This window comes from Equus asinus, chromosome 5 (assembly GCF_041296235.1).
Source record: "Equus asinus isolate D_3611 breed Donkey chromosome 5, EquAss-T2T_v2, whole genome shotgun sequence".
In the NCBI taxonomy this organism is placed as follows: Eukaryota; Metazoa; Chordata; class Mammalia; order Perissodactyla; family Equidae; genus Equus; species Equus asinus.
In genome coordinates this window covers 26,948,582-27,000,234 of record NC_091794.1, presented here as the reverse complement: position 1 = coordinate 27,000,234, position 51,653 = coordinate 26,948,582, and the positions used below count along the sequence as shown (strand labels likewise).

Sequence of the window (51,653 nt, the reverse complement as noted above, 5' to 3'; positions counted from 1 at the left end):
TTAAAGATTTTATTTTTTTCCTTTTTCTCCCCAAAGCCCCTCGGTACATAGTTGTATATTCTTTGTTGTGGGTCCTTCTAGTTGTGGCATGTGGGACGCTGCCTCAGCGTGGTTTAATGAGCAGTGCCATGTCCGCACCCAGGATTCGAACCAATGAAACACTGGGCTGCCTGCAGCGGAGCCCGCGAACTTAACCACTCAGCCACAGAGCCAGCTCCCCTTTGTATAAATTTTAACATACTAATACATCAAGCAACTTTTACCAACATGATCAATTGACTCTCTTTTAAGCTTTTGGATCACAGAAGCCATTTGTTCAGCCACGCCTGCCTCTGTAACTCTTGGCAAACAACTGTATTATCAAACAATTGTTAGCTGGGGGCAGAGGCGACAGGGGACAGAATCCTGGTGAATTACTATTCCCCGTCCACGTTCCAGTCTAAACATGGGAAATGCGGATTCCATTATTAAAAGCCACGACACTCACAGGTAAACTCCCTCACCACATCTGGCTACTAAGGTACCCCACTTTTTCTCTCTAATGTATAAGCAAGTCCCTTGTTTTAAATGTAAGCAATCACAGGTTAATATTTAACTTTTTATTAAGAAACTAAAGCAAAACACCAGAATTTCCAAAAATTAAAATACAGAATTCTAATTTTAATTCTAAACAAGTATGAAATCTACATCAAGAACTAAAAATCAGAGTTTACCAATATTTAAGAATAAAGGGGAATGGCTAAAATGCATCCACAGTCATTATTTCTTCCTTATTAGCCTCAGATTAGCATCCTTTTCCTTTGTGCTTCACTTGGACAGAATACAGAAAGAATTCTCCCTCATCTATCTTTTGTTACTGTAGTCTGCAACTTCAGAGTTTGTTTTCCTACATAGTTTTTTCTCTGTTCCTTCAGCAAATACGTGAGTACCTGCCTAATGGGCTAAGATGATGTGGGCATAAAGATGAATCCATCAGAGATCCTGTCCTAAGGTGTTCAGGGGAGATAAAACACCAAGAAATAATCAATAAATATAAATAAATTTATACAAGGTATAAAGTAAAACAGCACAAGTTAAGTATAGATAAAATATAAACATAGGGAAATTTCAAGGAAAGAGAGATTACACTCAGCTAGAGGAGTTGAGGAATGCTTTATGAGGGTAGTATTTGGGTTGGGAAGGGAGTATTCCTTCCAGGAAGGCTTCAAAGGGGTCCTGATTGTGGTGGTTTTGACTTCTGGGAAGTAATCTTCTCAATACTAATCTTTAAAATAAGGTCCTTAAGTTTCTATCTCTTCAAACTGTTTTTTTTAAATGATCAAAAAATATTAATATTACAGTCTATATAAACAGCAGTTTGGGCACTTAAAAAGTTAATTATACCTACTATATGGTTTAGGGCTCTGTTGTTTTCGAAACTCTTTCCCAGGTCAAGTCATATCTAAGAGGCGGAAAATGTCTAATAATTGAGCCATAACTTTAAGTCTTCAACGGCAAAACCTACTTGCTTTTGGTGCTTACATGAATAAGAAAAAGGAGATGAAATAAATGGCTTAACATTCAAAAGTCAGACAACGAAAAAACAATAGCAACTATGAAATGATATATATTAACCACAGAATTCTTTGTATGAAAAGTTTTAATGAATTATTAGCCATTGACCATTACAGACTTTAACCCTTAATATTTCTTCTTTCCTATGTAAAACCAGATAATTTAAAACAGCCTATCTCAAGTATGACAGAAGACCATAGTATGAATAAGAGTAATAGTAATGTTTGCTTACACATCTGCATGCTTCACTAAAGTTAAGAACCAAAGAAAATGCTCCCGGTTTCCCAAGTCAACAAAGCAAACTCAATTACACATTTTTTTCCTGATCATAGTTTCAGCTGAAAGACAACAAACACTACTTTGCCTTTCAATAGCACTTATTATCCATTGCACAAACATTTTCCTGTTATTTTCTCCTTTACCCTCAATATCCTTGTGAGGTAGTGAAGGGAGGGAGCAAGGATTTCTTTAAATTTTGCAGATGAGAAAACTTAAGGTGAATTTAGAATGCAACCTTGGCAGCAGATTGAAATCACCTGGGAAGCAGACCAACATCAGAATCTTAGAGTATGGGAGCCAACATCAGTATTTTTCAAGATGCACATGACTCCAAAGTACAGCTAAGGCTGAGAACCACTGGTTTAGAGGAGTTATACTCAGTCTTCAGCTGTGACTTCTACCTAAACACTCTCTCAGCACCAATGAAAAAGAGATTCCATTTCCTTGAAAGCTGTAGCTGTTTAACATTCTGTGCAGCTACTATTGGTCTCCAGTAACGAATCAATCAGGTTAGATACGAAGGCTCTTCATTCTCCTGATGTTTATGGTAAATATGAACCTCCATTTTATAAAATTTGCAAATGGGATATTAGGAAATTTAAATTTTTGACATAAGAATGGCTTGTTAAATATTTAGGCAATTCTTTGATTCTAGGTTCAATACGCACTCACCATGTGTTTCTGTGCTCCATTAAGCACCTTCAAAACTTTGTTACAAGTGCATGTTTACCAATAAGACAAAACAGAAGTTATAAACAAAACTCTCAGTAACAGCTCTTGGAATTAGCTGCATCACAATCTGAAAAAGAAACAAGTACTGAAAGGACTTTATAGTTTTCTAAATAGCTCAATCTTCATCCTGAACCAGTTCTCTTCTTTACTTAAACTTTAAACTTTGCCAAATTGAGTTGTTCTACACCAAGAAAAGTAAATTTCTGTAGCAGCTATATTGTCTAATATAATTTCACTCTGTACTATTAAATATGGTCTCCAGGAGATTTCTTCTTGACATGGGTATCAAAAAGGATCTGTAACAGATTTCACCTTTAAGCAACATACCAAATACACAATAAATATTTGTAAACCTGTCAGGTGGCAAAAAAAATCTTTGTTCATGACTGAAATCCCCCACTTCATAGGAGTACTGATAATCTTAACTCTCAAGGAGCAACCCAAGAACCCCAGCCAGCTGCTTGCTGTCCCTAATTTTATTAGATTTAAAACAAAATACACATACAGTAATAACCTAAAAAGTACAAAGATTCCACTTGCCTTAGTCAATTCTTATCACAAAGATGTATCTGAAACCATACAATTTATACTTTCATACAGAAAGATGATGCTGTTTCTCTTCTAACAAAAGAAAATCTCAGCTCATGTATGTTGGATTATTAATTTAAAAGAGTATTAGTGAAATCAGATTTATTAGTCAAAAATTCAGAACAGGAATTAATGTTAAGTTCTTCTACAATGAAACTTTCAAAATATTGCCAACCTGAAGGTTTCAGCACAAGGTGTTTTATTTCAAGTCCCATGGGGGCAATTATCTATAATGAGATTAAGAACACATTCTTAACCTGGGTTCAGGTTGGCACTGTTTCAGGTGCATGAGTAAACATTTTTTGATAACCCCAAGGAAGAGTTTGAGGCTTAGATTGTTGCATGATGTAAACAATATGAAATTAAAAAAAAAATTATAATATCTGCAGCATTATAAAGTTACAAAATAAAGGGACCAGTAATCAATTCCTTTCCTAAAGTCTGTGACTAACAGCTTCCTTACTTGAGTCCTATAAGAGCAAATGGCAACATTCGGTGTTGTTATGAGACACTTTCTCAGAAGGCCAAAATATAAAACCAGATACTACAAGATGCACATTATCATTACTATTACTGACATATGTATGATTAGAAATAGACTCGCCTTCCCTCATCCTTAGCCAGGAGATGAGGGATTTTAACAATAATTTTGATCTCTAAAAAAAAGACTGTAATAGCTATGGGAACTGTAAACCAAATATAATACAGAATCAGCCAATACAACACATCTCCTCTTAAAATCCTCTTCTTTGTAGTTACCCAATTGTCCCTAAATGTTACTCTAATTTTGTACCATGTAGTGGTTTTTAAGAAACTGAACTAGAACAAAGAAACCCCTTTGTCCTGTGTTTTTTATACAGTTTTTTACACACATATTGTATATACAACTTTTAAAATAGCTGCACAATTTTACATCTCACTGTTAGAGAAGTGCAGTCCAGGCAGACCATGCTTCTCAATATATTAAAAATATTAAATAAAATCCAACCAGTTTCATACTTTTCTAATAGTCAAGCTGGCTGGAAAAACAGGTCTGGAGAAAAAACAGGCAGTTGTAAAACAGGATCAGTCTTTCTTCACAAACACACTACTTAACAATCTTGCTATTTCCTTATCTTATCCCTTTCATAGCATCTCTAAAATCTCACCTTAAAAGTTGGAAATAACACACTGCTGACTTAGAGACAAAATCTGTTGCAACATGCATATGTCAACTGCCCACTCAACCAGCTGCAACCCTGAGGATTTTTCTGGCCCAGTAGAAAGAGGAAACACTAAGATAATCTCTGCTGTAAAGCTGCTTCTCCAGTTAACAATTTCGTGTGTTTTTCAGGATGTTTCTTGGGCATGCATGTATGACACTGTCACTTCATGATTCTACTTTCAACAAGCAGATATCTCCTCCACTCTGTCTTTCACCCCAAGAAAGCCACTGTCATCCATCCAAAGGTTTTCCAAGGTAAACCAAAGTCACTTCTGTGTTGCCATATACAGCAGAAACTGCTGGATATAAGCAGGCCTTGGGAAGTCCTCTAAAGGCCACCCCCAGGAACTCATATCCACGTTCAAAAGCTAAAGTCTTATCTTCCATGTCCAAGATGACGCGAATTCTTTCTCCTATCTGCAAAGACATCAAAAAAAGGTTAGAAGAAAACCCACTACAGCTAGAAGAAACATGATACAAATCACAATATATCCTAAAAGTTATCTAGAAAAACCAGAAGAGAACTTTTCAGAAGAAAAGTATTCTGGTCAGGGAGAAACATCTAGAAGAAAGAACATTTATCAATTTCACCACAAATGCTTCTTTTGATAGTCTTTTTTTTAATTTTAAGACTTGCATGGGATCTACATTTAATACTGAGTTTAAATGTTCTCCCGAATAGTCCCCAGATTTTACTTACTCTGTTTATAGGCTTTTCTTATGAAGGTTACCACTAAAATCCATAACTTGGAATATTTTACCAAAAAAAGGCTATCTAAATAACCTTTTCAAATTATTACAGTATATATATATATACATATATATATATACATACAATGGAATATTATTCAGCCATAAAAAGAAACACAGTTTTGATATGTGCTACAACATTGATGCACCTTGAAAACATTATGCTAAGTGAAATAAGCCACACACAAAAAGATAAATATTGTATGATTCCACTTATATCAGGCACCTAGAATATTCAAATTCATAGAGTCGGAAGTAGAACAGAGGTTACAGAAGCTGAGAGGAGGGAGAAATGGAGTTATTGTTTAATGAATACAGAGTTTATGCTGGGGATGAAGAAAAATTGGGGGTATAGAGAGTGGTGATGGTTACACAACATTGTGAATGTATTTAATGCCACTGAATTGTACACTTACAAATGGTTAAAATAATAAATATTGTTGTCTATACTTTACCACAATAAACAAATTACTATAATAAAACACACAGCATTTAAAGTTTACAAAACAGTTCTATATACAACGTGGAACTTATATAATCAAGAACAGCCAAATCTGACTCCAGATTCTAAAGATGCAGAATAGGTTTATTAAATAGTCACTTTGCAGGCAACTGCTCTGAAACATCTGTTTGTTATAAAAACAGCAGCACTGATTGTTAAACTAAACTGGAAGCATAACGTATCCAGTTATTTTCCCATTTGGAAAAGTAAGCACAGAAATAAGGATGTTTTATCTTTATAATTTGCATCTATAAAAAGTTGTTGCATGTACATACTTAGAAGCAGAAAGTCCTAACGTTTGCAATCAAAAGTCATAATACTTCCCAATCATGGTAACTCCTGCTGTTGTCATTACTTCCCTTCATTGTATTTCCTGTCACAAACTACAAACATCTGCTTTTTTCCTCCCTTTGCCCAACTCACAGTTTAAGCCACACCCCATTTTATGGTCCTAATCATCATCACCACTACTGCCACCAAAAACCTTAACAACAACAAAAAAATTGAAACGAAAAGTTAGTGTTTTGTTGGGTATTCATTTTATGCTTTATTTGCATTATTTCATTTAATCCTCAGATCAATCCTAGGAATTATCCTTATTTTACCAAAGATGACACTAAGAAGACAGAATGGCTTCTGGTGAAATTTGCAAGTCTGCTTCACCTTTGACTGAGCACATAGCATGCACCCAGCACAGGCAGCAGAAAGCAGACGTCTTAGTAGCTCTAGGTGTCAGAGGGCAAAGCTTGGAGAAGGCAAAGCAACTGCAAACTCAGAGAAGGAACTCCAGAAGTAACGGAAACACAAAGAGGATGAGCCCCAAAATCTGAGGATAAACTGCCCAAATTCTTGTGTGACCGCTGTTTTACACAGACATAGGGGAAACCCTCAGAGAATCAGGCTGAAAAAGTAGCAGCTAGAAGACCAAAAACCTGAATGAAGACATTAGCTGCTGCACACCATGGGGGAGACAGGGTTTACAATTTGAGTCCAGGCAAGTTAATTGCTTACTAGAACACGAAAACTTACACTTTTCAGAAAAGCAAAGTAATTTCTAGAAGAAAAAACATTCCAGAGTTACTACTACATATTACCTGCAACGTCCAATTTTCAATTCAAAAATTACTGGAAAGTGCAACTCATTCTCAGGGGAAAAAAGCAGTCAATAGAAGCTGACTCCAAGTGGGCCTAGAGGTTGGATTTGGCAGACAAAGACTTCAAAGCAGTTATTATCAATATGTGCAAACAATCAAAGAAAAATCTAGTATTAATGAATGGACAGATACAGATTCTTAATAGAGAAATGGAAACCATAAAAAAGAACCAAATAAAAATTCTAGAGCTAAAGAGCACAATAAGCAAAATTCACTAGCCTGACTTAATAGCAGAGTTGAAATGACAATAAAGAATCTATGAACTTGAAGACAAAGCAACAGAAATTATCCAATCCAAAAAATAGAACAAAGATTTTTTAAAAAAGAACATTGCTTCAGAGGCATAGAAATATGGAAAATATGAAGCAGTCCAACAATTATATTAAATTTAAATGGATTAAACACTCAAAAAGGCAGAGATTATGAGATAGGGTTAGATAAAAAGAAAGACCCAATTATACACTGTCTAGAAGACCCACTTTAAATACAAAGACAGATTAAAAGTAAAAGGATGGGGGAAAAGAGGTACCTTGCAATAGTAAGCATAAGAAAGTTAGAGTGGCTATAGTAATATTAGACAAAATAGACTTAAAGACAAGCAATATTACTGGAGTCAAAGAAAGTCATTTCACAATGATAAAAGAGTTAATCAAGTGGGGAGATATAACAATTATAAATGTATATGCACCTAATAACAGAGCTCCAAAACACATGAAGCAAAAACTGACAGAACTGAAAGAAGAAATAGATAAATTAGCAAGTATAGTTGGAGATTTCAACATTCCTCTCAGTAAATGATAGAACTCGTAGAAAGAAAAATCAGTAAGGATATAGAAGACTTGAGCACTGTCAACCAATTTGACCTAATTGTCATTTATAGAATATTCCACACAAAAACAGGATACACATGCTTTTAAGCACACATGGAACATTCATCAAGATAAACCATATGTTCGGAATAAAACAAGTCTCAATAAATTTAAAAGGACTGAAATCATACAGAGTATGTTCTCTGAAAAACAAAGACTAAAGGACTTTCACTACAAAATCACCACAAGGCTGGTCATAGGACTTTATCTTCAATGATTATTAAGTCCAAACACCCTTCTCCTTAGGGTAATTCCAGAGCCTGAAAGGACAGTGAGGAAAGGATTCTGTGAAAGAAAATCGTTCCAGGCTTTTATACCTCAGGAAATGAGATATATTTTTAGTTCTTCTACTTTAGTATGCCTGACTTGAGGTCATTACTAAGGCTAGAGCTTTCAGGCCACATGTTCCACTGAAATATGCAATCTATAATTCCTTAAAATTTCCAATTTCTTATCAGATTATTTTAACATTCTTATCAGATTTGTTTTAGACTCTGCTAAATCTATGGTAATCATATAGCTTTTACAAGTAGGAACTATAATTATGACCCCAGAATCAAATGAGTATGGCGTAAGGCTAAGATGAAAAGAATAAAAAAATACAGTAGTTTGCCTGAACTTGTCTGTCTTCACAGAAATCTTTGACACAAACAGATTAATAAGTAGCAGAGGGTGAGTACGTGTGTGTATGCACATAGCGCGTTTGTGGGGGTGAGATGTCTAGAAAAAGTAGATTTGGATGTGCCATGATATAGGAAAGATGACAATCTAGAACATGAGTTGGTAAACTATGGCCCCTGGGCCAAATTTGGCCTGCAGCCCATAAATAGGTTTTATTGTAACACGGCTATGCTCATTTATTTTCTTATTATCTATGGCTGCTTTTGTGTTATAAAAAGAATTGAATAGTTATGACAGAGATCATATGGACCACAAAGCCTAAAATATTTACTATCTGGCCATGTACAGAAAAAGTTTGCCAACCTCTGATTTAGAGCAAAGATGGACTGCTCAAGGTCAAATATGTATTAGGAAACAAATATTGAGATGCTAAAACATTATTATCAGGGTGGCAAAAAAGGTCAGTTACATTATTTATTTAAAAATTACCAAAAATACACAAAGCTATATAAAATTTTGTAAATTTAAAATAAATTAAATCATGAATTGACAAAGGCCCACATCTGAGAAAATACCCAGTTTCTCACCTGATATTTTGGTGCATTGTTGCATTGTGGAAAACTGCCATTGACTTCTCCATTATGTAGCAGATTATTGTCCACCAGATTCCAGCCCCAGCTCTGGTCATCACTGCCCAGCAACGCCACATAACCTTGGCACTGCATGGGGGCCCGTTTTGTGGCAATTCCAATCACTGCCACAGTGCCCAGAGGGCCCTCCCACCACACCTCCCACGCATGGCGGCCCTCACTGAAACCAATCTTGGTCCTTGCACCATCAGTGCTCTGAGCAATGGGGTTTCGATGTAAAGTAAAACCATTCTTCTTAATGTAGACATTCCTGGAGCAGTCATTAGTGCTGAAGGCATGTTGGAAAGCACGTATCTGAAAAGATGAAAAACAGACCAAAAAATGGAAATTTGGTTTTTCTTAAATATTAAAAAGTACCCAAACTATAGGCTACATGTTTTTAAACAATAAAGTTATATATTTTTAAACAACACAATGAGTATTTCCAAAAAATGGCTGAAGTGTCAAGATGGGATACTAACATAAATTGTATGACATTTAAAAATAACTGCCAACCGTTTCATTATTGACCAAAATTCTAAATGTAGTATAATTTCTCCAAATAGACTTCTTAAAATATCAAGATATACACAGAGTCCTTATAGAGATAACACTGAAATGTTTATGGATGACATAATGATATCTGGCAACTGCTCTGAAATATCCAGGTTTGGAGTGGGAGAGCGGGTGGGGTAAACAAGAAACCAGACTGCCCATGAATTAATCATCAGCAAAGCTTGGTGATAGGTATTGGGAGGGTCATTATTTTCACTACTCTTGTTTACATTTGATATTTTTATATCAAAAAGTTAAGAGATGCACAGTTTTCATGTTGGCAATGTTGTCATTAAAAAGAATATTTTAAGTAAAATAGAAAACTTAGTCATAGCAGCTCTAAAGTTTATGAAAAATTTTAATAACCACAAACTATCTTAGATCCTCAGCCTCCTTGCTAGGTATTACTCATACACCCAAACAGCACCACTCTCATTTTACCAAATCAAATAATCCCCTAGATAGCATCTAAATGCAACCACTAGAATTTAGAGAGATAGTCATTAAGAGCAGCTACCAATGATGGGCCAGATTAGCTGATATTCAGTAATTATCAGTTTTTTAAGCTTCCAAAATAAAGAGAGTATGAAAATTGCTCCTCTGCACAAAACATAACGATTCCTCATGTTTTAATAATTTAAAGCTTTTGGTTTGTATGTTTTTTAAAAATCCCTTCTTGGGGCTGGCCCTGTGGCTGAGGGGTTAAAGTTCTGCATGCTCTACTTCGGTGGCCTGGGTTTGCAGATTTGGATCCTGGGTGCAGACCTACTCCACTCATCAGCCATGCTGTGGAGGCATCCCACATACAAAAAACAGGGGAAGACTGGCACAGATGTTAGCTCAGGGCTAATCTTCCTCAGGCCAAAAAAAAGGAAGATTTGCAACAGATGTTAGTGGGGGTGAATCTTCCTCACCAAAAAAACAAAAACAGTCACCCAGTACAACTCAGGATGAGGACGCAGACCCAAAAGTCAATAGCTTGTTAGAGCAAGAGCCCCAAACAGAAGCCAGGTATTCAGTCCCCTCATCCAGTGTTCATGTACTCCTAGCCAGTACTTCACTGTTTCATTGCTGCACTCCACAGCAGAGAGATTTGAAACAAAAACAAAAACACCTGCTTGTTTCAGGTATCTCACATTTTCATAGGGAGGCTGTAAAACCGAAGTATTCCTACATTTTTCCCTATCTGATCCTATTTATAATACACTTTTAAGCACCTAAAAGATCAGAAGATAGGAATAAATGGAGGAGTAAAATGTCCCCAAAATATTAAATATTGCCTAAATAACTCAAAGACTACTCTCAAGACAATTCACTATATTTAATACTTATCTATGCCTACTTCTCAATTCTTATACATACCAATTGCTTTTGCTCTATTCTTATTCTCTTTGTCACACTGACCCTGTTACAATCTCTTCCTCAAACTTTTATGACATCTTCCTATTATCCTGGACTGATCCTTCACCGTATCCTTTTTTGGTGACCATTCTGCCTCTGCCTCCCAAAACTCTCCAGAACTCAATCCTTAATCCTCTCCCTGAATTCTTTCCATCCAGACTTGTCTTTCTAAAACAGCACCTTTATTACAACTCTTCACAGTTCAATAACCTTTGATAGTTCCATACTATCACATCAACTATAAATTCTTCTGCCTGGCCTGCAAAGCCCTCTAGATCTGGTTCCTCCTATTTCCCTTTCTAACTTCATGTTGTTCTCCTTGTCTGTAGTATCATAACTGCTTTCTCCTTCCATGTATCCTCTAGGACCAGCTCTAGTCTTACCATCTCCATAAGGCTATTTTTAACCAGGACCACCCAACCTCCCTCATTTCTCTCTTCTGAATTCCTACCCACAATATTCTGCACCATACAACACTTGATTCTGTACACACCTCAACCACTTGATTCTTGTAAAAAATATCTTGCCCTCTCAAAATCTAATCTAACCTAAACTGATCAAACCTCAATAGGAAATACAGAAGACAGAAGAACATGTTAAGCAACACCATGAGAATGAAATCTGTGAAATCCAGACTGAAGGAAACACTACAGGGTAAACAACCGGATTTCTTCAACAAATAAGTTGTAGGGGTAGGAGGTGGGGAAGATGGAGGGTAAATTTGTAGACTAAAATAGCGTTAAGAGACACATAAAGTGTTTGCCATGGGAACTTTATATAGATCTTGATTAAATAAACTGAAAGTTAAAAATACAACATTTGACATTTATGAGATAATTGGAAATTTGAACACTGCATTTTTTATATAAAGGAATTATTGTTAACTTCTTTAGACGTGATGATGATATTGTGATTATGTTGTGTTCTTATCTTTTAGAGATGGATACTGAAAAATTTAGATGAAAGGGAAAAATAAATACACAAATTAATAAATAAAAACAATCTACAGTTCCTGTCTCACAGTCTCATGCACAACCTGGATTTTACATTATAGCAAACAGATTTAAGATCTAGTTTAGGATCTAAGTCTGAAATTTAGAGAATTATAGTTAGCTGCTAAGTATGACTGGAAAAATTCATGTTACCTGGTGACATGTAAAACTAACTTTTAAAAAGAAGACAAATCCTAAACAGATTGACAACTCCAAATACTTTCCAGTTTTGTGCTATCCCAAACCTGTTCCCATCCTTCTCTCAGTTACCCAGCTTCCCTGGAAATTCTATCTGATTCTTCCTTCTTCCTCATCTCACTCATCTAGTCAGCTGTCCACCTAGCTGGATTTGTTCTCTGTAACTGCTCTCCCAGCCATCCCCTTCTCTCCTCTACACACTTGTTCAGGTCCTCAGTATCTGTGGTATAGGCACTAACCCCTGCCCTCTCCAAGTCATCTTATGGCCTAGTTTTTCTAAAGCACAGCTCTTCTTTTGTCACTCTTCTGTTCGAACTTCTGTGGTTTCCAACTGTAGAACAAAGCCAAAACTATGGACTGAAGGTTGTATTTCAAGGACCTCCACGATATATCTACTTTCAGCTTACCTTTACAATCATATTTCCCACTACTTCAATTCGGTCTAACTAAACTATTTTCTATCTCTTTAGCCTCTCCTCTAAGCTCCAAACTGTAACAGCTGCCTATATGAAATCTCTTGGATGTCTCAAAAACACTGTAAATTCTACTCTACCAAAACTGAACTTATTATTCCTCCTAAATCTTGTCCAGGTGATTCCTATATTATGTAAGCCAGATCCTAAGAGTCATCCTTAGCACCTCCCTTTTCCTCACTCCTATTTCAAATCGATTGCCAACTCCTGTAGATTTTACTTCCTAAATCTCTTCTAAATTTCCCCTCATCTCCTCTACTACTTACTTCCTAACTGATCTACCCATATTTCTAAGGTCCCCATCGAATCTGTTCTCCACACCTAAAGTTAGAAATAACCTCTTAAACATGAAAAATAATCATATTACCAATCCTGACTCTCCTAACCCCTTCTTGCTTACAATTCAAAATGGCTTCCCCATAGTTTGGCCACAGTCCACCTCTTCCATCTTATCTCAAATCTGCTTCACCTTTGCTCTCTATGCTCCAGCCACACTGATGTATTTTCTGTCCCTCATACTCATCAGGTTCCCTTCTAGAAGGCTCTTCTCTCTCCCATTGGCCTATTCATCTTTATCCTTCAGGTCTCAGCTCATGCATTATTTCCCCAGAGAGAGCCTTCCCTGACCCTCCCACCTAGGTCAAATCTTCCATTACAGACATTCAGAGCACCATGTATTGCGCCTTCACAGTACTTACCACAGAGGCAATTTTACAACTGTGTCATTACTTCATTAATATCCATTTTCCCCCTACTAGACTGCAAGCTCCACAGGGCAAGGCATCTGTAAGAGTTTGTGTCTGGTTTTATTCACCTTTGCATCTGCAAAACTGAGCATAGTGCCTGGCACTCATATTGTTTTAAATAAAAATATATACTGTACATATATTTGCTTTCCTCTTGTCCTGCTTTTGTTCAGGGTATTTCCTCTTACTAAAATGTTCCTTCTCATCTTTTAAATTCAGCTCAAATGCAATCTCAACCTCAAACCTTCTTCAATCTTCCACTCAACATGTAAATCTCTCCTTTCAATGAACTTCTAATATATATTTTTATATCTCTAACAATTAGGAGCAATTTCTACTATGTGTGAGTTCTTTCTATAGATTCTTTTCTCCTCTACTAGACTGAGGACTTCCTTACTAAGCTATCTGACTTCTTTTGAATTAATCTTTTTATCCTCAAGATATTCAAAAAAGTCCTGCAATATCTGAATGAATGTGTGATTAGTAGAAGCCTACAATACCTACAGCACATGTAGTAGAAAGACACACAAAGTATTAAAAACTTAAGAATCCTAAACTATCTCTGGACTGATACAACAGAAATAGGTAACACAGGCTGCCTTCACGAAGGGAAACTGGGTGGCTGGGGGACAAGGGCAAAAGGAAGACATTTTGCTTTACACTATTTTGCTTCTTTTAAATGTTGACTCTCATGAACACATTATCTATTACATATTATTACATGAATCTTGAATCATGTGAAACATATCAATTACAGACCAATTACAAAAATGTCTTAATTTAAAATAAGTAAAAACAATAAACTTATTGGAAAAATAAAAACTAAATAAAACTTAGGAAGACTATACGTTTATCAGGCCAAGTAGGACAAAACTGCAATCTTCTGCACCCAGCTATATAAATTACACCTAGTACCTTTTGAGCATCTATCACGTACAAATACTGTCCTAGTAAATTAACATGCTATTTCACTTAACGGAAAAACAATTTGACAGGTGACATATTTAACAGCAACATTCTTTATCTTATTAAAACCTGCTTTATTACAGAAGAATAAATTTTACATCTATTTCACATGGAAAAAATAATTTACTTCTTACTCTGACCTCCGTTGTCAGTCTGGATTAAAAGGGGATGTTTTCCCTTTCTAGTTATTATGGTTTACTACATTCCACGCCTGACTTTACCCTCTCTCAGATATGCTCTTGGTGACTGCTACACTAAATAGCTGTTATCCATCCAACTGAATTCAAGCTGAAGACCTTTTGTTTATATTGCCTGAAGAATCCTCTCAGCCCTGCCATAACCTGTCATTTGACATTTTTATCTGTATATGAGGAAGGCAGAAACACGCACAAGAATATACAAGGAAAAAAGGCAGCAAAACTGGAATCAGCACGTTAGATGACAAATAGAACAGAAGAGACACACTATCAAGGTGGAACTATGAAAAAGTTGGCAAGGCAGTAGCCAATAATAGTGGGCAAAGCAGTATTATGACGGTTAAGTGGTGCCGATGGGAAGATGTTCTGTTAAAGCCTTATCTTGAAAATTAGGATGCCTAGAACCACACTCATAAGCCTGAAATACAGTAGAGTCAATTAAAGAGAACTTGAGCGAAAATAAATAAAAAATGGTTATGACTCAGAACTTGGAAAGGGTGAGGTGAATGTGGGGTGAAAGCAAAAATGTTCGAAACAAATCCGATGTTAGAGGCAGCCGAGACGATCTGAGCCTATCTGGAGGGCAGGGAGAAAAAATTGGATGAGAGTATCGAAAGGTGCAACAATGGGGGTGGTCTGTCTGGAAGGGGAAAGACTGTGCAAAGTAGGATGAGTGATGGAAACCAGGGATGGGAAACCGTATGGTCCTTTAAAAAGTGTATCACGGAAGTGGGATGGGTTGAGGAGCAGAACTTCAATCCTAAAAGAGGATCATTATGGAGGGGGAAGGTGAGGGAAGGTATTGACGGGAGCCGTGGAAAGGCGGGATGGTGAAGCGAGGCGTCTGACTCAGAAGCTTAGACTAGAAGCACTGCGAGGGGGCCGGAGGAGCGGGACTGGGGGCAGCGGCGTGGCCCGGGGCTCCCTCACCTTGGCCTTGTAGCTGGGCAGGTTGCAGAGGATGTCCGTGCGCAGAGCCTCTTCTGCCAGGCTGCGGGCGCACAGGCTCCGCCACACCTCGCTGTTCTCATCGCCGTGCAGGCAGCGGTACCAGTGCTTGCACACCAGGGCGCAGCTCCGCAGCTCGGACAGCTCCAGGTAGGAGAACACCAACTCCAGCACCCGGCTGGGCAGCCGGCCCCCGACCCCCGCGGACCCGGAGCCCGAGCCGGCGCCCGCGCCGCCGCCGCCGCTACAGCCAGCGCCGCCCGAGGCTGCCCCAGCCCCCGGGGCCGGCGCCGCCATCACCTCACCAGCCGGCCCGAGGGCCGCCGCCACCACCGCCGCCTCCCCCCGTCTCTGCTAGGGAGGCCAAGCCTCGCCTGGAGACCAGAGCAGCTCGCTCACCGCCCCTTTCACAGTCAACCGCCCGGCCGCTCCACCACTCCCGCCCCTGCCCGGGGGCGTCCGCCGCGCGCCCCGCCTCACTGAGGGCAGACGCCCGGGCCGCACGGGCGTCCCCCGCCCCTCCCCCGCGGCTCAGCGCGGGCGCCGGAACCGCCCGACTCGCACGGCCTCCCAGCGGCGCGCCCGCGGCTCCGCCATGCGGGTTGAGGGCACGAAGCAAGGGCGCACGCCCAGCTCGTCCGCGGTTCCTCTCGGCCCCGGATGTGACTGTTTGGCTGAGGCGCCGGGCGGCCAACGCTAGCTGGGATTGGGCGCTGGTGGGTGACGTCATCACGAGACGCCGAGGAGGCAAGCGGGAAGCGCAGGTATGAGGCTGGCGCCGGTGGGTTGGTGGTTGTCGTCCTGTGCCTTTTCCTCTTTTTGGTTGCGCGGTCCCTCGTGGGCTTTCCTGGGCCTCTTTTCCTGTGAGGTTTCCCTATGTTAGCTAGGTCCCAGCTTCAGACTCCAACCTAATGTAGGAAACTTCTCTTACCTTGCTAGCCAGTTCCTAGCTCCGCCGCCTTTGGCTTGAGTTGGATCTTTCTTTACCTTTGGCAGCTAAGGTCATCTTTTTCCTGTTCAGGCCCTCTCGTTCTAAGTACCGAGATTTAGCAGCACGTGTGTCCCAGCGTATATTCGGAAAATGGGGTGGCCGCATTTGAACCTCCCTTCCTCCGTACCCCTTCCCCCGCCCCCGCGCGCAAAGGTTGGCTAACCTTAAAGTGCCGTTGAAGTGCTTATTAAGTGCTACGTTCTTTTGGACTAAACGTAGCCTATCTCAGTCTTTCGTGCATTAGTAGGCGGATTAAGGCAATGTGTTTTTATTTAATTAGACAGTCCAATCGGGAGAATGACGTGGAAGCTATAATTATAGATGGCTTTTTGGAAGGGAAAGAATTTCAGCATTATTCGATCAGACTGCGTTTTCCTGGGTGGCCCAAAAAGTTTTCTGAAAGCCTTTAAAGAATGCTTAGTAAGAGAAAATAATAACTATCATGTGAGCCAGGCAGTCTACTAGGGTCCTTTCTGCGGATTTTTATGTAATTCTCAAAACGACTCTGAGGTAAGTAATAAGCAATTATTATAATAATAGGGTTCACGAGACAGTCAACTCCACTGTCTCGTCTTTTTCTTTTTTTTCTGCTTTATCTCCCCCCCCACCCCACCCCCCCCCCCGCACATAGTTGTGTATCTTAGTTGCGGGTCCTTCTAGTTGTGGTATGTGGGCCGCCTCCTCAAGGTGGCCTGACGAGCGGTGCCGTATCTGCGCCCAGGATCCGAACTGGCGAAACCCTGGGCCACCGCAGTGAAGTGTGAGAACTTAACCACTTGGCTACAGGCCGGCCCCAATGTCTCGTCTTTATGTAGTAAGAAATCTTTCCAGAAGCTCCCCTGCTGTGTATAATCCATTTCTTTTCTCCAGTAAAAACAAAAAATAACAGCTACCTTCTGTACTCTCTGATATATGGTGTTTGATTGTTACTTCCCTTCCCTTCTTCCCAGATGTTTTTTTCTCCACTCTTAGTAACCCAGATTCTTTTTATTCTTGCTAATGCCAGTAATGCAGCCCTTCAGTCACTTTGGTTGCTATCCAGTTTCTCCACGTCGTGGCCAACTTTAGAAAATCCAAACGTGAAGAAAAGTTGACGTGTAGTTATAGTGATTGTAACTCTCCCTCACTGTATTATTTGAATGATAGTGTGAACTCAGACTAGGGAATTTTATTCATTTTTCAGCTTTCAGCCATAGGACATCCAAGGAAGGAAGACCAAGTTTTATCTGGAAAGACACTTAGGTTTCTTTTAAGTCTTCAAGGATAAGTAGAGTTGGTCCCTCTGTGAAGGGGGCAAAGAACCAGGCAGAACGAACAGCTTTAAAAGTACAGACACTTAACAAAGATGGGTGTGTGGAGATAAGACTGGAGCAGAGTATTTAGAGTAGAGATCATTAGCTGATGGAAGGAATCTATTATCTAATTGTAATTATTCACAATAGGATATGATTAATTGTTGTGCTTGGTTCTTTAGGCATCTGCATATGTGAAGAGAAGCTTGTTGACTTGATACCTGAATGTGGGAATAGTGGCATGTAGCTATTTCTGATGGGCTTTCCAGTCCCAGCAAGAGAAAAATAAGAAACAGTTGCTTGACAGCTCATTTCTGAAAGACTGTTTTGATTTAACCTAGATATTAAATCTACATTTTTTCCCACTTCCTTCCACCATAGCAGTCTGATTGTTTAACACTTTTTGATGGTGGCCTTTGCATGTGTTTCAAATAATTTTAATTTTGCAGACTAAGTGAACAGTGAGTGGAGGGCTCTGGTTGAGTCACTAATAAACACTGCATGGTAAATATTGATTGACTAAAATTAAAGCATCAGAGTGTATGGATTTCTGGGGCTTTCCCAACTCTTTTTCTTAATTTTCCCCATAATAGGTCTTTATTTTTATTTTTCCGACTAGCTAGGTGATCAATAGATATTATCTATGTGGTGATGAGATTAGAAGTTTAGTATTTTTTTTCCCTTTTTTTCGAGGAACATTAGCCCTGAGCTAACTGCTGCCAATCCTCCTCTTTTTGCTGAGGAAGACTGGCCCTGAGCTAACATCTGTGCGCATCTTCATGTACTTTATATGTGGGATGCCTACCACAGCATGGCTTGCCAAGTGGTGCCATGTCTGCCCCGGGATCCGAACTGGCGAACCCCGGGCCACCGCGAAGTGGAATGTGGGAACTTAACCGCTACGCCACCGGGCCAGCCCCAGAAGTTTAGTGTTTTTTACTCTTAAGTGCACAAAGGTTAAGGTGGAGCTGGCCTTGGTCTTGTGAGATTAATAGACCAAGAGTTACTACTGGTTCCGTTATGGAAAAATTTACAGGACCTGTGTTGTTGTCTATAATAGTCCCTTTAAGTACGAAATCCATTTATTGCCGGACCTAACATTTTGGGTTGGAGCTTAACCAAATGTATCTTTAAAATTGAGTTAATCTTTTCAGAAAAGAATTATATCAGAGAAAAAAATCTGCTAAAACTTACCTGCCAGTCAACATTTACTTAGTCCGCTGTGGGTAGATCTGAGATGGAGAAATACAAGTACTAGAAACCCTGCCTCATCTTGTCTTAGAGAAAACCTAAACTCCCAGCAGGGATCTAAAATCTGTATTCACCCCAAATCCTAAAGCTGTAGAGGGCCCACTTCCGGACTTGAAAGTTGATTCACCTTAGAAAAATTAAAACTCAAACTTAGGAAATAAGTGATCAGTCCTCTAAAATTCGTAACAGAATTAAAGTTATTTGTAACTTGGCCTTTTCAGTGGTTAATTCAAATTTCATATTTTAAGGTAGGATATCATCTTCATCGTATGATAAGTCAATAGTCACCATAGATGGCTGTTCCTAAGCCTAAATAATATGAATACCTTTCATCTTAAATCGTTTTAAGTATCCTTTTTCTTGGTTTATCTGAAACATTTGGCAAGAATCTTTGTTATGGTAGCAAATTATTTAACTAGTATTTCAGTACTTGTCAGCAAAAATCAAACCACCAGGGTTCCCTGTCTTCACCTTCCTCTGAGTCATTTCCTCTTCAAACCTCTCCATTAAAACTTAGTTGCTCAAATTAGTTTCCTCTAGATGCTACTTGAGTGCTTCTGCTGAAATAAAACGTGTATCTTTTTGTCTTTTTTCATTTTATCTTTATGAAAATTGCTGTATCTGATTTTGTGACCATGTTTCTGTTACCTTGATTACTAGTAGCTTAGTGATTTTTTGCAGTGTAGTTAGTGATTTTTTTGTGTTTGGCTCAAAGTGGGAGGAAGTAAGCTTTGTGTTGGGAATAGAAACTTTAGGCAGATTGCCAGATTATTTTAAATGCTTTTTCAATATTAGGAAATTTATCTCTGTGTCATTCAACTAAATTCGAGTATCATGTCTGAAAATAGTAAAGCAATTATGGCAGTTTTTCACTAGATAACTCTCCCTTGGCTTGTGAAAGGAAAAATTAAATTTATCCAGATCGATTTCTTTGCTTCCTTTTGTGTGACCATTTAGAGTTGTATAAATTGCCCTGATTTCTTGTTTGTTTTGCCCAATAGGTAGTTAAGGCAGGTAAGTATTATATGGCAATTCAGGTTTATAGATCTGGGATGCCTGGCATACGGAATCTAAATCTCGAACATAGCTACTACTGTTGTATAAACACAAACAGGTGATAATGTGATTAAAAATTTGTGAATGCATTTAAAAGCAGTAATTACTAGTAGCTTTTGGTCATTTTCTGTACTTTCAAAGAATACTAACAAGTAAAACTGTTGTCAAGTGGAATTGTTAGAAAAGAGTCTTTGTTATTTAAAAGTTTGGGATCCCTTTATGTTGGACCCCATATACAAATCCTAAGGGCAAGATGACTTTACGTAAATTACTTAACATTTCTGAGACTCAGTTTTATCATCTGTAAAATGGAATAATTACCAGTTAGCAGGGTTGTTTTGAGAATAAAATTAAATAACCTACTGATTAGCCTCTGGTGGTAAGACCCAAGGGTTCCAGTTCCCTGGATGGTTCTTGGTGTGGTACAGGTTTTCCACTTCCAGCATGCATCAGAACCACCTGGAAGACTTGTTAAAACACATCACTGGGTCCCTCCCCCAGAGTTTTTGAGGGGTCCAGCACTTTATATTTCTAACAAATTCCTGGGTGATATGCTGCTAGACTGGAAACCATATTTTGAGGACCATTGGTGTAGTATATATGATGCCACTTTGACCAGCCTAATAAAAATAGGAAAAATGATAATGGTAATATTTGTCAAGCACTCATTGTGTACCAGGCACTATTCAATGTGCTGTACGTATATTATCTCATTTAATCCTCTCTGATACTATGAAATGGGTGTTATCATCACCCACATTTTATAGAGAAGGAAAGTGAATCACAGAGAGCTTCAGTAACTAGCCCAAAGTCACCCAGATAGGAAGCAGATATTTAAACCCAGAGATTAGCTCCAGAGCTCACTCTCTCAAACATTATTCAAATAAAAGATAAATCCTGATGATTGTGTAGCCCTCTCTTAAAAAGAATTTTTCCTAACTTAAAATAAATATATTTAATGTTTATTCTTATGTGGGCTCATATCACAGGCTGAAGAACCTAGCTTACCTGGGCACCTGATTGCAAGGGAAGCCTTAGGCATGTGCCAGCCAGGTGCCCCTCAGCCCTGTGTTCAGCTAGGCTTTTGTGGACTTGATCTTCAAATGTCTTTTTTGGTTGATCGAGTTTTCTTAGATGTCTTTTAGAAATATTTAAGTGATGTGTTGCTTATTGCATTTGTCTCCTACTGTCAAGTTCTTATATAAAACATGAGATTATAGTTTTTTCTCTCTCTTCACAGAGTCTGCTGGGCCATTATGGCACTCAAGTGGACTGGTGGACAATCTTCTCCAATTCTCTGCCTGAATGCAAGTCAAGAAGGGCTAGTGGCTTCTGGGGCAGAGGGTGGAGAGCTCATGGTTTGGGGTGAAGATGGAACCCCATTAGGACACACACACTTCCAGGGGGCTAATGATGTTACCAGTGTCTTATTCTCTCCTTCCTACCCCACGAAGCTCTATGCTTCACATGGAGAAACCATTAGCATACTGGACGTAAGGTCCCTCAAAGATTCCCTGGACCATTTTCATGTGAATGAAGAAGAAATCAATTGTCTTTCATTGAATGAAACTGAAAACCTGCTGGCTTCTGCTGATGACTCCGGGGCAATCAAAATCCTGGATTTGGAAAATAAGAAAGTTAGCAGATCACTGAAGAGACATTCCAATATCTGTTCGTCTGTAGCTTTTCGGCCTCAAAGGCCTCAGAGCCTGGTGTCATGTGGACTGGATATGCAGGTGATGCTTTGCAGAGAGTACTTGAGTAATTTCTAAATGGAATTTGCTAACTGAATCAAATTATTGATTGGGCTAAATATATCTGCATTTTCTATTCTCTACTAAGATGTCTTACCTATTTATGAACCATAAGCTTTACTTCTACTGCATGTTTAATATTAACTTGACAAAGCCTAGTAGATTTTATTTACAAAGTAATTATTAATCGTTTGGTCTTCCTTTCTTTATGCTTTAATACATTCCTAAAACCTGAGAGTTCAAATATTCTAAACATCTGTTCAAATGAAGGGGCATGCTGAAGGCAGAGTTTATCACTCTCTGCAAACTCTGTGTTTAAAAAAAAGTTGGACTGGATCTGTTGTTTTTACTTTAAAATTCTGGAGTGCATTAATTGAAATATTGTGTATTGGTGACCAGGATCAGAGCATTGTATTCAATGCTGAGTTTTGAGGGGAACATCACAAATTAGCCCAAATTCAGAGGAAGGCCATCAGGAGAGTAGATGTATTTAGAAACCCCATTGCGTGGGGAACTGGAGGTGTTTAATTTTTGGTTTTCATGAGGGGAAAAAGTGGAATATGCTGGTCTAAGTAGAAGTCATAGGGAAGCTGATTTTGGTTTAATAAAAGAAAGGTTTCAAATAGCTTCCACTTTCCCACAGCAAATGTGCTTCCTTCTGAGAGTAAATCTCCTATCACTGGAGTGAGAAGAATCACGGCGTCTCTTTGGTGAGCACTTAATACTTGCCAGTGCTTTACATAGATAGTCTGCATTCTAATCACATTGTGATAGATAGTTATTATTTCTTTTTTAGAAATGAGGAAACTGAGATTCAAATTGTGTCCACACCGCTGCCTGAATTGGGATTCAAACCTCAATCTCTCTGACTCCAAAGCTTATGTTTTTTTCTCTGTGACACCAGAGATATTCAAGCAGAATATCATCAGTAATGTGGTAGAAAATCATCTTGGTTTAGGAACAGATGGCTTCTAGAAAAAGAACCATTGTTTATTAATGACCTGTGTTCCCAGCACTGCGCTAGGCATTTGATCTACATTCTCAACTGTACACGGTATCTTTCTTCTAAGACTCCGTGGTTCTCTAATAGCATCAAAGGCTTTGTCTTTCTGCCTTCTTGGCCAGTGACCTTTCCCACTCCCTCCTCCATCCTCCACCCCCCTTCGTAATTTAGAAGTAGATGAGGCTGGTTTTTGTTGTTGTCACTATTACTGCCTCACCCCTCCCCCAAGTAGGCAGAATCAGTGGATATCCTGCAGTGCTAGGACAGTCCCTAAACAATAAAGATTTGTCCTGCCAAAAATGTCTATAGTGCCTCTATTGAGAATTATTCTGTGTTTATGGGGCACAGTGACCCTATTACCTCTAAACTTCTTTTCTGCTCCTAGATCTCAACCAAGTCCTTTATAAACCTCTGACGTTTTCTATCTTAGTAGTGATAATCTGCCTATTTGGTTGTACAGAAAGACCTGCACAACCAGGTGGATATCTGTTTTAAGTAGGCAGACTGTACAGTGTCTCATTGTCTCTTGGATTAGTCGTTCTTTCATCCTTAAGCTATACCAGTTTTCAATCATTGGTTCATTAATCAACTACTAGGCATGGCAGTAAACAATTAGGTGTGCAAAAATGACCTGTATTCTTAATATTAGATAAGAAGTGGCATCCAGAATTTATCTTTTTGCTCTCAGTTCTGGGCAAGATGCTTTAGTAGCAGGCAGCTGTTAGCGAATGGTATGGGAAATAAATATTTTCTGAAAGGAAAGCTTAGGTAATTGCTTATTTGATTTGACTGCCAAGAATTGCTAAAAGTTCACTGTAGATTAACTTCTGCACTGGGTTGTGGTATAAAAACAGTGGGTAAGACAGCACAACTATGCGTTTAAGAAATTGCTTCATTAACTGAAGTTGAAACTATAACTTCTTCCACAGTTTACTTCTTAAAACCTGGTTATCCAGTATTCTAAACTTGAAGAACAGCCCAGCCTGTGGGAGAGTCCAAGAATGTAGGCATAATTGTGGAGGGGAGTTGTTGTCAGGTTAATTTTGAGAGTTATTTCTTTCTGAGCAAATGCATTTTATCCCAAGGCAGGAGTTGAATTACTGCCACACACAATAGATATGTTCAACACACCTATCTTTGTCATTATAGAAATTATAAAAATTATATCCTTTGATTTAGCTAAGTTTAAATAATTAGGCAAAGCATGCTTAAAGAGGCAGGGACCTTAAGAACAAAGTGTAATTTATTAAGACATTTAAGACTGCTTGATTTTTTTGTTAAGTAAGTACAAAATAATATTTATAATACATAAATGTATAAAGAATAACATAACATAAATAAAGGTATAAAGAATAATATTAAATAAATACCTGTGTACCCACCACTCAAATATAGTTTTTTCTCATAAAGACCTTTGGAAATTTGAAACCATCATATATTTCTGTAACATACGTGTTGATTTTTTCCCCCCTCACTTTCGCATCTGAAAATAAATGGTTCAAAGGTTTGTTCTTCTTTTTTTGGCATTTGAAAGATCACTGGTACCAACACTTAAGAATCAGGATGCTGTGGCTGGCCCCGTGCCTGAGTGGTTAAGTTCGTGGGCTCCGCTTTGGCAGCCGGGGATTTCGCTGTTCAGATCCTGGGCGAGGACATGGCACCACTTGTCAAGCCATGCTGAGGCGGTGTCCCACATATCACAACCAGGAGCACTCACAACTAGAATATACATCTATGTACTGGGGGTCTTAGGGGAGAAGAATGAAAAAAAAAAAAAGATTAGCAACAGTTGTTAGGTCAAGTGCCAATCTTTAAACAAAGAAGAATCAGGATGCCACATGGAGGAGGCGCTTTTTTTTGCCATTGAATCTTTTACGTGGAAAGAAATGTTTTGGTAGGGAGAGAAATTTTTGAGCAGGGTCACTTTGATATGATTGCTTTCACTTCTGAACATTTGCCAATTGTCCACTTTCTCTCCCTTTAAAGTTTTATAGGACCAAAACCCCCAAGCTCTTGTATTCTTTCCTTCGGTATCTCTAGCTCTCCCACTTAGGGTGATACCACTTGAACAGGTAGTTGAGACGTTGTGAAACACCTTGGAATCTTTGGGAGTTAGGAACAGTAAAGAACTATGAAGAGAATGTCCAGGCAGGAACAATTTGCGAATCTTCAGTACTTGAAAATGATTCTTGAATTGGTAGAATCTGGGATGGCTGTCAGCACGTTTAGATGATTTAAATAAATACAAAAATGTTTAAGCTGCTGAAAACATTTGGATGTACTTCGTGTTTGGGTGTCTAAGGAGGACAAATATAATCCAGGCATTATGGGAGCTGTGCAAGAAAGAACTTGGGGATACCTGCCAAAACAGTTAAGCTAGCAGATTCTGGGATGTCCAATTTCCTTGTGTTCAGGTTTTTTTATAGAGGCTGTTTCCACATCAAGTTTTAGTACCATTCATTTTTGTTATATTTTTTGATACTGTTTTACTTTATTTCAGTTTGTTAGTATTTTGACTTCACCCAAATAGTGATTGCCGGCACTTAGTATAATGTTATAGATCCAATCCAAAAGGATTTTCAGTGCTTTTCCTACTGGAAACAAAATATAAGTGTTATTAGCTGTCACTTCTTTTGAAAGTAGGTGGAGTTGAGACAAGTTCCGCTGAACAGAAAACCAAATCCCTAATATCATCAGCAGTAATAATCTTGTCAATTCAGCTCTATGTTTTTGACTATCTGAACAAGATCATGCTTATCCTAGTATCCATTTTAAATTATGAGTCATAATTCAGGGGTAATATGAGATGGTAGAATAAAGCTGTCTATTCTCTCTGAAAGTATGAAAAAATTTTCCTTTTCAAATTAGTTGCTCCAGGAAGAAAATGAATCAGTACATTATAGAGTAAAATCAATTCACGAAGGTTATTGTTTTGTTTTAAATACATTTTAATTAACATTTCATTTAAATCAATTTAGTAGGTCCAAGATCATGGTGGGGAACAAAAACAAAAAGCCAAATATACCAGGATGTCAAATTAATCAACACATGTGTTTGGAATTTCTCCTCTTTTCCAGGTATTACGCCAGGCATTAGCAAAGATGAATTAAATTTCAAGAAACCGACAAGTTAGTAGTATACGTCAATTAATAGAATATCAGTTAAATAGAGGAAAGAGAGAAGTGGGCTGGAATAGTTAGGAAAGCCTCTTTGAAGGGACAGGGACTTGAGCTAAGCCCCTAGGATGGATAATTAGGGTAATGTGAAAGGAAAGGAAAAGCATTCCAGATAGAAATTATTTCAGTGATATTCCAGATTTAGTTTATTTAGTTGATAGGCATTTTTACTTGTAACCAGCATAGACTAAAATTAATAAATTTCATAATCTTTCATTTTACTTGCAGAGATGAGGGTAGAATGACTTAAAGAAACTGGCAACTGCTTAAGAATTTGGATTGCACTTTGATTTCTTAATCAAAAGTTATTCAGGAGCTTGTTTTCTAAAGTGTACCTTACTGCCAATTGGCATTCTAGGTTGGGTACCAGGGTAGCATTCCACTGGCATGTTGCAGTGCCATCTGAGGTGTTTTTTTTTTCATGTTACTGGAAGTGTCTCCTACTAATCATTCTCAGGCTACTTTGATGGTTTTATTAGAAGTGGAATAAGCATGATAGTTGAGCAAAAAGGCTAGAACTCTGTTTGACTGTGTAACTTCTGTTTAAAGGTGATGCTGTGGAACCTTCAGAAAGCCCGGCCACTCTGGATTACAAATTTACAGGAGGAGGAAACAGAAGAAATGGAAAGCCCACAATCACCTGGTCAGCTTTTAAACCCTGCTCTAGCTCACTCAGTGTCTGTGGCGTCGTGCGGCAATATTTTTAGTTGTGGTGCAGAAGATGGTAAGGTTCGAATCTTTAGGGTGATGGGAGTCAAGTGTGAACAGGAACTGGGATTTAAGGGACACACTTTGGGAGTATCCCAGGTCTGCTTTCTGCCAGAATCCTATTTGCTGCTTACTGGAGGAAATGATGGGAAGATAATATTGTGGGATGTAAGCAGTGAAGTTGAGAAAAAACAGAAGAGTCCTACAAAACATACCCACAGGAAGAAAACTAAAAGAGCAACTTATACCAAGCAGGGTGGAAACGCTAATGCTTCAGTAACAGATGAAGAGCATGGCAAAATTTTACCAAAGCTAAGTATTGAACATGGAGAAAAAGTGAACTGGCTCTTGAGTACAAAAATAAAGGGATGCCAAAATATATTAGTAGCTGATCAAACTAGCTCTATATCTGTATATCCCTTAAATGGGATTTAAATCCAATAAAAACATTTGAAAAACTGCAGCAAAACTTTTTTTAGGTTAAAAAAAATCCTGATTCTTTGTTTAAACTGTTTGTTGTATGTAGAATAATACCATTCCATGGTATAAATTTTAAGACATTTGAGCAAAAGAAAATAATTGGGTAATACTTCATATAGTAAATGACATATTAAAATTTGGGGGAAGAGAACCAGTATTCACTGAGTACAGACCAGGTACCAGCCATTTTACATATATTTCATTTCTTATTTCAAATCAGTGAAGTGGGTGATTTCCCCCATTTTATTGCCACAGGAATTGAGACTCAGAGACATTAATGAACCTGAGGATCCAGGAAAATTTCAGGCACAATTTGGTATCTGCAGAGAATCTTGGTTGTCTTGTCAAGCCTCCTGCCTGAGGGAAACCCACATCCTGATCCAAATGTGGTTACCACATTAGTTATAACGTGAGTTAGTTTGGATCCTAGGATGTCATGAGGAGCCTTACCAAGTTGGAAGAGGAAACCTGTTCTTGCTTGTTCTGTTTAAAGCCCAGGAGGCTTTGCTGACACTTACCTTTTGCTGTTTCTGGGAAAAAGGTTCCGGGTCAAATCAGGTTAGGATATTATGTAGCAATCCAGATCATCATACGGGTGAGACCAAGAATAAGGTGAAGTCATGAATAAGCAGAAACTCTGACTAAGCAGAAGATGTAAGGTAGAGAAGTTATAGAAGAGGTAAAGATTAGAGGCCAACATAGTGTGTCAAGAGTAAGTTCATTTTTATCATGGCCTGAATTGCTGCCTTCTCTGCATATTCTTTCAGCTTCTGCTTATACTACTTACTCTTACATTCAGAGTTTTGAAGGGAGCATCTCATTGGGTATCATTATCCTTGTGTCTTTGATAAACTTGGTTTTAGAATGCTTGTTGCAAGTGACAAACCAAATTCAAATTGGCTTAAGGGAATAAAAAGAAATTCATTGGCTCATATAACTCAGAAGTCCAAGGATAGTCGGCATGTACTGCTCAGGTAGCTAAGCTGATAGGATGTGAGTCTATGGTGCCCCACCTTGTGGAAAGTCTTTCCTAGAGGTGAAGAGATAGAATCTTTGCTTAGCTATTTGAGCTGGATTTTTAACTTGCAACTTAGAGAGTCCTGACCAATTAAGCAGGCAATTGGTAAATGTTGTTTAGTGATCTCATTTGGAATTTAAGGAAAGGAAAATACCATCTTGGCCCCTAAAACATTCATTGGCAAAGGACCCTGGCCTGAGTATTGACAGAAATAAGGTTCTGATCCCAGCACTGGGCAAGATTCTTGGCCATTTTGGGCCTTAGTTTCCTTACTTGAAAGTGAGGGGGTTGAATTAGACATCCCCTAAGGTGCCTTGTGTGCCACTGTTTTATGAAATGAAAACATTATCATAATATTGTGCTTAGCCAATGATTATTAAAATGTCAGGAAGGACTAATAATCATGGGCAATCTCTGGAGGTTTTAGAAGCATCTTTTGAAAAATTACCCAAGTACAGCATCATTTTAGCTACTGAGCCTGAATAATTCTGTGGGTGTAAGATAAGTACTTAAAGCAAGAGTGAAACATCAGTCTTAAACTTCTTTTGGTTGCTGATAATGGCCACTCAAACTGCCTAAGCAAAAAGGGAAATTTACTCTCAGGATTGCTGGGCTGGCGTGGTGGGGGTTATGCAGGGCAAAATTCTCTCTTAATCTAAAGCAGAAATGTAGCTGGGCTTCACTTGAGTCTCTAACCAGGGAAGCCATTAAGAACCAAGGCAGCTGCACTTTCTGTCTCTTGACGAGTCCCTGTGGTCACTTGTCTCTGCTTCTCTCTATATAATGGCATTCACTTGACAGAAAGATTAACCTTTCAGGGCTACATTGGCAGCCCATTTAAATTCCAGAAACAAAACGAGCAGTGTCTAAGTTCCAAGTCCCTGAAGAGAATCTGATTGGTCCAATTTAGTCAAGTGCCTGTCTCTGATCCAATCAGCTCTGACGGGGGATGCTGTCACTTAGTATCAACATTGCCAAAGGGGCCTACCCCCATAGATGGGGAGCGTGGACCTAACCAATAGTACCAAAAGATCTACAACCATTGAAATTTTGGTAAATTTACAGTGTGAAAATTATATGCAGAAGGAACCGTTCTTAGGTCAGCCATTTTGCTACAGTTTGACTCAATTTGCAATCAAAAGAGCCATGCCTAGGTTACTTTAGTTAATGAGAGGTTGAGGAAACAAAGTAAGCAAAAGAAAGCACCACAGCCTGAGCTTCCAGAGAATCAGGACATCATTTTGAATGTAGCCTAGGCTCTAACAGTCAGCCAGCCATTCGGGTAACAAGAGCTTCAGCGGTCATTCTTAGAAGTGAGCTTCCGTGTTTCCCATCTGTGGTAGGCTGAAAATGTCCCCCAAAGATGGCAGGTCCTAAACCCTGGAACCTGTACATGTTACCTTATTTGGTAAAAGGATCTTTGTGGGTGTGATTGAGTTACAAATTGTAAAGGATTATGTTAAATGAACAAAATCATGGTAATTGTATACTTGCCTTTCTATTTTTATTAGTGTCAGGTGCTTGAGGGCAAGGTTTCTGCCCTGTTTTGTTTCAGAGCTTGTGGTGTGGCCTGTCCTGGATCCCCCAACTCACACAAACAGTGCTCATTAAATATCGAATGAATCAAGGGTGGCCCAGAAGTGGAAATGTTAAGAGATGTGGATAGAAAAGAATAAATAAAGGTCAACCTGAAGGAAGCTCTTGGCAGGCTTGCCTGGCAACCAGACTGAACCCTTTGCTCGTGCTTCAGGTTATTTTAAACACCAGCCATCAGGGCTACACATAGCTTTCCCACCAATGTTCAATTTGCAGACACCCAGATATACTTATTTCACATTTGGTGTTCCCTTTCCAAATTACAATCAGTTTGTGGTCCAGGATAGACTATCCTGAGACTGATGCAATGCTGCCAGGTTGCTTCTCCCTGCCAGGAGCAGAAATCCCTTCAGGATTAATCTATCACCCTCTGGCAGAATTATGTATAATCCTGGTGCCTTAACCTATGAAGAGCTCCCCCCTTGGGGCTGGCCTTATGGCCGAGTGGTTAAGTTCTCACGCGCTCTGCTTCAGCAGCCCAGGGTTTCGCTTGTTTGGATCCTGGACATGGACATGGCACCACTCGTCAGGCCATTTTGCAGCATCCCACATGCCACAACTAGGGGGACCCACAACTAGAATGTGCAACTATGCACTGGGGGGATTTGGGGAGAAAAAGCAGAAAAGAAAAAGATTGGCAACAGTTGTTAGCTCAGGTGCCAATCTTTAAAAAAAAGCTCTCCCTTGACCTCAGTTTTCCTTTCCACAAGCAGAGAATTAGAGAAAAACAGAGTAAAACACTGCACATGGACTCTGTGTATGTGTATTTGGTGTCTGAACTTTCTGAAGATGAGATACCATGACACTTCATCTCAAAATACTTCAACATGCATCTCCTGAAAAGGACACTTTCCAGTATAACCATAAAACTGATATCATATCTAAGAAACTTAGCAGCAATTTACCTTCTTGCTCTAGACCAGTCACTTGTGACTTATACCATCCTTACTACACGAAAGTCCAGTAGTGGGAGAGGGTGGCGGCCAGAACTGCAGAGGACAGTCCCCTTGGCCATGGGCAGGGCTTATGGAGGTGAGAGGCTGGGGACAAGAAAAATCTTGTGGCTCACTTGCGATCTGAGCAGAGGTGGGTCTCCTTTGTAGCCAACGCTCTTCCCATGGCTGTCCCCAGCAGGGAAGATTGAGGACCTGTGTCTCAGCTGGAGTGAACAAGGTACCTGCTATCACTGCCACCACCTGGGCCATACTCCAGCCAGAGGAGCAAGATTTAATCTAGGCCCAGGAGAGCATGTGGGAGAAGTTCAGACCACCTCCCCAACACCTGGAGAGCACCTGCTATACTTTGGTACTCTTGGTAGAGGAAAGGGCTGGGCTGAGGTTTAATAGAGCCTCCGTCAGGTTCTCTTCTCTATAGCCATAAGAAATGCTTGGGGAGCATGACCCAAAGTTCACCTGGGTATGATTTTCCTGTAATCATTCTAGCCAATGAATGAAGAAGCATCCAGAGCTTGCAGTGGTCAAGTAAAAACAAACCCTATTGACTTAGAAATGTTAACACAATAGGTCACAGGTTGGTAGTGACCTAAAAATTGAGTGCATTTTTGAAAGTTTAGCTACTCTGTTTAATCTTAGAATTTCTGCAAAGTACATCATCAAATATGCCATTTATTATGAATGAACCAGTGGAAGTGTTTGTAAGAGTTGTGTGCCTTCTGAGTCGACAGACTACAAAACCTGCAGCTACTTTTCAAACCTGAATTTACTCGTAAATAACTATATGTTAGACTCTCAGGAGTTCAATTATTGGATTCATTAAGTATTATATGTGAGATGAGCAAGATTCTTCGTTGTGTCTCAAGCCAATGTGTGGCTAAATAAATGCAATACGTTAATATGAAAAGTTATTAAGATGTAAAAGACAAACTGTTGGATTTAATCAATGAGTTCAGTAAAGTTTCAGGATGTAAAATCAATACACAGAAATAAGTTGCTTTTGTATACACTAGCAATGAAGCATCTGAAAAAGAAAACTGTTCAATTCACAGTAGCATCAAAAACAGTAAACTACCTAGAAATAAATTTAACCAAGGAAGTCAAAGATCTATACAAAGATCTGTACAAACCACAAGATTTTGCTGAAAGAAATCAAAGAAGATACAAACAAATGGAAGGACATCCCACATTCATGGATTAGAAGAGTTAATATTCTTTAAATGTCCATAATACCCAAAGCCATCTACAGGTTCAACACAATCCCTATCAAAATTCCAGCGGCTTTTTTCACGGAAATAGAAAAAACAATCCTAAAATTTATATGAAACCACAGAAGACCCCAAATAGCCAAAGCATTCCTGAGAAGGAGCAAAGCCATAGTATCACACTTCCTGATTTCAGACTATGCTACAAAGCTATAGTAATTAACAGTGTGGTACTGGCATAAAAATAGACACATAGGCCAATGGAACAGAATAGACAACCTAGAATTAAACCCCTGTATATACAGTCAACTAATATTTGATAAAGGACTTGGGAACATCCAGCAGAGAAAGGATAGTCTCTTCAAAAAATGATGTTGGAAAAACTGGATAACCACATGCAAAAAAATGAAATTGGATTCCTATCTTACACCACTCACAAAAATTAACTTGAAATAGATCAAAGACTTAAACATAAGACCTAAAACTGTAAAACTCCCAGAAGAAAACAGGGAAGAACCTCCTCAACATTGGACTTGGCAATGATTTTTCGGATATGACACTGAAAGCACAAACAACAAAAGAAAAAACCAACAGGTGGGATGACATCAAACTTAAAAGCTTCTGTACAGCAAAAGAAACAATCAACAAAATGAAAATGCCAAGCTAAAGAATGGGAGAAAATTTCGGCAAATCATGTATTGAATAAGCAGTTAATATCCAAAATTTATCAAGAACTCTTAAAACTCAATAACAAAAAAAAAAATCCGATTTAAAAATGCACAGAGGAACTAAATAGACATTTTTCCAAAGAAGCCATCCAAAGACACTAACAATGAAAGTTATGTACTGACAGATACATAAAAAAGTGCTATCACTAATAATCAGGGAAATGCAAATCAAAACCATGATGAGATATCACCTCACACCTGTAAGTATGACTACTGTCAAGAAGACAAGAGATAACAAGTATTGCCAAGGATGTGGAGAAAAGGGAACACGTGTGCACTGTTGGTGGTATTGTAAACTGGGTTAGTCATTATCGAAAACGGTATGGAATCTCCTCAAAAAATTATAAATAGAACTGCCAGACAATCTAGCAGTCCCACTTCTGAGTATATATCCATAGGAAATGAAAACAGGTTATCAAGTGACATATGGACTCCCATGTTCATTGCAGCATTATTCACAATAGCCAAGATATGGAAACAACCTAAGTGTTCATCAACAGATAAATGGATAAAGAAGATGTGGTATATGTATACAATGGAATACTATTCGGCCATGAGAAAAAAGGAAATTCTGCCATTTGTAACAAGATGGATGGACCTTGAGGACATTATGCTAAGTGAGATAAGTTAGAGAAAGACAAATACTGTAGGATATCTCTTATATGTGGAATCTAAAAAAGATCAAAATCATAAATGCAGAGAGTAAAATGGTGGTTACCAGGGGCCCCAGGGTGGGGTAATGGGAGAGATGTTGTTTAAGGGTATATACTTGCAATTAGTAGATAAATAAGCCACAGAGACATAATATATAGTACAGTGATTATAGACAACAAAACTGTATTATAAACATTAAACTTGCTAAGAGACTAGATCTTAAATTGTTCCCAACACTAGAAGAAATGCTAATTATGTGATATGATAGAGGTGTTAGCTAACTCGCCAATGGCAATCATATTGCAATATAAACGTATCAAATCAATATGTTGTACACCTTAAACTTACAGTGTTGTATATCAAATATATCTCAATAAAAAATTATTAAGATATAGTAGAATATCAGATGTATGTAGACTATGGACTGATGAAGATAGCTTTTTTTCTGTAGGTCAGTGTGGTGTACTCGTGAAAGAAGGAAAGTTGAATAGATTGGTATTTGAACTGAGAACGTATTTGTCTGAAGGACAAAGTAAACAGAGCTGTGGCCCAAGATGCTGGGGGCTTCATCTTGCCATTTGGTGGGCCTTCTCTGCAGTTCTGTCCTTCTACTTGAAAACAGAAATTAATAGGTTGCACCCCCATCAGCCTAAGACCTTTCTTTTAGCATGTAGTCTTCTCTCAGCCCAAGCATTGGGACTGGCCCAGGTGTTCACAAGCATCCTAAGTGTACCTTTCAGATTCAGGAGCTAAAGACACAGCTGGAACAGTATGAGCAAGCACGTATACTGACGTTGTGAATTATAAAGACACAGGTGATGGCACTTTCCTCCCTTCTTGACTATATCTTGATTCTTTTATATAGTTCTTGTTTGGAAGAAGGAACTTAACCTATGGAAAGTGTTTGTGTCTAACATAAAAATATAGGATGATGTGCAAGGAGAATTTGGAAGGTCATGAGATTAAGTGCTCCTATATTGTGGAGGGGTTTGGGGAGCAGCAGTCCTCCATATTCTCACTGGTCAGGTGGTACCCATGAATCAGGAGGAGAACCTGAGAATAGAACTGACATCTGAGTATGTATTCCCAGTGGTCTGCAATTTCTCTATTATACTTTATTTTTACTTTAGCTTGCTACTTTTTTTTTTTTAAAGATTGGCACCTGAGCTAACAACTGTTGCCAATCTTCTTTTTTCTCCCCAAATCCCCCCAGCAAATAGTTGTGTATTTTTTTGGCTGTGTGTCCGTCTAGTTGTGGCACGTGGAACGCCGCCTCAACGTGGCCTGATGACAGGTACCATGTCCGCGCCCAGAATTCGAACCGGCGAAACCCTGGGCCGCCGAAGCGGAGCACTCGAACTTAACCACTCGGCCTCGGGGCGGGCCCCTAGCTTGCTATTTCGTATGTAACTGATGCATTGGTGAAATTTACTAAACTTTTTTTTTATCTTAGTGTGCTTGTGTGTGTGTTTTGTGACTGTGACTTTAGAAAAAGTTTTATTTTAACAATATCAGGAAGGAGACAGCTGCTGTTTTAAACACTGGAAATTGTTTTATGATACTGGTAGAGACAAGAATATAGCTTTAGGGAAAAAAAATTTTAAATCAATTTTTTTGGATTTTTAAAACAAATTTATTAAGGTATAATTCACATACCATACAATTCACTTAAATTGTCCAATTCAGTGTTTTTAAATAAATTGACAGGGTTGTACCACTGTCACCACAACCCCATTTTAGAAAATTTCTCTGCCCTCAAAAGGAAACTCCATATCCATTAGCAGTTACTCCCAATTTTCCCTTACACCACCACCCTGCATGCACCCCAATCATTAGTCTCTGTAGGTTTGCCAATTCTATGCATTTCATACAAATGAAATCATATAATATGTGATCTTTGTGACTGGCTTCTTTCACTTTGCATGATGTTTTCAAGATTCATCCATGTTGTAGCATATATCAGTACTTCATTTTTTTTTTTTTAAGATTTTATTTTTTTCCGTTTTCTCCCCAAAGCCCCCTGGAACATAGTTGCACATTCTTAGTTGTGGGTCCTTCCAGTTGTGGTATGTGGGACGCCGCCTCAGCGTGGCTGGATGAGCGGTGCCATGTCCGCGCCCAGGATTTGAACCCACAAAACACTGGGCCGCCTGCAGCAGAGCACGCAAACTTAACCACTCGGCCACGGGGCCAGCCCCAGTACTTCATTCTTTTTTGTGGCCAAATAATATTCCATTGTATGTATATATCACATTTTGTTTATCCACTCATCAGCTGATGGATGTTTGGATAGTTTTCATTTTGGGGCTATTATGAGTGAAGCTGCTATGAACAAGTATATACCTAGGAGTGAAATTGCTAGGTCATATAGTAACTATGTGTTTAATATTTTGAAGAACTGCCAGATTGTTTTCCAAAGTGACTGTACCCTTTTATATTCCCAGCAGCAAAATATGAGAATCCCTATTTCTCACTAACATTTGTTATTTTCTATTTTTTTATTATAGCCATCCAAGTGAGTGTGAAGTGGTATCTCATTGTAGTTTTCATTTGCATTTCCTGATGATTAATGATCTTGAGCATCCTTTCATGTGCTTATTGGCTTGCACGTTTATGGCAAACAGATTTTCAGCAAAGGTGCCAAGGTAATTCAATGGGGTAAATTATGGTCTTTCCAACAAATGTCACTGGAACAACTGGATATCATATGCCCAAAAAAGGAACCTCAGCCCTTACCTCATACTATAAATAGTGGATCGTAGAACTAAAAATAAGAGTTAAAGCTATAAAATTTAGGAAGCATAAAAGAAGATCTTTGTGACCTTGAGTTAGACAAAGGTTTCTTAGGACACAGAAAAGCACGAACCATAAAAGAAGAAAAATTGACAAGTTATGCCTCATCAAAATGGAAAACTTTTGCTCTTCAAAGAAAACTATTAAGAAAATGAAAAAGCAAGCCATAAACTGGGAGAAAATATTTGTAGAACATGTATCTGCTAATGGACTTACATACAAAACAGATAAGGAGCTCTTACAACTTAATAAGAAGACAATCCAGTTAAAGAACGAGCAAATGATTTGAACAGACACTTCACCAAAGTGAATATACACATGGCCAATAAGTCCATGAAAAGATGCCTGACATCCAGTAGTCACTAGGTAAACACAAATTAATACAACATTGTTATATCTATACACAACCCTTAGAATGGCTAAAATTAAGAAGTCTGACAATATTGGTGAGGATGCAGAGCAACTGAAACTCTCATACATTGTTGGTAGGAATGCAAACTGCAGCAGCCACTTTGGAAAAGTTTGGCAGTTTTTATAAAGTCAAATATATACTTACTATATGACCCAGCAATTCCACTCCAGGATGTTTACCCAAGGGAAATCAAAACTTATGTCCACGTAAAGATCACTAGCCAAATGTTTATAGCTACTTTATTCATAATAGCCAAATGGGAAACAAACCAGATGTCCATCAACTGGTGACTATTTGAACAAATTGTAGTATGTCCATACACTGGAATAATACTGAGCAATGAAAGACACAAAATACTGATACATGCAACGACATGGACGAATCTCAAAAGCATTATGATATGTGAAAGAAGCCAGACACAAAATACTGTTTGTTTCTATTTTTATGACATTCCAGAAAAGGCAAAGCAGAAAGCAGATCAGAGGTTAGAGGTGGGGTATAGAATTGATTGCAAAAAAATACAAGGGAAATTTGGGAAGTAACAGGAGATGTTCTGTAATCTTTATCATGTTTGTGGTGGTGGTCACATGATTGTAAACATCTGTCAAAGCTCATCAAATTGTACTTTTTAAATTGTTGAATTTGTTATAGGTAAATTGTATCTCAGGGCTAATTTTCTTAAAAGATTGCTTGCTATAAAAGTGCAGTTTCAAGATAGGTGTCTTAATGCTCTTTCCAAACCTGTTACCGCCCAATGCCCTTGTATGTACAAAGTTTGGCTTTCATGCCATTAATGTTTGTCTTGCTTTGATTTATCACCACTAATTTTTCACTTAAAATAAGCATTTTTTTCTTAGTTTTCACAGCTTAAGTTAATACTTTTTCCATCCTTTCTTTTTTCTAGTTTAAAGGTTGTGATGTTAGAAATAATAATACAGGGCTGGCCCAGTGGCGCAGCAGTTAAGTTCACACGTTCTGCTTTGGTGGCCCAGGGTTCACCGGTTCGGATCCCAGGTGCAGACATGGCACCACTTGGCAAAAGCCATGCTGTAGTAGGCGTCCCACATATGAAATAGAGGAAGATGGGCACGGATGTTAGCTCAGGGCCAGGCTTCCTCAGCAAAAAAGAGGAGGACTGGCAGTAATTAGCTCAGGGCTAATCTTCCTCAAAAAAAAATAATCATAATAATACAAACAAGAGTTTAAACTGGGCGTGTGTTCAACAGAAACACTTTGGTTGTTCAGCAGACACAGGTCCCAGAGCCAACAGAGTCACTCAACCAAAGTGTCAATAAACCCCTCCCCATAGTCCCCTCATGAATCCTCAGCAGCAGCAGCAGCAAAAGTAACAGGGAAACTTATCTTCTATGTCATGGTATAGAGAGTATCTTTGGTTTGAAAGAAAACTCATAAAAATGTAAAAATGTTTTAGAATAAATGGCAGGTGTAAATATTCAGGTTTTTTTTTTTAAATCTAAAATTTACGGACTGAGAATGCATAAACCAAGTGATGGATGTAATTCAATTAGAGAAAAGTTTTATAACTGAGTCATTACTCTGCCCCAGGTAGTAGTATGAACTTGCCAAATGCAAAAGAGCCTCCTCTAAAGCAGCTAGTGCCGAATCCATGATGTAAGAGGGGATTTAGTTTCAGCAAAACAGCATCAGCCATTATAACTAATTAACATTGACAGTTTACTTTTATTAGTTGTAATTTGGGTTGTATTTACTATGTAGGTTAGTTTTGATTTTATACTTGCATAAGAGTTATAAGAAGTTTATACCTAATATTGGATTTGGACATATTAAAGCAAGATTATACTGAAATAATTTTAGTATAATAATTATATAGTTAATAATCCTGGAAGTCTGATAATTTTTTCTTTTAAAAGTATACAGTACTCAAACTTGAGTGCGTGGGCTTGTAGATAGTGTGCTGAAAATCCTTTTGAGTGACCTTTAGCATCTCCTGGGGAGACTGGGACCTATCAGTGATGTTGCTGGGGAAGGTAGGGAAATAGCAAGGTTGGAACCCGTAGTTTGCTGTGGAAGAGAGTATTCTGGAGATGCACAGATCATTTCTCAGTATAAATTCAAAGGTAGCTAGGTAGGAAAACTAGTCACATTATCAGTAAGGGGTATTAGAGTCAAGGATAAAGCCCAGGTTTCTGGTTTCGGTGACATGGGTGGATCCTGATGCCATAAATCCAGGTAGAGAGCACAAGAGGGTGAGCAGGTTTGACTACTTGGACCTACTTTGTCTGCCCTGACTGGCCCTGACTAGCCATTCTGATGTCATTACCACCAGTTCTCCAAAGCGGCACATGGCAGTTGCTCCTAGTCAGGACTCTCCAGTTGCACGTGACGGAATCCCATTGGAGAGGCAGGGATGATAAGCCGGGGGTGGATTAGGCAGACCCTTCTCTTTCTTTTTGTTTCTCTTGAAACCTCTTACTCTTAGACTTGCTCCTTTTTTAATAACATACTGTAGATTTCTAATTGATGTTACCTCTCTTCATGAGGCCTTACTTTTTTAGTTCTTAGAATTTTCAATACTTTCCCCTCCTCCATTGCTCTGTAGAGGTTCGGCTCCCCCTGGAGACGCAATCTACAACTTTCCTGGGTTGTCAGAAATTTTGATAGCCTCAAATTAATCAATTAATTTGATTAGTCACTACCTGAACTTTTTCTATTTTTTCTTTTCTAGGTGAATGGGGCAATTATACATCTTATCAACTAACTTATTTTCATTTCTTGTTAATAAGGAATTCTTCATGGCTCTAAGTAACCATTTATTATTTAGATATTCAAATTTAAAATTAGTTTTGGTCCAAGTAGTTCTTTTAAAAATTAATCTATTTGAATTTTCAAAAGTTTAAAAATTATTTTCAAAAAATGTTATTTTTCAGGGTCATAGAATCCTTGTGTATATTTCTGAAACGTCACTCAGTTCTACTATCCTACAACATATTTTCATTGTCTGTGACGTTCCCATCATTGGATATGGCTGTTTCTTCAAAGGATGACTTTTCCTTCAAAGCTTGTGGCTTGTGTCTTCTGAGACCAAGGTGTCTTCATAACCTTGGCTGCAAATCAGATTCACCAATGAAGATTTAAAAAATATCTAGATGTCTGGGTCCTATCCCTCGAAAACCTGATTCAGTATTGGTTATAGAGGTTTAATATGTTGCAGATTACCTCACCCTTCAAAAACACTAAAAAATCTGGATGAAATTTTTTTTTTTTAAAGATTGGACCTGAGCTAACATCTGTTGCCAATCTTTTTCTTTTTCTTCTCCCCAAAGTCCCCAAGTACATAGTTGCATATTCTAGTTGTAGGTCCTTCTAGCTGTGCTATGTGGGACACGGCCTCAGCGTGGCTTGATGAGTGGTGCTAGGTCCACGCCCAGGATCTGAACTGGGCTGCTGAAGGAGAGCACACAGACGTAACAACTTGGCCATGGGGCCGGCCCCCGGGGTGAAATATTTTTTAAATTGATTTGCACACTGATCAGAATGGCTAATATAGAAAATAGTGACAACAAATGCTGGAAAGGATGTGGAGAAAATGGATCTCTCAACCATTGCTGATGGGAATGTAAATGGTACAGCCACTCTGGAAGAACAGTTTGGCAGTTTCTTACAAAATTAAACATGTCACTACCATCTGACCCAGCAATTGCACTCCTAGGCATTTATCCTAGAAAAATGTAAATGTATGTTTACGTAAAAACCTGTCCACAAGTGTTTATGGCAGCTTAATTTTGATAGCCCCAAACTGGAATCAGCCAAGATTCCTTAAACAGGTAAGTGGTTAAACAAACCGTGATATATCCACACTGTAGAATACTACTCAGAATGAAAAGGAAAAAACTATTGATACATGCAACAACCTGGATGTTCATATAGATTTTAAAATTTATTGTCATGAATTTGTCTATAATATCTTCTTAGCTTCTTAATATCTGTTTATGTGTATAGTGATGTCCCCTTCTTCAATCCTGTTATTGCTTATCTGGTTCTCTCTTTTATTAGTCTTGTCAGGAGTTTTTCAATATTAATAGTCTTTTAAAAAAACCAATATTTGCCTTTGATAATACTTGCTATTATTTGTTTTCTGTTTCATTAATTCATGATCATCTTTATTATTTCCTTCATCTGTTATCTTAGGTTTAATTTGCTCTTTTTCTAACACCTTGAGATGGATGCTTAGCTCACTGATTTTTCAGCCCTTTGTGTGTGTGTGTGTTTGTGCATGCATATGCATTTAAGGCTATAAAATTTCTTCTAAGTATGTCTTTAGCTGTATCATTCTAGTTTTAAGTACCACACTTTCATTGTTATTCCAATACAACATTTTAAATTTTCATTATGATTTCTTCTTTCAGACATAGTTTATTTAGAAACATGGTAAAATATTGACATTTTGTCCCCTCATATTGGAAACAAGAGAAGAGAAGATCTCTATCATTATTTCTATTTGACATTCTACTAGAGGTCCAAGATTGTAAAGTAAGGCAAAAAAAGAAATAAAAGGCATAAGAATTGGAAAGTAAGAAGTAAAACCATCGTCCACAGACATGATTGTGCATGCAGAAAATCAGAAGACTCTACAAATGGATTACTAGAATTAAAAGTAGATTTAGTAAGCTTGCTGAATAAAAACATAAATATACAGGGGCTGGTCCCATGGCCTAGTAGTTAAGTTCGGGGTGCTCTGCTGCAGCAGCCCAGGTTTGGTTCCCAGACACGGACCTACACTGCTTTGCAGCGGCCATGCTGTGGCAGCAACCCACATACAAAATAGAGGAAGATAGGCATAGATGTTAGTTCAGGGTCAATCTTCCTCAAGCAAAAAGAGGAAGATTGGCAACAGATGTTAGCTCAGGGAAAATCTTCCTCAGCAAAAACAACGAAAACATAAATATACAAAAATTGATGGTATTCTATATAACAACAGCAAAAAGGGAAAATATTTTAAATACCATTTACAATAGCATCAAGGAACATCAAATACTTAGTAAGAAACCTAATGAAAGACATGCAAAAACCCTACAGAGAAAACTGCAAAACATGATTAAGAAAAATTAAAGAAAAATCTAAAAAGAAATCTAAAAGAGGGTTTTATCATATTCATGAATTAGAGGACCAAATATTATAAAGATGTCAAGGTAATTCTAATCAACATCCAAGTTATTACTGTTATAAAAATTAGTAAGCTTGTTATAAACTTTATATGAAAATGCAAATGGTCTAGAATAGCCCAGATAATCTTGAAAAACAGAGATAGAGGACTCACACTATGTGATATTAAGGATAATTATAAAGCTACAATATCTAAGAGGGTGGTATGGGCACAAGAATAGATAAATAGACCATTGAGACAGGATAGAAGACAGAAATAGATGCTTACAAATATGGAAAGTTGATTAATAACAAAAGTACACTGCAGAGCAGTGAGAAAGGGCAGTCGTTGTAATAAATGGGATCGTGTCAATTGTATATCCATATGGAGAAGAAATGAATCTTGAGTTCTTCTTCACACTCATCCAAAAATTATTTCTAGGTGTGTTGTAGATCTCAGTGTGATAGGTAAAGTAATAAAGTTTCTAAAAAGAAAAAAATATTTTCATGACCTTGAGGTAGGAAAGATTTCACATATAAGACATCAAAATGAAAACACTGATAAATTGGACTACATTAAAATTAAGAACTTCTTTTCACCAAAATACACTATTAAGAGATTAAAAAGGCAAGCCACAGAGTGGAATAAGATAATGTGTAATATGTATAACTGACAAAGGACTCAAATCCAGAATGAGTAAATAACTCACTCGATTAACTGGTCAATCAAAAAAGAAAAAAGTCAGACAATCCAATAGAAAAATGGACAAAAGACACGAATAGGCCGATAGATATCCAAAAGAGCAATAAACATGTGAAAGGTGATCCACTTCTTTGGAAGCCAGAAAGTACACCCACCATAAAGGCTCCCATTTAAAAAACTGACAATACCAAGTGCTGATGAAGTGTGAAACAACTGGGACTCTAATATACTATTAGATTGGTGCAACCATTTTGTAAAACTAATTGGCAATATGTATAAAACTGACTATAAGCACTGCCTATGACCCAGCAATTCCATTTCTGGATATATACCTAGCAGGAAGGCATGTACAAGAATGTTCATAGCTGCATTGTTTATAATAGCCTCCAAATGGAAACTACTCGAATGTCCAATAACAACATATTATATAGGTAAATTGTGATATATTCCTACTATAAAATGCCATACAGAAATAAAAAGCAAGCTCACTACTTCACTCAACAACAAGGATGAATCTTATAAACATAATGTTGAGCAAAAAGGAACTAGTCAAAAAAATAATACACATATCTAGGCAAGACAGAGTAACTGGTACCAGCCTAAATCTTCTGTCATAAGCAATTAGATAACTGTACGACATATATGAAATAATTGTTTTCAGTCATTGGACCACAGGAGCACAGGACAGTGATTACTGAGAGAAAGGGAAAAAGTGAAGTGAGCCCTACAATTTCCCCAGCTTTCTGCTTGGTGGCATTTCCAAATATCAGCACAGAAGGGGTATCCCAAGGAAAGCATGACAGACTTTCTGAGCTGAGGAGAAAAAGTCAGAGGTTATAGAGACTAAGGCAGCTAAAATTTGTGGAGCAAAATACCAGAGAGATGGGAATTACACAGAGAACAAGTTTCAGAAATCTGCATAGGAGGTCCCTTGTGCCTTTGGCCAAATACAAAGCTGTGCAGGAGTAGGATGAGACTCCGTGAGGTCAGCAAACAAAAGCTACTGAGGAACTGGATGCTGGACAAGCATCAAAGAGACCTTGATGTTGGGAGACGTGGTGTTGGGAGACCTTATTGACCTGATGCGTTTAGTAGGGCTAAGTTAGACCTGCAGAAAAGGCTACTCTAGACCCATCATCACAAAGCTTAAAAACAAACAAGCCTTGAAAAGATCACTCTGATTCGCAGTCAACAAACAGCCTACCAGAACAAAACTAAACATTTTTAAAGAAGCAACAAAATCCATATAATCAACAATGTAACATTCATAGTGACCAACATACAATCAAAATTATTAGACAATGGCAAGAATAGGCAAATCTATACAGACAGGAAGTAGATTAGTGGTTACTGAGTAATATTTCATTGTACGAATATACTACAATCTGTCAATCCATACACCTATTGATGGAAACTTGGATTGTTTCTGGTTCAGGCTATTATGAATAGAGCTACTATAAATACTCATGTATAAATCTTTTTGTGGATATACATTTTCATTTCTCTAGGGTTATATGGTTTATCAGTTCTTAGTGCTGCCATAGCAAAGTACCATAAACTTAGTAGCTTAAGACATGAAAGAATATATCTTAAGAATATTCTGGAGGTGAAAAGTTGGGAAACAAGGTGTCATCAGGGCCTGAAACCTATAGTGGAGAATTCTTCCTCCCTCTTCCTGCTTCTGGTGCTTTTCAGCAATCCTTGGCATTCTTTGGCTTGCAGCTATAGGACTACAATCTGCCTTTGTTATCACATAGCAATCCGCCCCTGTGTGTCTGTGTCTTGTGTTCTTCTCCTCTTCTCATAAGAACACTTGCTATAGTCTGAATGTGTCCCCCCAAATTTCAATATGTTGAAACTTAACCCCAAAGTTGTTAGGAGGTCAGGCCTTTGGGATATGCTTAAGTTGTGAGGGTGTAGGCCTCATGAATGGGATTAGTGCCTTTTGTAAAAGAGGCTCCAGAGAGATCTCTAGCCCCTTCCTCCCTGTGAGGACACAGCAAGAAGGGGCCAGCTATGAAAGAGGAAGAGGGCCCTCACCAGAAGGCAACCATGCTGGTGCCTTGATCTTGGCCTTCCCAGCCTCCAGAACTGTGAGAAATAAATTACTATTGTTTATAAGCTACCCAGTCTGTGGTAAATTTTTACAGCAGCCAGAAGGGACTAAGACATTACTAGTCGTAATGGATTAACAGCCCATACTACTCCGTTCTGATTTTTTCCTTCTCAAATATCTTTTTATTCTACTTTCAATTTTGAAGCATATTTTTGCTGGATAGAGAGTCGTGGGTTGATAGCTTTCCCCCCTTGTTTTTGTTCTATTCCATCATTTTCAAGAAGACAATTCAATTTCTCCTGGCTTGTATTGTTTCTGATGAGAAGTCAGCAGAAATGTTTACCTTTGTTCCTCTGAATTTAATGCATCTTTTTTCCTTTGGTGCTTTCAAGATGTTCTCTTCATCATTGTTTTTCAACAATTTGATTCTGGCATGCTTTGGTATGGTTTTATTCTTTATTCCCCAGTGTTATTGACAAATAAATTGTTAAGATATTTAAAGTGTACAATGTGATGATTTGATATTCATATCCATTGTGAAAGGATTCATCCATCTAGTTAATTATCACATCCATCACCTCACATATTTATCTTTCTTTATTTTTTGGTGAAAATATTTAAGTTCTACTCTCTAAGCAAATTTCAATTATACCATACAGTGTTATCAACTATAGTCACCGTTGGTATGGTTTTCTTTAGGTATATTCTGCTTGGGCTTCTTGGAACTTCTTGGAATTATATGTGTCATCAAATTTGGAAACATTTCTGTCATCAAGTATTTTTTCTGTCTCCCTCCCTTGCTGGAACTCCACTACACAAATGTCAGAACTCTTGATGTTGTCTCACAGATTACTGAGGCTCTGTTAGTTTTCAGCTTTACTTCTCTGTGCTTCAGTTTAGAGTTTCTATTGCCCTGTCTTCAGATTAATTAATTTTTTCATCTCAGCTCCTAATTTATCCTGTGAATTTGTGATTTAAGATGTTGCATTTTTCAGCTCTAGAATTTCCATTTGGTGCTTATATTAATCTCCTAGGGCTTGGCAGAACAGAATACCACGGACTGGATGACTTCAACAGAAGTTTATTTGTCACGTTTCTGGACGCTGGAAGTCCAATATCAAGATGTTGGCAGGTTTGATTTCTCCTGAGGCCTCTCTCCTCGGCTTGTAAAAGGCTCCCTTCTTGCTGTGTCCTCACATGGCCTTTTTTCTTGTGCATGAACCTCCCTAGCGTCTCTTCTTCTTCTAAGGACACGAGTCATATTGGATTAGAGCTCCACCCTTCTAACTTCATATAACCTTTATTACCTCTTTAACGTCCCTGTTTTCAAATGCAGTCACATTGGGGGGTAAGGCTTCCACATAGGAATTTTGGGGGAACACAATTCAGTCCATGGCACCACTAATGGGATATTATTTGGCAATAAAAGGGAACGAAATACAGACACATGCTATAATATGGAGGGACCTTGAAAAAATTATGCTAAGTAAAAGAAGCCAGTCACAAGAGACTACATATCTTATGACTCCATTTATATAAAATGTCAAGAATAGGCAAATCTATAGAAACAAAAAGTAGATTAATGGCTGCTAGTGCCAGCGGCAGAGGGAGGAGAGATCAGGAAGGATTGGGGAGTGATTGTGGTGATGGTTGTAGGACTCTGTGAATATGCTTAAAAACTCTTGAATTGTACATTTAAAATGAGTCAATTGTGATATATGAATTATATGTCAATAAGGCTATTAAAAATCCACACTGATTCCATTTACAAAAAGTTCAAAAATAGTCAAAACTAATGTATAATGAGATGTAGTGGTTACCTTTTGGGAAAACAGGGAGAGCAATAATTGGGAGGAGCCACAACGACTGTGCCAATTCTGGCATGTTGACAATATTCTATTTCTTGATTTGAGTTAAGGGAACGTGACTGTGTTCACTTTGTGATAAGTCATTAAAAGGAAAAACAAGTTCCTCTCTATACTCAATACGTCTGACACCATATGTGTGGGTTATCTGGTTTTTTGTTTTTTGGTTTTTTTGCTGAGGAAGATTTGCCCTGAACTGACATCTGTGCCAATCTCCCTCTATTTTGTATATGGATCACTACCACAGCATGGTCACCAAAAAGAGGTGTAGGTCCGGGCGCAGGAACTGAACCCAGGCCGCCAAAGCAGAGCACCCACTAGGCCATGGGGCTGGCCCCGCAGTGTGGGTTTTTCCACACCAAGCAATTCTCCAATTCTTGGCAGACATTCGCTGGGTGTCCTACTACTTACCTCAGTTCTAAAATTAACTGCCCAGAGTTAGCACAGACCCCACAGGTTAAGGGCACAGTCCCACAAGACTGCCCCTGCTGCAGACGTCAATCAGAAGTCCCAAGTTTTCACCTGTACTTCTGACTAACTGGCTATAAATCAGAGGTTTCCATGACCTCCTCCTCAAGTTTGATAATTTGCTGGAATGGCTCACAGAACCCAGAGGAACAGTTTTCCTACTATTACCAATTTATTACAAAGGATGTATTAAAGAATACAAATGAGTAGCCAGATGAAGAGATGCATTGGGTGAGGTCCGGAAGGATCCCAACCATAAAACGCATGGAATTTTCTTTCTAGAATATGAGCTCAGACATTCTCAATGAATCCTTTTGTAGTCTTTATAAATTTGCAAGTGATATTGGCACAGATAAGTCTCTGGACTGAATGCATCTTCTTGAAGATTGAAGTATGAAGAAAGTACAAAGTGGGCAAAACCAGGTTGGCAGCCCTCCTGACAAAGTATCATTTTAACAAATCTTATTTCCAACCACATGTGCTACTGTTACAAGAACTCTTAGGGCAAGGTGGCCATTAGTAAGCTTACTAATGGTAACTTAATCTCTAACAAAAACTTCTGGATCTTTTTCCTGGGTCAGAAGGCTCTGGAAATAATATTACTCTGTTAGTATCTGTACTTTAAGTTCAGCACTCAAAGTATAGTACTTAAAGTATCTAATTGTTAGTACTCGATGCAGCTCTACAATAAACAACAAAAACCTGCTGGTGCTTTAGATCCTTGTTTTAGAGCAAAGTACTGTTTACTTCTTGGCACTGCTGTTTAGCTCTTGAGCACAGCATTCTTTTAAAGATTTGTACCCTGCAACAGAAAGCAGGCAGGAATCTAGGCTGCAGCTTTGTTATGAAAAGGTTTGTCTGAGAGAATATTTGAAAAAGACACAACTGATAAAGGACTGTTAGCCAGAATATCCAAAGAATTCTTAAAGCTCAATGATAAGAAAACAAACAACCCAATTTAAAAATGGGCAAAACGCCTAAACACACACTTCACCAAAGAAGATATACAGATGGCAAGTAAGCAGATGAAAAGATGTTCAACATCATTTGTCATTAGGAAATTACAGGTTAAACCAACAATGAGATACCACTACACGCCTATTAGAATGGCCAAAATCCGAAACACAGGCAACACCAAATGCCGACAAGGATGTGGAGCAACAGGAACTCTCATTCATTGCTGACGGGGATGCAAAATGGGACAGTGACTTTGGAAGACAGTCTGGCAGTTTCTTACAAAACTAAACATACTCTTACCATGCAATTCCGCAATTTAGCTCCTTGGTATTTACACAAATAAGCTGAAAACTTATGTCCACACAAAAACCTACACACAGATGTTTATAGCAGCTTTATTCATGATTGCCAAACTTGGAAGCACCCAAGATTCCTTCAGCAGGTGAATGGATAAAGACTGTAGTACATCCAGACAATGGAATATTATTCAGTGCTAAAAAGACATGAGTTATCAAGCCATGAAACGATATGAAGGAAACAAGTGCATATTACTAAGCAAAAGAATCCACTCCGAAAAGGCTACATACTATATGATTCCAACTACATTCTTGCAAAGGCAAAACTATAGAGACAGTAAAAAGATCAGTGGTTTCCAGGGGTTTGGGGGAAGGGAGAGATGAATAGGCAGAGCGTACAGGATTTTTAAGACAGTGAAACAATTCTATATGATATTGCAGTGGTTGATACATGTTCCTACCCAGTTGTCAAAACTAATAGAATGGACACCAGGAAGAGTGAATCCTAATGTTAACTGTGGACTTTGAGTAATAATAATGTGTCAGTGTTGGTTAATCAATTGTAACAAATGTACCACTGTGGTGCAGGATGTCAATAGTGGGGAAAGTTGTGCATGTGTGAGGGTAGGGGTAAATAGGAACTCTCTGTACTTTCTGCTCATTTTGGTTGGGAGTCTAAAACGGCTCTAAAAAAATAAAGTTTATCAGTTTAAAGAGTTTGGAAAGCAATATGACAGGGGACAAGGAGAGTCCGGAAGATGAGCCTGGCAGAACAGATCAGGAAATTACAAAAGACTGGGCAGACAAAAGGCCAAATACCAGAGGGGCGATGTAAGATGGAAAGATCAGCAGGTACTATTAGGTCTGCACAGAAAAGAGGCGGTCAGTGAAAGCCAGGAGAAGGAAACAAGCACTAGGTCTGGATAGGCAGGCAGCAACCTAGAGGAAACAGCACTGGGGGGTGGAATTGGCAGGCTCAGCTCCTGGAGCAGAACTGCTTGCTTTTCGCTCTGTTCTAAATGTTCTTCCAGGAGCTGGGGGCTGGTCCCACATTGGCTTACTCTGAGTGGGCTGAAGACAGAGATGTGAGCATCAGTCTCCACCATTCTTTCCTTCCTTCTCTGTTTTATTTCCTTGTCAAGGTCCTGACCACAGATCTACCCATAAGAAAATTAATGTTAGCTCCAGAAAAACGAAGGGCTCAGCAAAGAAGAATCTGACATATAAAGTTTACTTCACTGAACTGTTAACTCCTTAAGGACAGAAATGCCAACCAGAAAAGGCGTAATCAATAAGGCAAAGTTGTTATTCCTCACAATAAGCATGCCAGCAATGGAACAGTTCTAGGGGAGGTTAATTCAGTGACAGGTTCTTTTCCGTAAAAATTTTTTTTTCTTTACTCTTTTATTAACCTCTCCCGATTTCCCTCACTCCCTAGCCCCTGGCAACCACTTTTCTATTCTCTGTTTCTGTGAGTTTGACTTTTTATTTAGATTCCACATATAAGTAATACCATGCAGTATTTGTCTTTCTCTGTCTGGCTTATTTCACTTAGCCTGATGCCCTCAAGGTCCATCCATATTGTCACAAACAGCAGGTTTTCCTTCTTTCTCAGACACTTAAGTTGTTTCCATATCTTGGCTATTGTGATGATGCTGCAATGAACATAGGAGTGCAGATAGCTCTTCGACCTCCTGTTTTCATTTTCTTTGGATGTGTCTACCCAGAAGAGGGATTGCTGGATCATGTGGTAGTCCTATTTTTTAATTTTTTGAGGAACTTCCATACTATTTTCCACTGTGATAGGTTCTTTTCATCTTTCTGCTCTGCTGTCCTGGCTTGCTCTCTGAGGCTAGTTCATCTCACGGTCGTAACAGGGTGGCTGCTGCAGTTCCAGGCATCACATGAAGATTCAACAATATTGAAGGACGAACAAAGACCATTCTCTCCTATATTTTTTTTTATCATAAGAAAAACTTTTCTCCCAGGCACAAACAGACAAATATTGTACAATTTCTCTTATATAAGCATCTAGAGTAGTCAAATTTACAGAGACTAAAAGTAGAAGGGTGATTTCAAGGGCTGAGGAGAGGAGAGAATATGGAGTTGGGGTTTAACGGGTACAGAGTTTCAGTGGGGGAAGATGAAAAAGTTCCAGAGATGGATGGTGGTGATGGTTGGACAACAGTGTAAGTGTACTTAATGTCACAGAAATGTACACTTAAAAATGGTCAAAAGTGGTAAATTTTTAAAATTGAGATGTAATTGATGTATAACATTATATTAGTTTCAAGCGTACAAAATAGTGATTCAATATAAGTATATGTTGAGAAATAGTCACCACAGTAAGTCTAGTTAACATCCATCACCACACATAATTACAATTTTTTTCTTGTGATGAGAACTTTTAAGTTCTACTCTCTTAGCAACTTCCAAATATACAATAAAATATTATTAACTTTAGTCTCCATGATGTTCATTACATCCCCAGGACTTATTTTATAACTGGAAGTTGATACCTTTTGGTACAAAATGGGTATGTACTACCTTCACCCATTTAACCCACCCCCCACCAAAATGGTAAATTTTCTGTTATGTATACTTTATCACAATTTTAAAAAAACTTTTCTCAGAAGCCCCACAGTAGACCTCCTCTCACATTTCATAGGCTAGAATTCTGCCAACCGCCCATTCCTAAACCAAGGATATGGCAACAATAATGAAATTACTATAATTGGCTTAGTCTAATCAAGTTCACCCTCCTGTGACTGGGGAGGGGCCCAGCCTCCCCTGAAGCACATGGCTGCCCAATACTCCAACAAAATTTGGATTCTGTTAATGAGATAAAAGTAGCTAGGTGCAGGTGGGGGTGGGATATGAAGGATGGAGGTGGAGGTGGAGGTCGGAGAGGATGGCTACTTGGTAGGACACAAAGACCCTAGCAAGGTTTACCCACTGGGGCAAGGACGGACTTGATTCCCTTAGGACATTCGAACTTTTCTGAAGATTCATGTGAGACTTCCTGACGCCAGCCCCCAGGAGTCCTTGGGGGAGTTATAACGTCTCTCAGAGCTGTCCCTTTGCTTTTCCACTGCTAGGACCACCATTGTAACCTGGGTCCTCATCACCTCCCATCTGACTGTGATAGCAGTCTCCTGAGGGGCTTCTCTGCCTCTGGTTTTATTCCCACTTGGATCCATCCTAAACACCACTACTAGATTAATTTTACAGAACCAACAGCTCACATATGTTCAAACTCGTTACCAGGCTATGTAGAATGAGCCACTCTTTTGTGATCCATGTTTTCTGTCTCCCTACTAGTATGCTCCTTAGGGCAGAGTTTTGCCTTACTCATCATTGTATTCTCACTACCTGGAATAGTGCCGATCATTCATTCATAGGTTTTATCCATTCAGTTGATATTATCATGTTCAGTAAATATTGAATAAGTGAATAAATTATTCCATAAATGAATAAATCCACAACCTGGCTCTTATCAGTTTAAATGTTGTTTTTCTTTTTCTCACGTGAATCTTTTGCTTAAGACATACTCATTCATTGTTCCCTGACCACATCATGTACCTAGCCACCTCTGCGATTTTGCTCACACTGTTTCTCCAGTTTGTAAACCCTTCTCTCTTTTCTCTAATAACCAAAGACTTACATTTCCTTTAAGGCCAAGCCCAAATCCTACCTTCAGTGTGAGTGTTTCTCAGTTATTCAAGGCTTCAGCAACCTATTCTCTCATCTTCTATG

At 38.5% G+C, this 51,653-nt stretch overlaps 2 protein-coding genes across 4 annotated transcripts; one reads left to right on the top strand and one right to left on the bottom strand.

Annotated features, from left to right (window-relative positions):
• Nucleotides 1–1,621: 1,621 nt before the first annotated feature.
• FBXO45 (F-box protein 45) lies at nucleotides 1,622–15,789 on the bottom strand. Its single transcript, XM_014868105.3, has 3 exons — nucleotides 15,341–15,789; nucleotides 8,841–9,197; nucleotides 1,622–4,774 (listed from the first exon to the last, which is right to left on the bottom strand). Exons 1-3 carry the CDS (start codon nucleotides 15,653–15,655, stop codon nucleotides 4,589–4,591), a joined length of 858 nt encoding a protein of 285 aa, XP_014723591.2. The 5' UTR covers nucleotides 15,656–15,789; the 3' UTR covers nucleotides 1,622–4,588.
• Nucleotides 15,790–15,989: 200 nt separating this feature from the next.
• On the top strand, nucleotides 15,990–27,048 carry WDR53 (WD repeat domain 53). 3 transcript variants are annotated; one of them, XM_014868139.3, is made up of 3 exons: nucleotides 15,990–16,122; nucleotides 21,189–21,684; nucleotides 26,431–27,048. In XM_014868139.3, exons 2-3 carry the CDS (start codon nucleotides 21,205–21,207, stop codon nucleotides 27,022–27,024), a joined length of 1,074 nt encoding a protein of 357 aa, XP_014723625.1. In that variant the 5' UTR covers nucleotides 15,990–16,122; nucleotides 21,189–21,204; the 3' UTR covers nucleotides 27,025–27,048. The 3 variants fall into 3 exon arrangements, with proteins under 3 accessions (XP_014723625.1, XP_044627299.1, XP_044627300.1); XM_044771364.2 differs by having other exon boundaries at nucleotides 16,108–16,859; XM_044771365.2 differs by lacking the exon at nucleotides 15,990–16,122 and adding an exon at nucleotides 22,346–22,412 and having other exon boundaries at nucleotides 21,546–21,684.
• The last annotated feature ends 24,605 nt before the right edge of the window (nucleotides 27,049–51,653 follow it).

Excerpts from the sequence above, each read along its gene's own strand:
- FBXO45 (XM_014868105.3), bottom strand. The coding sequence starts at position 15,655 with ATGGCGGCGCCGGCCCCGGGGGCTGGGGCAGCCTCGGGCGGCGCTGGC. Across the intron at positions 9,198-15,340 it reads TGCCCAGCTACAAGGCCAAG|ATACGTGCTTTCCAACATGC; the intron begins GTGAGGGAGCCC and ends TCATCTTTTCAG. Across the intron at positions 4,775-8,840 it reads ACAATGCACCAAAATATCAG|ATAGGAGAAAGAATTCGCGT; the intron begins GTGAGAAACTGG and ends ATGTCTTTGCAG.
- WDR53 (XM_014868139.3), top strand. The coding sequence starts at position 21,205 with ATGGCACTCAAGTGGACTGGTGGACAATCTTCTCCAATTCTCTGCCTG. Across the intron at positions 21,685-26,430 it reads CATGTGGACTGGATATGCAG|GTGATGCTGTGGAACCTTCA; the intron begins GTGATGCTTTGC and ends TTCTGTTTAAAG.